Source organism: Pseudorasbora parva, chromosome 2 (genome assembly GCF_024679245.1).
Source record: "Pseudorasbora parva isolate DD20220531a chromosome 2, ASM2467924v1, whole genome shotgun sequence".
NCBI classification, from domain to species: Eukaryota; Metazoa; Chordata; class Actinopteri; order Cypriniformes; family Gobionidae; genus Pseudorasbora; species Pseudorasbora parva.
In genome coordinates, this window is record NC_090173.1 from 57,473,627 (window position 1) to 57,545,715 (window position 72,089).

The 72,089-nt window shown below is 42.5% G+C and overlaps 1 protein-coding gene and 1 long non-coding RNA gene across 3 annotated transcripts; one reads left to right on the forward strand and one right to left on the reverse strand.

Moving 5' to 3' along the window:
- Nucleotides 1-6,867: 6,867 nt before the first annotated feature.
- Nucleotides 6,868-12,952, reverse strand: LOC137055589 (GTPase IMAP family member 8-like). Of its 2 annotated transcripts, XR_010900030.1 has the most exons (4): nt 12,837-12,952; nt 8,677-9,321; nt 7,014-8,562; nt 6,871-6,946 (listed from the first exon to the last, which is right to left on the reverse strand). XR_010900030.1 is itself a non-coding variant. In XM_067429428.1 (3 exons), the coding sequence occupies exons 1-3, from the start codon at nt 12,862-12,864 to the stop codon at nt 7,556-7,558; spliced, it is 1,680 nt and encodes a 559-aa protein (XP_067285529.1). In that variant the 5' UTR covers nt 12,865-12,952; the 3' UTR covers nt 6,868-7,555. The 2 variants fall into 2 exon arrangements, 1 of the variants encoding a protein (XP_067285529.1); XM_067429428.1 differs by having other exon boundaries at nt 6,868-8,562.
- Nucleotides 12,953-34,423: 21,471 nt separating this feature from the next.
- On the forward strand, nt 34,424-35,599 carry LOC137055603 (uncharacterized). Its single transcript, XR_010900032.1, has 4 exons — nt 34,424-34,490; nt 34,838-34,893; nt 35,106-35,165; nt 35,532-35,599. It is a non-coding gene; the product is annotated as an uncharacterized lncRNA (long non-coding RNA).
- The last annotated feature ends 36,490 nt before the right edge of the window (nt 35,600-72,089 follow it).

Genomic DNA, 72,089 nt, shown 5'->3' on the forward strand with positions numbered 1-72,089 from the left:
TGGTGTCGAAGACCTACAGAGCTGCGGGGCAGGCTGCCGCCTCTTTGCATGCCATGGCAACCCTCCAGGCCTACCAGGCCAAGTTGCTGTGCGACATGCACGAGGGTGGAGCCGACCCAGGGCTCAGAGATGAGCTGCGTGCCGCGACCGACCTCGCTCTCCGGGCGACGAAGGTTACCGCACGCTCCCTGGGCCGGGTGATGTCCACATGCGTGGTCCAGGAGAGACATCTATGGCTCAACCTGGCCGATATGCGGGACGCCGAGCGGACTCGTTTCCTCGACGCCCCCATATCCCAGGCTGGGCTATTCGGCGGTGCGGTCGAGAGCTTCGCCCAACAGTTCTCGGCCGCCCAGAAGCAGACTGAGGCTATTAAGCACATACTGCCCCGGCGGCCCGCTGCTGCACCCCAAGCGCCGCCGGCACAGTCGCCTCAGCTGCCTCGCCGCCGAGGGCGGCCTCCTGCGGTCCCCCCCGCTCCCGCGCGGCCACAGCAGCAGCCTTCACCCCAGCCGCGAGAAGCCGCCCCAGTCCGCGCCAGCCCCGCGGCCCGCTAAACGCCAGGCCAAGCAGCGCTCCTGACGCGGACAGCTCAGAGATGGGCAGTTCTTTCCAGAAGACGGCAGCAGGGCCGCTCCTTCCCCCGGTGGAGGGCCGGGGGAGAATTTTTCGTTCCGCTGCCGCCCCCCGGGGTGGCAGCACCCTAATGTGGTTAAAGAAAGAACTGACATACCCATCTCTGAGCACACAGAGACCGGTGACGGCAGTGTGCGCCGCCCCCGGGCCACGCCGCTCTCGTCCCTCTCTGTCGCCAGCCCCCTCTCAGAGCAGACCCCAGTGGAACGCGAGTCCTTCCCTGGTCTCCTCTGTCAGGGCGCAGCTGTTACCGCCTGGTTCTCCACCACTTAGCTCGTTTGGGCCTTGGGTCAACTGGGAGAAGAGCAAACTCTGCCCCGTGCAGAGGATCTCTTTTCTCGGTATGGAGATCGACTCGGTCGCCATGTGCGCGCAGCTTACCGGCTTGCGTGCGCAGTCGCTGCTGACTTGCCTCAGGCAGATAGAGAGCAAGAGTGCGGTTCCACTGAAACTGTTTCAGAGGCTCCTGGGGCATATGGCATCTGCAGCCGCGGTGACGCCGCTCGGATTGCTTCATATGAGACCGCTTCAGCACTGGCTTCGCGATCGAGTCCCGAGATGGGCATGGCAGTCTGGCACGCTCCGGGTCCCAGTGACTCAGGCCTGCAGACAGACACTCACCCAGTGGTCGAACCTCAGCTTTCTACGGGCAGGGGTGCCCTTAGAACGAGTTTCCCGGCATGTTGTGTCAACAGATGCGTCCACCACGGGTTGGGGTGCCATGTGCAATGGACATGCAGCCGCCGGCTCTTGGTCAGAGAGCCAGAGCCGCCTGCATATCAATTGCCTCGAGTTGCTGGCAGTACGGTTCGCCCTGCACCGCTTCCGAGCGTTAATGAAGGGTCAACACGTACTAGTCAGATCGGACAACACGGCCGTAGTAGCGTACATCAACCACCAGGGCGGTCTACGCTCCCGCCGCATGTCTCAACTCGCCCGCCATCTCGTTTTATGGAGTCAGAAGCGCCTGAGGTCCCTTCGTGCTGTCCATATCCCGGGGATCCTGAACCGTGCAGCCGACGAGCTCTCACGGGTTCAGCCAATCCCTGGGGAGTGGAGACTCCATCCCCAGTCAGTCCAGCTGATTTGGGATCAGTTCGGGGACGCACAGGTAGATCTGTTTGCCTCCCACGACTCGTCCCACTGCAGCCTGTACTATTCCCTGACCGAGGGCACGCTCGGCACGGATGCACTGGCGCACAGCTGGCCGCGGGGCCTACGCAAGTATGCGTTTCCCCCAGTGAGCCTTCTTGCACGTGTTCTGTGCAAGGTCAGGGAGGACAAGGAGCAGGTCATCTTGGTCGCCCCGTACTGGCACGGCCGGACCTGGTTCCCAGAACTAGTGCTCCTTGCGACAGCCCCTCCCTGGCCAATTCCTCTGAGACAGGACCTACTCTCTCAGAGACGGGGCACCCTGTGGCACCCGCGTCCCGATCTTTGGAACCTCCATGTGTGGCTCCTGGACGGGACGCGGCAGGTTTGTGTACCCTACCACCTCCGGTGGTGGCTACCATCACTTCCGCTCGGGCCGAGTCCACGAGACAGGCCTATGCGTTGAAGTGGAACCTCTTCGTCAATTGGTGCTCTTCTCACCAAGAAGACCTCTGGAAATGCCCGATCGGGTCCGTGCTCTCTTTCCTCCAGGAAGGGTTGGATCGAAGGCTGTCTCCATCCACCCTGAAGGTTTATGTGGCCGCTATCGCCGCCTACCATGACCTCCTGGACGGGAAAACGGTAAGTAAGCACGACCTGGTCATCAGGTTCCTGAGGGGTGCGAGGAGACTACATCCTCCTCGTGCTCCTCTCGTGCCCTCTTGGGACCTCTCAGTAGTTTTAAGTGCTCTGCAGAGGGCCCCATTTGAGCCTTTTGCGGTCAGTAGATGTTAAGTTCTTGTCTATGAAGACAGCGCTCCTGACCACACTGGCCTCCATCAAGAGGGTAGGGGACCTGCAGGCATTTTCGGTTGACGAAGCGTGCCTGGAATTCGGGCCGGCTGACTCTCACGTGATCCTGAGACCCCGGCCTGGATATGTGCCCAAGGTTCCCACCACTCCGTTCAGAGACCAGGTGGTAACCCGGCAAGCGCTGCCTTTGGAGGAGGCAGACCCAGCCTTGGCACTGCTCTGTCCAGTACGCGCCCTTCGCGCTTACGTAGACAGGACGCAGTGTTTCAGGACCTCAGACCAGCTCTTTGTCTGTTATGGTTGGAAGCTGAAAGGGAAGGCTCTCTCAAAGCAAAGGCTGTCTCACTGGATAGTGGACACCATTGTTTTGGCTTACCAGCAGCAGGGACGCCCATCAATCAATCAATCAATCAATCAACTTTATTTATATAGCGCTTTTACAATCACGATTGTGTCAAAGCAGCTTCACAGTGTCAAACAGGATAATATTGCGACAAAATTAGATTTGGCTGTACAGTCGTACTGGAGAAAACAGTAATGTTATTAGCTTAGTTTAATTTATCATATAGCAACAATGTTGGCAGATCAGTATTTAAGTTTATAGAATTAAATAAGACCTAATTCATACATTTTATTTGTATAATAAGTTGAATAACTTTAATCATATTTTTAGTGTCCCCAACTGAGCAAGCCAAGCCAAAGGCGACAGTGGCAAGGAACCAAAACTCCATCAGGGCATGATGGAGAAAAATAAACCTTGGGAGAAACCAGACTCAGTCGGGGTGCCAGTTCTCCTCTGGCCTATTAACACACCGTGTAAGATTATTATTCTGGCAACCTTACAGGTCAGAAATCATATTAGATTGGAATATTCAAAATTTCAGGGTATAACGGAAGAGACAGATTTATTTGGAAATAAATGATGGGATGGTGCGTCGATTACACAAGAGTATGAATACATGAAAGATCGGAATTATTGCGCCGAAGACGGGTTTTGAGCATGTCGTGCCAGTGAGGCAAATTCGGAGGAGACACCATTTGACACGGCTCAGCAGACACTCCAGGATGAGCTGGTCATGTCCAGGCAGGTCCACCATCCGATCCGGACAGGGTCCAGATCCGGGATAAACCTCGGGATAAACAGAGAGACTAACATTAGCGTAGATGCCACTCTTTTTATGATGTAACGAGTACATCAGGTGTTATGGGAAGTGTTCCCGGTTCCGGCTGACCTAGTTGATGCAGCCTAACAATCAGTCAATTGAATTGAATAATAAAAAGTTAAAAATGTTCTACCGGATCCCCTTGGGGTCAGGGCCCATTCCACCCGGAGTGTGGCCTCCTCTTGGGCTTTACCACATGGCGCTCCGCTGACAGACATCTGCAGAGCTGCAGGCTGGGTGACACCAAACACATTCGCCAGGTTTTATAACCTCCGAGTGGAGCCTGTATCCGACTATGTACTCGCCTCTACAAGTGGCCGGTAATGGATTGGCTCAGGTGTCTTCGCTTGCTCGCCATTCCACTCCACGGACTGGATACGTGCGATATTCTTCTCAGGTGAGTTCCCCGAGAGCCCTGCGCTCCTCCAGCACTGACGACGCCGACGCCAGTAAGTCTGCCCTTAGCCCAGACACTCGTGTCCGGCCAGGTGCCCCATGTGCATGGTTCCCCTCCGGCGACCCCCACATGTGTATTTCCACCGTAAGCCTCCCTGAGCGGGTGTATTCCCTTGGCAACCTTGCCACCCCCTGGGGTTAAAAATCCACCTGCGGCTGGTACCCCAGTGATCTTCCGTATGCAGCCCCCCGGGGTCATACGTGTATTCCTAAGTCCTCCCTACGGGTAGGCATCTTGGCGCATATCTCCTCCTGGAATATGCCTCCCAGTGTACCTTGGTATTCCTGCGTTAAGTAGAGGCCTTTGACCATCCTAACTTGCATCAGGGTTCTCACGCTTGCGCAGGGCACTGGAAGACAGCCGAGTGGCGTTATTGCATTGGGACCCCCATTCGTCAGTCACTGACGTTACGTCGGAGTGACTGAACGAAAGGGAACGTCTCGGTTACGTATGTAACCCTCGTTCCCTGAGGAGGGAACGGAGACGTAACGTCCCGTTGCCACATCCGCTGTACTGCTGGAACGGAGTTCAACTTGGCTCCTCAGCAGGTAAAACATAATGCAATGATGCCAGCTACTTCCTTATATACCCACGTGGGTAGGCGGAGTTACGCATGCAAATCTCGCATGCCCATGGCATTGGCACTGCCATTGGGCGCTTTCTAGTCTCGGAGATGACAGGCTTCTAAGCGAAACCCCCATTCGTCAGTCACTGACGTTACGTCTCCGTTCCCTCCTCAGGGAACAAGGGTTACATACGTAACCGAGACGTTTATCTTTCCATAAGATAACGTAACTTCTATAGCCACACTTAACTTACTCACATGTATTTTATGCATTTTACGCACATTATTCCTTTATCATTCATTGTATTCATTTAGTAGTTGTGTTAATTGTTCTGTTTATCTTTTGTTAATAAAATCTATTTTATTACAATTGTGTCTTCCTTGTGCTGATAAAGCAGAAAAGGCTCTACAAGTTAGAAATCTCACTAATCTTTCAGATAAATCAGCTGACCAACTCTCCCCCCTTTACATTCATTATAAATGACTGGGCAGCCTCCTGTGCGGAGTGTTCTCCTACAGCCAAGGTACAAGGCCTTGACTAGTGTCCCAAACTAAGAGGGGGGAAGGTGGTCATCTGATGTACTCATAACCACACCTTAAGTGACGTGTGATCCAAAATTCACAACTTAAGCGGTGACGTGAGTACCAATCACAACCTTACTTAGTGTCCTTGGGTGGACAAAAGCAAAAATCACTACACAAGTAAGCCCTATTAGCACAGGATTAGTATTATCTGGGGAGCTCTGGTGATTTGTAATAATTGCAGAGAATGTCTTTGATATTAATCCCGTACGAAGGGCCATGTCTGTACTTTGTAAAGGTAAAATTCCCTCGCAAATTACCTACCATATTTCACCGAACACCGAGGTACTGTGATAATATTAGTCCCATGCAAATCGACATCTCTGTGATTTGGTGATAATGATAATTTGTGATTAGGGGATTTAATTTGTGATCTTTCTCTTTCACAAAGAAGCGAGGCTGCATTCATAATGCGCACCGTTATGAATTCCCGCATGGATCATATTTTCACTTTAGAATAAGTAGCCCACCAATTCCGAAGCAAATTGCTTGAATGATGTGTTTAATATTAATATCAATACTATTCTTAATGAAAAACATAACAGAACAGTAAAATGACAAGCTCGCTTAAATGGGCGCTTTTTCATTTAGCTTTGAAACTGAATCTTCCGCTGTATATATTGTCAGCTTCTCACTCGTGATAAATGAAATCTGACTCCTGCCGCTGTGCTCAGTTCAGTTTTCAACTGTAGCGTCTGTTCTCTAACTGAATAAAATAATTTGTGTGGCATTCTGAAGGGGAGAAGTTATAGATTTAATTCAGAGACTACGCCACCCTAGAAATTCGCCAGGGACGAAACCAAGTAAATTCTCTTTTGTTAAGACACCAAAGGTTCGTTATCTATATAGGTGAAGAGACGCAGGTCGTATGTATGAAAAATGACTACTTTATTGTATCAATATTGAATAAAAGACAACTTCAGAGCAGGAGTCACCAATCTGCATCCGACACATACACACACAATACAAAATGACCAGAAGCGGAAGTATCTGGAGGGTTGGGCCCACTGTCCAATTTAGAACGTTCCCGTGATACAATATACGTCCATACCACACGTGAAGATTGGATACAAGAAAACACAGCACTAAGTGTGAACACCACACTATGGCAGCAGGATGTCACCCTCCAGAAACTCTCAGCTCCTGTAATAAAACAAAAACACAATGAAAGTCAATCTGAACAGAAACCAAAAATAACAGAACACAAAATTAAACATTAACAATTGAAAATATCCCTAAATTAAATTAAAGACAAATTCACACTTAACATTCACTCAGACTTCTGGCAGTCCAGTTATAATGTCAGAGTGAGGTGACATACGTTGACTGAATGCACACAGTACTGATATACAGCCACTAGAATCAAACAGGTGGCAGTCGGCGGAAACAGATCAGCCAGCCAGGCCGCTCAGACCTCGGAGGCGATAATCTCAGAAACAGTTACTATTAGGAAGATAAAACTAAACAGCACAATGATGAAACTGTGGTAACAGCAGACTTTCAGGAAAACCGAGTGGCAATAAAACAGTCAGACTTGTAATAGCAACAAAACAGCAGCGCTAGCTCAAACGCGTTTCATGCAGGAGACCGTCACCCCAGCATCATCTATGCCGAGCGTCTGTTAAGGAACTGATTCTCCTGCTAAAACAACAATTGGTTAGCTCACTTAATTGAAACGTTAGTCAAAAAGGTTAACCATACGTACCGAGTGACTGTCACGGAAACGCACAGCTGTACAATTACTCACAGCACGAATCACCACGGCTGACATATTTACATTAAAACCACTGAAATTGAATGAACACAAGTTACCACAAACAACATATTAACATAGACAAACAATAGATTTTAGCTTACCTACACATAACAACAGCCTGCACACACACACATCACCGCAGGGCTGCAGACCAAACATTCCCTCACTGAAGAGTGGCGCGCCCTCGCCCTGGGGGCGGAGTTGGAAACAACGCACCCTCAGGTAGGACACAGGGTTTTAAATAGACAGGTCTCAAATGCTGATAGGCCATCACTCTAAATACAGGGGAGGGAACTTACTCACCCTGCTACATTTGTATTACTATAAAACAATCAAAATGATATCGATACACATGAATGTTTATGATTTCATACAGCTATATCTATAACCAAAAAACATTTACAAGTCTTGACATCACCGGGAGAAAAGTCGGTAAACTCAAGTAAAATCACAGGTTTTGTGAATACAGCCCCTGATCATTAATGAGTTTCTCACTGAACTGTACACAGTTTCTGTTTTGCTAGTTGTCGTGTGGCACCGATTGCAAGTTGAACGGCCTTTGCATGTCTGAATCCTTTGTGCTCTGCCTCCTTTATGGTGCGCTCTTTCTCCTCAAGGGTTACCACCTTCTCCAGTTCCCTGCGTATATCTGATCCTTTTACAAGAGGATGCATAAGAAGTTCTGCCATGAAAGTGTCAGAAAAAGATTTCTTTGCCTCGCTTCGGGACTCCTCTGCTAAATCCCAGTATATTTTCTGCCATTCAGTGACTTGTTTGTGCTTTTGTTTGAACTGCTCTTCTTTCTCCTTGAGTTTCTGTTTCTGAATCTCCTGAATGTATTCCTCTGCTTCCTTAAACATGTCATTTGTAAAGTGTCCTCCATTTTCTGTCACCATCATCTCCAATTTACCGATCAGATCTTTGAACTCAGGGTAACCAGCAGACTCATTGTCCAGACAGAAGTATCGGTTTCCACAGCTCTGTACAAGTTCTTTAAGAGCTGGTTCACCTTCCTCTAGATACTGCTCAATTGTTTGCTTTCTCTTCTTTAACTGGTTTTTGTGAGTGAAGAGGATCATGGAATATTTTTGCATCTGTTCTCCAAACACTTCTTTAAGTTTCTTTATTGTATTTTTCTCCTCCTCAGTGAATCGACCCACTTTAATCACAATAATAAAAGCATGTGGTCCAGGAGAAGTGAATGTTATGCATTTGACTAATTCAGCTTTAATCTCATCTTCGCTGAGTTTAGTATCATAAAGTCCAGGTGTGTCGATCACTGAGATCTCTTTACCAACTCTCAACCTAGTTGCTGACTGACACTGTTTTGTCTGAGACTTTAAACTGCCTGAAGATTTGAACACGTTTCTGCCGATAATGGCGTTTCCAGTGGCACTTTTCCCAGCTCCAGTTTTTCCCAGCAGAACCAGCCTGATCTGAGCTTTCCTCTCAGGAATCACAACAATATCTGGATCTTCTGCTGGAGACACTCCTGAAACTACAAAAGAAAGATCAGCGTGTAAACATATAAGATACTTACAATTACTGAACAAATCGCCTTTTTTGTATTTTTGAAGTTGTTTAAAATGGCAGCATTATAAAAGACACTCACAAAAGACGTCAGGAACCTCCATGCTTGGTCTCCTCCTCATTTGTTTCATAATAAATTTCCCTCTTTTCTCCACCATTCCTTCAATCTTCTGCAGTAGTTCTGGGACCTGATCACCCACTTTACTCTTGTTATTAAAACAGTGAAACTTTCCCCCACATTCTGTCACCAGTTTCTGGAGATCCTCATGATCTTGATTTTTTAGATGTTCCTCAATGGTCTCATCCAGATCCTCCAGTTCATCTCTATGTGTGAACAGAATCATGAAGTACTTCTGAACTTCAGGACCAAGTAAACACATCATAAAATCCAGGATCTCTTCTTCATTTTCCACAGGTTTCTCTAGAGGAACGGTGAGCAGAACTGCACTGAGACCCGCTGAACATTGAGAGACTAGCTGCTCTTTCAGCTCCTCCAGCTGCTCTTTACTCAGATCTGGATCCATTATATCTGGGCAATCAATTACAGTAACCTGCTTCTCTCCTAGCTGTGTTTTACCCTCAAACACTTCGGATGCATGCTTCTTAACTTTAAATGTTCTTTTTCCCAGTATAGTGTTTCCAGATGAGCTTTTCCCAGAGCCCTTCCTGCCCATGAGAAGAATCCGGATCATTGAATCATGTGGACTGGAGCTGATCACTGACATCTCTGTAACATACAGAAAATGTAAAGTATGTTATGTAAAAATAATTGTATTTATAAATATTACAAACAAGCAAAGTCAAGTCCTTCTTATAGCAGATTTATATGATTTATTCTCAAATCATAGTAAAACTGATTAAAATTAAACATTTATTTTTTGTTAATGATGCCTTAATGCTGGATGTAGTGTGATGACATCACAAATTCACAAAATATACGGATCCGTGTGGACGAAATGCTGATACAGTACAACATTTATACGTATATAGTTAAATGCGTCTCCGTGTGGATGGGGCCTTAGTGATAATGATGTGATACATTAATGTAGTCACATATTTAATCTCTAAGTTTTTTTCCCTGCTGATGCAAGATGGTTAAATTATACCATAGGAATAAATAAATAAACTTTAAGTAAATGTTATGGCTGTATTTCCTTTTTTTCCTGTATTTGACTTGTTCTGCTTGTTTTTCTGCCTGTCTAATGGCAGCAGCTTTACTGTAAATAGAGGTGTTTAAATTTACACATGCAGTGTATAATTTCAAAGACAACACGTGTCAAATTTAACACAATAGATGTGCAAGTCATTTTAACATTCAAATTGTGTCTTGTAATAAATACTCAGATGTGTAATTTAAAAAAAAACTAATTGAAACAGGTAGATGTAAAAAATATTAACCATTTAATCAATAGTCGAGTACTGAATGCATGTGCGTACAAAGTAAAATATTCCAAAATCGCTCAATGACTGGACAGACTGAGCTGCGTTTGTTAAAAGTTCATGAGTTAAAAGTTCAGTTACGCCTGTTTCACACATACTCCGTCTGCAGTGCGTGTGCGGTGCATATTTTTTTTTCAGTACCCATGTTAACGGATGACAGCTTTCACACTGCAGGCGGATGATGTCCGTCAGTCCGTTCCAGGAGCGTTGCGTCTGCAGCAGTGCACAGATCATTTTCGTACCGAGTCTATTTTTTGCTGCGCTGCGTTGCTGCATTAAAGTGACAGAAAATTGTTCGCATTAAAATGAACATGTACTGACGCGAAAATCAAGTAATTTCACCACAGATGCATATCATTTAAAATATACTCTTGTTTCAAAGTCAACATGGCTTTTTTTCTCTTAAGTTAAGCAAGGAAACGACACCTTACCTGACATTTATGTTAAAAATGTGCCATAAGGGAGAGCACTCGTACTTTCTTGGAGGGGGAAAGCAAAGTTCTTTTTGACCTGCAGGATTTCCTTTTAAAAGGGTTTGAAAAAAGGAAAGAAAAGACGAGAGTCAACTGTTTTTGAATAGCCTATTGTAAGTTTCTAATTTAAAATGTTTGTGATTTTAGGCTATAACCTATGTTTAAATGTTTTGCCATTTGTGAGCGCTAAATCTAAAGTAGCCTATATATGAATAAATTAATTGAATAAAATGTTGTTTATGTAGTACGTTAACCTGAAAGAGTAGGCTAAACAAAGAGAATTGGAATTCTGACGAGGCATGTTCAGTAAAAACTTTTGGATTTTAAATAAAAAATAATGAATAAATGCTGTGTTTGTGGTATGCAACAGTGGATCAGTTGCGGACTGCAAACGCAGCATATGTGAAAGCACAACAGGGCTCCTGTTAGTCAAGTTGGTGCTTTGAATTAATCCTTGTGTTAGGCCTAGTCGCGATAGTCAATAAATCAATTAATCGAACGATAAAAAAAATGAGCTCGATAATTTTTCCGGCCGCGATAATTGCCATATGCATGCTTTTTTGTTTTGCTCGTCTCTCTCATTGACTGCGCGCGCCTCGTCCGTTTGGGGAGGTGTTTATACTCGACGCGCAGACTGGGTGCGGCGTGATGAGACGTTATTCTCGGCCAGCAGATTCGTCTGGAACTCGTGGCTCTTCAGTTGCTGAACCACACGCAAAGTTGCGAAATTTGACGTGCACAATGGCAAGCGAAATGGGGTCTTGCGCACTCCGCGTCGACGTCATTTTTGCCGCTCGAACGGACGCGTCATGTATAAACGAGGCTTAAAGCTACACTGAAGTTTGATAAACGCAAGTTAATTCTTCAGTTCAATCTTTGTGTGCTAAAAAAGGCACATAAGTTCCTGTAGAGATAGCAATACACATTCATTTCATCAAAAGCATGTCATCAGTGTCTTCTCTCTTGCTGTATCAAAATATCACTTTCCTCAGAGGTGGTCAAGTTCAGTCTGTGCATGATTAGGCTATGATATATTTTTTTAAATACTGTATCCTAAATTGTGGATAATTAATATATCATAATGCTGCAGTACATTTCAGGATTAAAAGAAAAAAAACAAGAACCGTACAGAACAGAAAACCGTGACCCTAAAACCGTGATACGAACCGTACCGTGGGTTTTGTGAACCGTGCCGCCCCTAATATGCTCCAAAAACACAATTATCCGTTGCAGTTTTCATCCATTTTATTTATTGTTTTTGGTACTTATTTAAATGCATTTTTTTAAACAGACTGAGAGTCCATGCTTTTATTGTTTTTGATTAATTTGTTCATTTATTGTGGTTATTTAAAATATTTTCCATTTTTAGTGTTAAATAGTCTTTAGAAATTAAAGTTTATTGATCTTTGAAAAGGTGTACCTGCATTTGTATGCCATTTTGCTTATTTTAGATGAAAATGGTCTCAGAACGACAATATTATTGTTTATCGCAATAATTTCTTGGCCAATTTATCGTCCAGCAAAATTTGTTATCATGACAGGCCTACCTTGTGTACTCATTTAAAAAAGTTACACATAGGTTCATAGAGGACAAAAATGTCCATGTCGAAAAACTGTCATAAAAAATGAATCTTGAGAGCACAGACTTCACAGACTAAAATGAGTTTGGTCTCATTTTAAAGAAGACCCTTGGCAGATTATTGTTGATGTTAAAACACTTAATTTGTTGCAACAGTCATCATCATCATCATCATCATCATCATCATCATAAAGCAAAATATTTCACCAAAAAACACTACATACTTTTTGTAACTGATCAAACATACTGAATATTTTTATTTATTTATTAATTTTATTAAAAAAATGTACTTATTTTTGATCCACACACAAATTAATTAATTTGTGCAACTAATTATGTGTTTTGATAAACACTGTTACACAAACTGAATTCAGAAGCCAAGAGGCAAACTGCCCAACTAAAGGAAACACTGATCACCATAATGGTGACCAAATATTTCAAGAAAACAGCAACATCTTTCCTTTAGTGATTCTGCTCATCATCATCATCAGGTGTCGTTAATAACACTGCTAACACTGCTTTAGTGTTACTTTAAAACCCTGCTGGTGGTTCCCATATGAACACAGAGAGGTGTTAATTCAACACCGGGGAATTTACTGTGATGACTATAATGACAGAAACTTTTCCCTACAAAAGAAAGAAATGAAGCAAAAAACTGCAACTTCTCAGATAGTCATGGAATAAAAAATTTGGCAACAGCAACATATGGAGTCTTTAAAGTCTTTAAATCTGTGTGAATATATTTCTTACTTGTAAGTGTGGAAGGTCCCTCCGCCATCTTTAGTGAATCTCCAGACAGGTAACAAGAAAATGCTTCAAAATGTTATTAAATTACACTCTTTAAATGAAACATGTCAAGGATTTGGTCAAAAGAAAACGTGAGAGAACAGCAGCTGTTGAGATTAGCTTTACTTTAACTTTGTTTGTGGTGAAACACTCCTCCTGCAGTTAGTTACTTCCTGTTCTTCCAGTTTTTCTCTGTTAGATGGTGAGCCTAATTCACAAAATGGACAAACATGATCTGACCTTGACAGATGAACCACATGTGATGATTTAGCCTGGTCTTATTGTTACTACGCAGGTATTAATACATAACTTTCAAAGACTTAATTGCATCCAAAATAAAAGTTTATTTACATAAAATATGTGTGTGTGTGTGCTGTGTACAATTATTTCGTATATATATATATATATATATATATATATATATATATATATATATATATATATATACACGTACTTATTTAAGAAAAAATATATAATATACTGTATAATATATATATATATATATATATATATATATATATATATATATATATATATATATATATATACAATTTATATAATAAATATTATACAATATATTATATATTTTTTCTTAAATAAGTACGTGTATATATATTAGGCATGTGCCGATATCAATTTTTCATGTTGCGATTAATTACTGATGTTTAATCATGATATACGATATTATCACAATATTGAAATAAGTTGCAAAAAAAAGTTTTGCCATAGCATAACAGCTTTAAGAACTATTTTTGTAAGAACGAAAATAACTGAATGTTTAATACAATAGTGCACCAAAAATATATACAGCTCTGGAAAAAAAATTAAGAGACACTCAATGAGAATTTTTTTTTTATTTCTCACTCAATGAGAAATCAATGTTAAGTAGTCTCTTGATTTTTAAACAGATTAAAGTGCAAAAGAATTAGGCTATAAAGAACAACAGGTAGGCTTACAAATTACAATAAGGTCTCATTATTTAATGCATTAACTAAGATTGAGCAACAGCTACATTTGGTACAGAAAGTATAATGTTTTTGGTAATGTTAGTTAAGAAATACTGATCATTGTTAGTTTTATCTTAGGTCCATTAAAAAAGTTATTTTGATTTTGATTTTAATGTTATTAAAAAGTAACTAAGAAATTAACATAGAATGATTAATTCTTTATAAGTATTTTTCATTGTCAGTTTGGTAATAATGAATTAACATGTTAACTAATGAAGTCGTATGTCTCAAAGTTTTACTGTACAATAACAAATAATCAGAACAGTTCTAATCATTAGGGCATGTTGTAGTCCAGATTAAAACATAAAAATGTTTGTTTGAAAATTCATAGCCTATTAAGTCTTTAAGTATTATGTATTTGGTGCTGTGATGAACAACATTGAGATTACAAAAACGAATGGCTGTTTTAAAAACTACACGCGTTGTTTTGTTTGTTTGCTGGTTTCCGGGGCAATCGCTTCATTCTGCAGTTCAACAGCGCCCTCTGCTGCCACTGAACGGCACTTCAGCAGCGCGTCTCCTTCACCGGTTCAGTCATGTGCAAACGCACTTTGGGCTTGTTTATATCTGAGCGCTTCCCTTTGACGCAGAATACAGCAGTGTTGAGCATTTATACGGTTGATGGACAAAATATTCTTGAGTGCATTATAAAAAAATTATAAATTGTTAATAAATGATTATTTACGATATTTTAAAGTGCCCCCGATAACAATATCGTGCAAATTCATTATCGTGATAAATCGCATTATCGAAAATCGGCACATGTCTAATATATATATATATATATATATATATATATATATATATATATATATATATATATATATATACACATGCAACTAATTCTTATATATATATACATGTATTCAAATATACATAATAATTATACACAGCACACATAATTTGTTATAGAGCCCTATAGTGAACCCAAATACTGTTTTATTAAACATAACTTGAACAAAATACAAAATAAATTATAACTTGACTGTGAAAAATAACTAAGCTTGAACATGAAGACACAGTAAATTCTTCGGTGTTAAATTAACAACGGTTGGTGTTCATATGGGAACCACCAGCAGGGTGTTAAAAGCCCTATTCGCATGGGACTAGTATTATCTGAGGACCTCTGGTGATTTGTAATAATTGCAGAGAATATCTGTTATTTTAATCCCGTGCGAATTGGCCATGTCTGTAATTTGTAAAGTAAAAATTCCCCCACATTTCCATATTTCGCCGAACACTGAGGTCCTGTGATAATATTAGTCCCATGCGAATCGACATCTCTGTGATTTGGCCAGGATTAAATTTACTCTCTTCAGAGTTTATTTGACTCCACACTCAAGAGTGTTAAAGTAACTCTGAAGAAGTGTTAAAGGTAATGAGATTATTAATAGATTAATTAAGTGATGACTGACCATTAGTGAAAACACCTGACGAAAAGCAGAATAACTGAAGGAAAGAGTCACCATTTTTCACCATTATGGAGATCAGTATTTGCTTTAGTTGGGCTCTTGACCCTTGACTTTATAACATTAGTTTTTTTCCTGGCTGCTTTAACTGTGTGCTTAGAACACACATTTTGCCATGGCAAAGAAAGCACAGAGAAAATATGTTCAGGATTTAGTGATGTTTTGATTATCATTATTAAAATAATCATGTAGTGACCTGATAAACTAATAGCATTCTGAAAACAATCTCTAATGGTATGGGTGATGTGTGGATTGTACATTATTGATTACAACAACTCTGTGAAGATAACAGGGTTCTGCACCAAGAAGTTTTTAAAAAGAAACTACTTTGTTGCTTTAGACACACAAACTGACATCAATAATCAGCGTATGGATCTCAAAAATAGTGACAGACAACATCTCAGATACAGTATTGTTCAAAATAATAGCAGTACAATGTGACTAACCAGAATAATCAAGGTTTTTCGTGTATTTTTTTATTGCTACGTGGCAAACAAGTTACCAGTAGGTTCAGTAGATTCTCAGAAAACAAATGAGACCCAGCATTCATGATATGCACGCTCTTAAGGCTGTGCAATTGGGCAAATAGTTGAATTAGTTGAAAGGGGTGTGTTCAAAAAAAATAGCAGTGTGGCATTCAATCACTGAGGTCATCAATTTTGTGAAGAAACAGGTGTGAATCAGGTGGCCCCTATTTAAGGATGAAGCCAACACTTGTTGAACATGCATTTGAAAGCTGAGGAAAATGGGTCGTTCAAGACATTGTTCAGAAGAACAGCGTACTTTGATTAAAAAGTTGATTAGAGAGGGGAAAACCTATAAAGAGGTGCAAAAAATGATAGGCTGTTCAGCTAAAATGATCTCCAATGCCTTAAAATGGAGAGCAAAACCAGAGAGACGTGGAAGAAAACGGAAGACAACCATCAAAATGGATAGAAGAATAACCAGAATGGCAAAGGCTCAGCCAATGATCACCTCCAGGATGATCAAAGACAGTCTGGAGTTACCTGTAAGTACTGTGACAGTTAGAAGACGTCTGTGTGAAGCTAATCTATTTTCAAGAATCCCCCGCAAAGTCCCTCTGTTAAAAAAAAGGCATGTGCAGAAGAGGTTACAATTTGCCAAAGAACACATCAACTGGCCTAAAGAGAAATGGAGGAACATTTTGTGGACTGATGAGAGTAAAATTGTTCTTTTTGGGTCCAAGGGCCACAGGCAGTTTGTGAGACGACCCCCAAACTCTGAATTCAAGCCACAGTACACAGTGAAGACAGTGAAGCATGGAGGTGCAAGCATCATGATATGGGCATGTTTCTCCTACTATGGTGTTGGGCCTATTTATCGCATACCAGGGATCATGGATCAGTCTGCATATGTTAAAATACTTGAAGAGGTCATGTTGCCCTATGCTGAAGAGGACATGCCCTTGAAATGGTTGTTTCAACAAGACAATGACCCAAAACACACTAGTAAACGGGCAAAGTCTTGGTTCCAAACCAACAAAATTAATGTTATGGAGTGGCCAGCCCAATCTCCAGACCTTAATCCAATTGAGAACTTGTGGGGTGATATCAAAAATGCTGTTTCTGAAGCAAAACCAAGAAATGTGAATGAATTGTGGAATGTTGTTAAAGAATCATGGAGTGGAATAACAGCTGAGAGGTGCCACAAGTTGGTTGACTCCATGCCACACAGATGTCAAGCAGTTTTAAAAAACTGTGGTCATACAACTAAATATTAGTTTAGTGATTCACAGGATTGCTAAATCCCAGAAGAAAAAAAAATGTTTGTACAAAATAGTTTTGAGTTTGTACAGTCAAAGGTAGACACTGCTATTTTTTTTGAACACACCCCTTTCAACTAATTGCCCAATTGCACAGCCTTAAGAGCGTGCATATCATGAATGCTGGGTCTCGTTTGTTTTCTGACAATCTACTGAACCTACTGGTAACTTGTTTGCCACGTAGCAATAAAAAATATACGAAAAACCTTGATTATTCTGGTTAGTCACATTGTACTGCTATTATTTTGAACAAGACTGTACATGCTGATTTCCTTTACCAGCAGCACTCTGCCTCTGCCACAGTGCCAAAACTGCTAGTAACTGGTTTGCTTAGCATGGTATTGCTGTGCTTAACTCATCTCACCTGAACTCCATATAGAGAGGACAATGATAGACACCAAACCCAACATTACAGACAACCTCAAGGTCACTATCAAAGCAACCTGGGATTCCATAACACCTCAGCAATGCCATACACTGATGGCCTCCATACCACACCACACTGATGCAGTAATTTGTGCAAAAGAAGCCAGACCAATATAGAATGTATGCATTAACAATTTTTGATAAGTCAGATTTGTACATTTATTTTCAAAAGGTCAGCATTTTTGTATTCCTCTTTATTCTATTTTTTTGAGTTGATAATTTATGGTTTTCATGAGCTGTAACTGTAATCATCAAGATTAAAACAACAAAAATTGCTTGAAATATTGCACAATATTTTAATTTTGGAGACCTACCTGTATATGAATTACACTGTTGGTTACACTGTTATGGAGGACCAAATTAATTAAATAAATAATGAATTCAATAAAACAAGAAATGTACCAGTTTATTCTGTAATATTTAAATAATTAATAATTATAATCGGCCTTGTTGACTGATATCGGCTATTGGCTAGTTAACTTTCTATCATTTTATCAATGAATGTGGCTGATGTTTATCTGTTGCATTGCATCAAGCACTATATATGTATAGGTTTGCATAAAAACAATGAAATACAAGAACATACAATATTTATTTTTTTACTCTTTTGTTTTTTTTACTGATACAGTGTAAAAATCTGGGAGGAGACATGGGAGCCGGCCTGCCAGTTCCCGCCAGGTGCCAACCATGTGTGACGTCACTCAATATGAGTTGTCGAGTTCGCCGTTACAGGCACAGCCACAGATGTGACTATTTGAGACGAGAAAGAGGAGCCACGTTACACATGCTGTCATGCTGTTATTTATTTCTTTATTATTGATTTTTGTTAAAAGCTGTGATCAAATAAATCAAAGGGTACCTATATTTCTGTTTATGTCTTTCCATTCACCTTGTGGGTTAGCCAATCAGCTGAAATCAACATGTCAAATGATTTATTGCAATATGATGACCAAACAGAGGTGGACAAAGTACACAACTCTATTACTTGAGTAAAAGTAAAAGTACTACTGGTCAAATATTACTCCGTTACAAGTGAAAGTTGTAAAAACAGATTTTTTTAAAGTACAGAAGTATTTGTATTTAACAGTACTTGAGTATCAAAATTAAATTTCCCTTTAAAAAAATAATAATACTCAAGTAAAGAACAGAAACTCAAAAATGTACTTAAGTACAGAACTCAAGTACTGTGCTTTAATGGAGAGTGACGATGTGTGATTTGGAGTAAGGGCTGGTTTTATAGTGCTGTTGGCACTCAATATTCTGTATACTTGCACGTTCATAATGTAAATTACATTATAATGCCAAATTCATTCAGGTTTGATAGTTTCTGGATAGAACACTTGATAGTTTTGAAGTGTTTATTTTTGTACATCTGGCAAAGAGTTCGAAAGAATTGTTCTAATGTGGTTTGTTATTTTTGTTTCCAAACAGTACTTCTCCATGTGCTAGTTCCTCCATCCCAACCTCACCATGTACTAGCTACCGATATCCTGGTAAGTAGAAAAACTACTACTTTAAAAAACACTTTTCATAATAATGTATGCTTCATAGAAAAGGTTCAGTCACTGATGGCCACCGTTTCAGTGCGCACACAAACAGGAAGTAAGTCAAACTATCTGGCTTAACATTCATAGGTCAAACTATTTTCAAGTAAAAAAAAGCAATCATGCTAGTATTGGCTCAAAAAACTAAGGATAATTAGCCTTCAAAGATTTGATTTTGTATTTAAAGATTCATCTTACAGTTTTTCTAAATCGATTTTACATATTTCTCCAAATTAATATAGTTACTCTCAAAACTATTAACACAGCAAACTAAACGCATACTTATATTGGCAAAACTGTTCAGTATTCACTGCATAATGAAGCACTGCAGTTTATTCTATTAATGCATTTATCAAAAGTAAATACTAACATTAAAACTACAAGTGTTTTCTCTGTTGATTTAGTAATAAATGCAGCTGTAGATACACAAATACATGAATGAAAATACCCATTTTTCATGTTCTTTAATTGTGTTCTTTAATGACGCGTTTAGTTGTATACACTGTAAAAAAAAATCAGGTCTCCAATTGAAAATGTTCAAGTGACTGATCACATCAAAATTTTTCAGTTGGCCGAATTTAATTTCTGTGAATTAAATTGCATTCACAGAGTTTTGTTTGTTGTGTTTTGAAAATGGTACAAAAATGCTTGTGATCTTTATGAAGACCAATGAAAAAGCGGCAAATGTTTTTCCTGATATATTAAAGATTTGGTTGGCTGTATGAACTGCTGTGATAACATTAGGGATTTTTTGTGCAGTGTTTTGAGAAAATTATGGTTTTGATTTGTAATTTGTATGAGATAATGAGATGTATGTAAGGAGAATTTACTATCTGTTTGGGACAATTACAAAGTGTATGAATCACTGTGTTAAATGTTTTGAGAGCAGTTACCTGAGTTTGGAGAAATGTACCAAATCGATTGAGAAAAACTGTCTATCTCTGATTAAATGTTTAGTGTGACGGTAATTCCATTCCCAGCAAACACACAACGTTGACACAACGTACTCAACCTTCTAACAACGTTGACACAACATGGCCAAAAGGTTGCTATAACTACGTTGTGTGGTGAAGGTTGTTACAGCATTGTCACAACGTTGACGTTGAACCACCGTCCAGGCCATTTACTTAAGGTTGTGCCAAGGTATCTGGACAACCACTGGACGACCTGTAGGCTACTCGTCACTGTCCAAGCGCGTCCTCAGCCTTTTAAATTTTAAATGACAGTTGAACCGTCTCATTCTTCAAAGAGTACGTTGATAACTAGATACGCGGATATGTGAGTATTGTTTTTAATTTAAGTTAGCCTACTTTAGCTGATACGTAAATATTCAAATAGCCTATATATATATATATATATATATGTGTCTAATGTGACATTCATTTTTTATTTCTACAAACTGCAAAAAAAAATGAACGGATAGCCTAAATGATCTTATTATTCATGAAGTTGCGATCTTCTGTAGGTTATGGATTAGAGTATAGATTCTAACGCCATTTCTTTTAACGTTACCAGATTTATTCGGATCCTTAAGAAAAGTGTTCAGCATCTTCTGGTCAGGTAAACGACAAATATTTGTCGAAAGACAAAAAGACAAAAGCAGTTAACTGACCACTGCCAGTGTTAATCAAATACGACAGTATACTTTATACTTATATTTATATATAAAGATACAAATAATGTAACAGGGTGGCCGCGAGTCCCTAAAAATTGTCAAATAGGGTTTTACTTAAGGCCTTAAAATGTCTTAAGATTTAGTTTAAACGAGTTTTAAATATTGTTGGTCAGGTTGCAGAGAAAATGAATTCAGTCTGACGGACACAGTGACTGTTATCATTGGACAAACCACAGATTTCTCCCCGCTCTAATGTTAGCGTCGTCATCAGAGAGAGAAAGTAAATGGACTGCATTTATATATAGAAAGTGCGGTGGCAATCCAGCTACAGACCCGCCTCATTCAGTTTAAACTATTTTTTTACGGTCTATGAGTTTAAATCATGGTTTAAATGGGTTCATACCAGTTTACACAAATGGCAGCATATAATATCACGATAATTATTCTTCTGATTTTATTACATTCAGCAATAGATAATGGATAGTGTATTTCTGCAGAGGCGTACATAGCCATCTTTTCAGAAGTGAGGGGGGCAGAAATGTCGTAATACCTTTTTCTTTTCTTTTTTTTTTTTGACCGATATAACTTATCGCATCTCTTGCTTTTAATTTGGTAAGATATCAAATACACTGCTGAACAATAACCTCTAATAGGCCTAATATCTATAATATTGTTATGCCAATTTTATGATTGGTTTATATAGGCTAGTACAAACACTTGTGCATTAAGTCTCCATAGATTTTTTTGCAATCTAATATATATATATATATATATATATATATATATATATATATATATATATATATATATATATATATATATATATATATATATATCAGGGTATCCGCGGGGTCTTGAAAAGTATTAAAAGGTGGTAAATCAATTTTGGGAAAATTAAGACCCTTATAAAGTATTAAAAAGTCTTATCACGGCTTTATAAAGTCTTAAATTTTGAAAGTATTTTGTTCAAGCTTTGTCAAAAGAGTTTGACTCCAAAAAGTATTTATGAATATATTTATTTTCATCCCCATAAGTATTACAAAACATCGGGGCGCTCAGTCTCGGAGAGCGCACGCCAGGGATGGAAATTAGCACCGCATTTACAAGCGCCAAAACGGCATTTATTGTTTGAATTTTGTAATAAAAGTGACAGAATCTAAGAGCTGAGATTTTTTTAAAATATCAAAACTCAAAAGTAAGTTAACTTGCTCTAACACCGCCGGCGCTGAATTTGGCTTACGTAATAGCCTCGCTGTTTTTGCTGACGCTGAATCGTCTTTAGCACACAATACATTCATTACAAATTACATTTTAGGTTAAATGTATGTTTAAACTACACCTGGGGAAACTCACTTCACCTTCAGGGGCTCTGGGGCAGCTCAGTCTCTCCAGTGGGTTTGTTGGGCTTTTGCACCGCTCCAGACTCGCTGGCCCTCATTTATCAATCTTGCGTAGAAACTGGTGTATATGTTGGCGTAAGATTATGCTTACACTCCTCTCACCGCCTGATTTATGAAACTGTGCGCACCTCTGCAATCCAGGTGTACGCAATACTTGGCCTTGATAAATGCGGCGGCTGAAAACGATCGTCATTAGAATAACACGCCCCTATATATTCAAGTCTCCGCCTCTCCCACGCCCTCATTTTACGCCATGGACACACAGAAGACGGCAAAGAAGCGAAACTTCTCCGACGTGGAGATCGGGCGCGCTCAATCATCTCACTAGTCCACTAGTCAGGGCACTGATTAGGACATAAGTCAATGGGCTGACTCCCTGATCAGTGCTCTGACTACTGAACTAGAGAGATGATTGAGACGCGTCCATCGAGACCATCACCAGGGAAGTGAAAAAAAACAAAAACGAAATTGTTTTATTTGGGAGTTTAAAGAGTGGGAATAAAGGCACAGACAAAAACAAAATATGGACCCAAATTACGAGTACTCTTAATAATGTGGAGGTTGAGAAGCGCACTCAAGCAGTTTAAAGCTGTTTGGATGATAAATTACAATGCATTATTTTACAGCACGTTTTGAAAAAATTAGCAATTTCGTATCACGGCACATGTATTGGGGTGTACAATAGTGATGATGATGTGATGTGGAGTACTACCATTCATTCACAATATTTACATGACAATTTGTAAGATTATTATTATTATTATTATGATTATTATTCTTAATGACGCTTGTTATTCAGAAGAAGAATGTCGTTTTTATTGATTTTATTATTATTTAAAAGAAGGTGGTCATTTTTATTATTTTGTCAGTCTGAATTATTTTAGTCCCAGTCCGTGCGCAGCTGCCGGGCCAGGCGGGCCTGAACCGTCAGATAAAGCACACAGGCTCGCGACTGGAGGAATACATATGCCTACAAATCAAACGCTTTGGTAAAGTCACACAAATTAAACATTGACGTTCATGTTACACAAAAATAAACACTGAATGTTGTTGTTGTGGTTTTTAACAGTGGGTCATATAGCATATCTTGTCAGTGCGTTTTGTGGTGTTATGACTTGTTTTTCTGCGCATTTTCCCACTAACTCAAACGTGCGTACACCACCTCCTGAGCTGGCGTAGGATTTGAGCGTGCCGTACGCCAACGTCCATATTGATAAATCTCAAAGTCACCGTGGGTTTGGGTGTACGCAAGGTGTACGCTGGAAATTTGGTGTACGCACTTTTGATAAATGAGGGCCGCTGTGTGTGTGTATTTGTGTCTGTGTGTGTGTGAGCCAGACTGAGCGAACGAACGCCGCTCTGCACGTTTGAATCAGGGACGTATTTGAGGGGCAGGGCCGCGGGGGAGGGGTATTTTATGTATTTTAATTTTAATACATTTGAAATTAAAAATTAAATGGTTTACTTTTGGTAACTGCATTGGACATACTGGCAGTTCCCTTTCGTTCAGTCACTCCGACGTAACGTCAGTGACTGACGAATGGGGGTTTCGCTTAGAAGCCTGTCATCTCCGAGACTAGAAAGCGCCCAATGGCAGTGCCAATGCCATGGGCATGCGAGATTTGCATGCGTAACTCCGCCTACCCACGTGGGTATATAAGGAAGTAGCTGGCATCATCGCATTATGTTTTAATGCTTCGGAGCCAAGGGTTACATACCTTTCACTCCTATAAGCCTTCTGAGTTAAGTCAGTTCTTCGAGACGATCAGGATCTTCCAGTCGGTGTTGGTGTTCGGCGCGTTCCAGCGGTCACATACTTCCTGCCTGCTGGTCATACGATTGGTTTCCAGTTGGTGTGTGGTCCCCTGGGCGCTTCGGCATCGACTGCGAGGTTAATCCTCTCACAAAAGAGCTCACACGTGGCACGTCCTTTTCAGGATGTCTCGCCCGTGTGCTTCTGGGTGTGGCCGGTCTTTACACTCCACTGATGGGCACTCGCACTGTCTGGCATGCTTGGGCTTCCAGCATGCTCAGGCGGCGCTTGTGGATGAGTCATGTTCTCACTGCGGGAACATGGCCATCTCCGTGTTGCGGTCGAGACTCAATGATCTCCGTGCGGCCGCCGGAGTGAGAGTCCCCTCCGTCACCCCCCGATCTGACGTGTCCGCGGCCTCGGTCTCATCCGGTCCGCGGGGCGTCTCTTCGGCTGGTGGCCAGGGTGACCTGAGGGTGATGGTGTGGAATACAGCTCCGACGCTCATGCCTCGGCCCACACCCCCCTCTGTTGCACCGGTACCCGCGAGCGTTGTGATGGAGCCCGCGGCCTCGGTCTCGGCCGGTCCGCGGGTTTCGTTCGGCGCTCCAGAGGAGGACGAGATGTCGGTAACCGCATCGCAAGGTGGGCTAGAGTCCTCCGAGGATGAGGATTCGGCTGTGCTGCCGCCTCCGGGCGCGCCAGCATTGTCCGAGTCGGACCCGAAGTTGACAGCCATGCTTGCCCGGGCTGCCGCGGCGCTCGGTCTGGAGTGGAACCCTCCACCCCGGCCGGAGCGTTCGCGGTTAGATGATTGGTTTTTGGGTGCGCCACGACAGGACAGCCGTCCTGCCGTGCCCCCAATTCCTTTCTTCCCGGAAGTGCATGAGGAGGTTGCGCACTCGTGGAGGGCCCCCGTGTCTTCTCGCGAGCGTTTGGCAACCTCTTCCGCCTTCTCCGCCCTCGATGGGGCGGCGGCTAGAGGGTACACTGGGGTCCCCCCGGTGGAGCGTTCTGTGGCGATGCAACTGTGTCCCCAGAGCGCCTCCTCCTGGCGTGGCGACCCTAAGCACCCCTCCAAGGCCTGTAGATTCACATCTTCAATGGTGTCGAAGACCTACAGAGCTCCGGGGCAGGCCGCTGCTTCTCTGCATGCCATGGCAACCCTCCAGGCCTACCAGGCCAAGTTGCTGTGCGACATGCACGAGGGTGGAGCCGACCCAGGGCTCAGAGATGAGCTGCGTGCCGCGACCGACCTCGCTCTCCGAGCGACGAAGGTTACCGCACGCTCCCTGGGCCGGGTGATGTCCACTTGTGTGGTCCAGGAGAGACACTTATGGCTCAACCTGGCCGATATGCGGGACGCCGAGCGGACTCGTTTCCTCGACGCCCCCATATCCCAGGCTGGGCTATTCGGCGGTGCGGTCGAGAGCTTCGCCCAACAGTTCTCGGCCGCCCAGAAGCAGACTGAGGCTATAAAGCACATACTGCCCCGGCGGCCCGCTGCTGCACCCCAAGCGCCGCCGGCACAGTCGCCTCAGCTGCCTCGCCGCCGAGGGCGGCCTCCTGCGGTCCCCCCCGCTCCCGCGCGGCCACAGCAGCAGCCTTCACCCGGGCCGTGCCACGGAGCGCGCCGCAAGAAGCCGCCCCAGTCCGCGCCAGCCCCGCGGCCCGCTAAACGCCAGGCCAAGCGGCGCTCCTGACGCGGACAGCTCAGAGATGGGCAGTTCTTTCCAGGAGACGGCAGCAGGGCCGCTCCTTCCCCCGGTGGAGGGCCGGGGGAGAATCTTTCGTTCCGCTGCCGCCCCCCGGGGTGGCAGCACCCTAATGTGGTTAAAGAAAGAACTGACAAACCCATCTCTGAGCACCCAGAGACCGGTGACAGCAGTGTGCGCCGCCCCCGGGCCACGCCACTCTCGTCCCTCTCTGTCGCCAGCCCCCTCTCAGAGCAGACCCCAGTGGAACGCGAGTCCTTCCCTGGTCTCCTCTGTCAGGGCGCAGCCGTTACCGCTGCCCCGACACCGGGCCGCTACGCCACCCGAGTCCGGGCCGGTAACGCTGCCTCGCTGCCCCACCGAGGGTACGCCGGTGCTCCGCATGACCCCGTTGGTACACTCCCTGGGAGCGTGGCTACAGCTGCCGGGACTGTCCCGCTGGGTCGCACGGACCATCCGGCTCGGCTACGCGATTCAGTTCGCGCGAGCTCCTCCCCGCTTCCGGGGTGTCCGGTACACCACGGTGGGGTCCAATGCCCCAGTCATGCGTGCGGAGATCGCAACCCTACTGGCGAAGGGTGCGGTCGAGCTCGTCCCTCCAGCCGAGATGAAGTCCGGCTTCTACAGCCCTTACTTCATTGTACCGAAGAAATCCGGTGGGTTACGACCGATCCTGGACCTTCGCGTCCTGAACCGATCCCTCTACAGGCTTCCGTTCAGGATGTTGACTGCGAAACGCCTTTTCGAATGCGTTCGTCCATGCGATTGGTTTGCAGCGATCGACCTGAAGGACGCGTACTTCCATGTGTCCATCCTTCCGCGACACAGACCGTTCCTACGGTTTGCGTTCGAGGGGCGGGCATATCAGTATGCTGTACTACCATTCGGGCTAGCTCTGTCCCCTCGCGTCTTCACGAAGATTGTCGAGGCAGCCCTTGCGCCACTCAGGCAACAAGGGGTTCGCATCCTGAACTATCTCGACGACTGGCTCATACTGGGCCACTCTCGGGACCGGGTGTGCGAACACAGAGACCTGGTTCTCCACCACTTAGCTCGTTTGGGCCTTCGGGTCAACTGGGAGAAGAGCAAACTCTGCCCCGTGCAGAGGATCTCTTTTCTCGGTATGGAGATCGACTCGGTCGCCATGTGCGCGCAGCTTTTCGGCTTGCACGCGCAGTCGCTGCTGACTTGCCTCAGGCAGATAGAGAGCAAGAGTGCGGTTCCACTGAAACTGTTTCAGAGGCTCCTGGGGCATATGGCATCTGCAGCCGCGGTAACGCCGCTCGGATTGCTTCATATGAGACCGCTTCAGCACTGGCTTCGCGATCGAGTCCCGAGATGGGCATGGCGGTCTGGCACGCTCCGGGTCCCAGTGACTCAGGCCTGCAGACAGACACTCACCCAGTGGTCGAACCTCAGTTTTCTACGGGCAGGAGTGCCCTTAGAACGAGTTTCCCGGCATGTTGTTGTGTCAACAGATGCGTCCACCACGGGTTGGGGTGCCATGTGCAATGGACATGCAGCCGCCGGCTCTTGGTCAGAGAGCCAGAGCCGCCTGCATATCAATTGCCTCGAGTTGCTGGCAGTACGGTTCGCCCTGCACCGCTTCCGAGCGTTGCTGAAGGGTCAACACGTACTAGTCAGATCGGACAACACGGCCGTAGTAGCGTACATCAACCACCAGGGCGGTCTACGCTCCCGCCGCATGTCTCAACTCGCCCGCCATCTCGTTTTATGGAGTCAGAAGCGCCTGAGGTCCCTTCGTGCTGTCCATATCCCGGGGATCCTGAACCGTGCAGCCGACGAGCTCTCACGGGTTCAGCCAATCCCTGGGGAGTGGAGACTCCATCCCCAGTCGGTCCAGCTGATTTGGGATCAGTTCGGGGACGCACAGGTAGATCTGTTTGCCTCCCACGACTCGTCCCACTGCAGCCTGTACTATTCCCTGACCGAGGGCACGCTCGGCACGGATGCACTGGCGCACAGCTGGCCGCGGGGCCTACGCAAGTATGCGTTTCCCCCAGTGAGCCTTCTTGCACGTGTTCTGTGCAAGGTCAGGGAGGACAAGGAGCAGGTCATTTTGGTCGCCCCGTTCTGGCACGGCCGGACCTGGTTCCCAGAACTAGTGCTCCTTGCGACAGCCCCTCCCTGGCCAATTCCTCTGAGACAAGACCTACTCTCTCAGAGACGGGGCACCCTGTGGCACCCGCGTCCCGATCTTTGGAACCTCCACATGTGGCTCCTGGACGGGACGCGGCAGGTTTGAGTACCCTACCACCTCCGGTGGTGGCTACCATCACTTCCGCTCGGGCCGAGTCCACGAGACAGGCCTATGCGTTGAAGTGGAACCTCTTCGTCAATTGGTGCTCTTCTCGCCAAGAAGACCCCTGGAAATGCCCGATCGGGTCTGTGCTCTCTTTCCTCCAGGAAGGGTTGGATCGAAGGCTGTCTCCATCCACCCTGAAGGTTTATGTGGCCGCTATTGCCGCCTACCATGACCTCCTGGACGGGAAAACGGTAAGTAAGCACGACCTGGTCATCAGGTTCCTGAGGGGTGCGAGGAGACTACATCCTCCTCGTGCTCCTCTCGTACCCTCTTGGGACCTCTCAGTAGTTCTAAGTGCTCTGCAGAGGGCCCCATTGAGCCTTTGCGGTCAGTAGATGTTAAGTTCTTGTCTATGAAGACAGCGCTCCTGACCGCACTGGCCTCCATCAAGAGGGTAGGGGACCTGCAGGCATTTTCGGTTGACGAAGCGTGCCTGGAATTCGGGCCGGCCGACTCTCACGTGATCCTGAGACCCCGGCCTGGATATGTGCCCAAGGTTCCCACCACTCCGTTCAGAGACCAGGTGGTGAACCTGCAAGCGCTGCCTTTGGAGGAGGCAGACCCAGCCTTGGCATTGCTCTGTCCAGTACGCGCCCTTCGCGCTTACGTAGACAGGACGCAGTGTTTCAGGACCTCAGACCAGCTCTTTGTCTGTTATGGTGGGAAGCTGAAAGGGAAGGCTCTCTCAAAGCAAAGGCTGTCTCACTGGATAGTGGACACCATTGTTTTGGCTTACCAGCAGCAGGGACGCCCATGTCCCCTTGGGATCAGGGCCCATTCCACCCGGAGTGTGGCCTCCTCTTGGGCTTTAGCACATGGCGCTCCGCTGACAGACATCTGCAGAGCTGCAGGCTGGGCGACACCAAACACATTCGCCAGGTTTTATAACCTCCGAGTGGAGCCTGTATCCGACTATGTACTCGCCTCTACAAGTGGCCGGTAATGGATTGGCTCAGGTGTCTTCGCTTGCTCGCCATTCCACTCCACGGACTGGATACGTGCGATATTCTTCTCAGGTGAGTTCCCCGAGAGCCCTGAGCTCCTCCAGCACTGACGACGCCGACGCCAGTAAGTCTGCCCTTAGCCCAGACACTCGTGTCCGGCCAGGTGCCCCATGTGCATGGTTCCCCTCCGGCGACCCCCACATGTGTATTTCCACCGTAAGCCTCCCTGAGCGGGTGTATTCCCTTGGCAACCTTGCCACCCCCTGGGGTTAAAAATCCACCTTCGGCTGGTACCCCAGTGATCTTCCGTATGCAGCCCTCCGGGGTCATACGTGTATTCCTAAGTCCTCCCTACGGGTAGGCATCTTGGCCTCATATCTCCTCCTGGAATATGCCTCCCAGTGTACCTTGGTATTCCTGCGTTAAGTAGAGGCCTTTGACCGTCCTAACTTGCATCAGGGTTCTCACGCTTGCGCAGGGCACTGGAAGACAGCCGAGTGGCGTTATTGCATTGGGACCCCCATTCGTCAGTCACTGACGTTACGTCGGAGTGACTGAACGAAAGGGAACGTCTCGGTTACGTATGTAACCCTCGTTCCCTGAGGAGGGAACGGAGACGTAACGTCCCGTTGCCACATCCGCTGTACCGCTGGAACGGAGTTCAACTTGGCTCCTCAGCAGGTAAAACATAATGCGATGATGCCAGCTACTTCCTTATATACCCACGTGGGTAGGCGGAGTTACGCATGCAAATCTCGCATGCCCATGGCATTGGCACTGCCATTGGGCGCTTTCTAGTCTCGGAGATGACAGGCTTCTAAGCGAAACCCCCATTCGTCAGTCACTGACGTTACGTCTCCGTTCCCTCCTCAGGGAACGAGGGTTACATACGTAACCGAGACGTTCGGGTTGTTTTTACAAGTAGGACTACAGTTTTTGGAACATCAAAATCTGGCTTTTATTTTTACATTGCACTGTAGTGGACATCAATTAACATCTCAACTATGTTATGAAAAACACAATAATTTGAAATACTATTTTACTTTGTGCAATGTGTGTAAAACAGCCTTTAAGTTGCTCTGATGTGCACTACAATGGACGTCTTGAAATCAAGGTCCTGTTTAGTAACATAAGTAAGTTTAGTAAGTCATATTCTGATTTTGAAACCCCATAACAATTTCCTGAGATATTAATCAACAACAACTATTTGAAAATTAGTCCTATTTAAATGCTAATTGCAAAATATAATCATATTTCCATAAGAATGTAAAATTTGATAATTCATTTAGAGACTGAAGAGGGAGTGGTCATGGTGAAACCTCTGAAAATCCCTGCATGTACTCCTAACAGGACACCCAGACTTAAAACTGTGATACGTATGGTGTCAGAAGAAATTCACTAAAACATAATATCCACTACAGTTAACAGTTAAATGCTATGCTTGGGAAATACACATTACATATGTATTAATATAATGCGTATTTCCATCACGTTTGGTCTTAAATTTCACATAAGGTATTAAAAAAGGTCATAAAAAGTCTTACATTTAACTTGTTCATATCTGTAGACACCCTGTACAATTTAGCTTTAGAACTTTCTGATTTTCTATTTTTAGGTGTAAAATGTTTGCTTGTATAAAACAAATTTAAAGTAAATAAAGCATTTATTCTAATATTGTTTTTCATTTCTCACTCAGACTATTTTCATATTTGGGTAAGCATACATTATTTTAAATATTTTTTGGGTATCATATATCATATGGGTCAATTAAATTTAATGCAATTCAAATTTAATTATCAACATCAATGTCTTATCTTTAAGAATGGAAAACAAAAGACGAGTTTGCAGGAGAGAATATATGAGACGCTGGAGAGCAGCCAAACATATTATTTCTAATCGTCACCAAAATCTGGCCAAAAACACAAATTCTATACTTCAAGACGCCTTACAACAGTGTTCATCCTCTGCTAGTTCAATTTCAGAGTGTAGCACAGATTGTTCTTTAAGTGAGAGTGAAAATACATCCTTAAATCAAGAGGACACACTCAGCATAGATGAACATACTCCAGATCATGACACATATTTGTCACTCACTGAAGAGGTTGGAGAAACAAATTCTTTGAGAGAGGACCTCATTCCATGGGCCAACAAACATCATATCCGACAATGTGCTTTAGATGACCTTTTAAAAGTCTTGCGTTCACAGGGACATCAGACATTGCCTGCTACTGCACGCACACTTTTGAAGACTGCACGAGCAGTTGATATCCAGAATAAATCTGGAATGCAGTACATCCATCTATCATTGCCTAAAGAAATTGAAAAAACTTTGAAGAGATATCCTTCTGAGGTGACTTCTAGAATTGATTTCCTGGAGATTTCTTTCAATATTGATGGACTTCCACTCTTCAAAAGTTCATTATTGTCAATGTGGCCTGTGCTGTGTTCCATTCATCTTGAACCAGTGATAGTATTTCCTGTAACACTGACATTAGGATCTCAAAGACCCTCAGATCTTGCATTTCTAGAGGATGCTGTTACAGAAATTAAACAATTACTAGAAAGTGGTCTTACATTTGAGGGAAGGATAATTCGAGTCAAGCTGAGGTGTATTGTATGTGATGCACCAGCCAAAGCAATGGTGAAAAGAACCAAGCAATTTTCTGCATATTATGGTTGCGACAAGTGTGAACAAAAAGGATTCTGGGAAAAAAGGATTACATATCAAGAGGTTGATGGGTTTCAATTAAGAACCGATAATTCATTTAGAGCTCAAAATCAACCAGAACACCATCATGGAAGTACACCTTTGACTGATTTACCAATTGATATGATTGGCCAATTTCCCATTGACTATATGCACCAGGCATGTCTTGGTGTTATGAAGAAATTGTTGACCATTTGGACAAGAGGGGAAAAGGGACGAAGTAGACAAACTATGATGTCCATTGGTCAGGCAGACATAGTGAGCGCAAGGCTTCTTGATCTTCAGGGATGCATTCCTTCATGCTTTGCTAGAAAACCACGAAGTCTGCGACACCTGGAAAGGTGGAAGGCTACAGAGCTTAGACAATTCCTGGTTTATACTGGAAAGCTGGTTTTACCAGGAGTTCTGCGTCAAGACTTGTATGAGCACTTCCTAACTTTAAGTGTTGCAATAAGCATATTACTCTCCCCCTCCTTGGTCAGTCACCATGCATCATATGCACACAAGTTGCTACAGTATTTTGTAGCTAAGGGCAGGGAGCTGTATGGACCATCATTTATGGTGTACAACGTACATTCAATGCTTCATCTTGCTTCTGATGCAATGACTTTTGGCTGTCTGGATGAATGCAGCGCCTTCCCATTTGAGAGTTACATGCAGCAGTTGAAGAGAATGGTACGCTCAGGAAAGAGCCCTCTTGTACAGATTGTGAAAAGGATCAAAGAAATCCAGGAAGGCACAACTTCACAAAGTATTCTAAGAAGTAATGTCATTTCTTCAAAGCAGCCAGACAATTGCATTATTTTGGAAGATGGAAAATGTTGCGAGGTCATCGATAAAACAGAGAATGAATATCTGTGCCGAGTTTTTCTGCAACCATCTCCCCTCTTTATGGAACCCTGTGACTCATCAATAATTGGAGCATGTGTGCCAAAAGAACACTGTTCTACAAATGATCCCAAAAGAAAAAGTCAATCAAAGTAAAAGAGCAATCAAGATCGATCAGAATCAAAGAGTAGTCTATTTGACTATCCTTCACAATCAAAAGTAGACATCAGCAAATTTCTGGAAACGTATTATGTGTACCGATTATGTGTAAGTAACTTTTTAAAAAATTGTATTATTATATCACACTTTTTTTTAAGAACTCATGTGACTTGTCTTTCAGAATGTTTTCTGTTGTGGAATTTACCTCAGATCACAGTGTAGCTGTAATTCCCGATGTATGGAAAGAAGAATTAGACAAGGTAAGGGGCATAGACTTACAGACAGTGTAAAAGTATTGTTAGATTTCTAATCCATTGTCTAGTACTCTATCAAAAGAAGTTTATATGCTTAATATGTAGATGTGTTTGACATATTTTGTATCAAGGTTTTTTGTAGATTTTGTATTTTAAAATACAAAATATTCTTTCTTTCTTTCTTTCTTTCTTTCTTTCTTTCTTTCTTTCTTTTTCTCTTTCTTTCTTTCCCCAGAATATCTATTGTTACTGGCCACTCAATAATGTACAAAGCCTAGTGAAAAAATCAACCATACCAGATAAACAAAAGTGGAATAGGCTACAAATCTGTAGAGTGTTTAAATCATCAGGTAAGTCATTAAATCGTACACTTTATTTTAATAAATGCTTTAGAAGTATTTTTCATTATCAGTTTGTTAATGAACTAATGTAAAATAATTGAGCCTTATTGTAAAGTGTGTGACCAAACAACAAAGAATCATAACATAATTCAAACAATATTTAGGGCATGCAATTTAGTCCAAAATAAAATATACGATGTTTGAAAATGAATAGCCTTAAGTCTTTAAGTAAGTATTTGGTGATGTGATGAGCACCACAGCGAATACAGAAATTGAAATGGTAGAAACAAAATGATCATTGCAGCAATTTTTGGGGGGCCGGACAGTGTATTTTATAAATTGTTGTAATTTTCATATCAACTCACAGATTGATGTATTTATTTAGTTGACTACATGACAGCTCATAAGGTCATGAGAAAAGCTCAAACCTCTTCATGTCCTGAACTCTCCGATTCCACTTTTGAGCAAAGGCCAACCAGACTGAAGAGACCACCACTACATCTTTTAGAGTCAGACAGTGATATCACAGATGTGGAAGACAGTATGTATAAGTACACATTTCTTTTTAGTTAATAAAGTAATTAAAATAGCACAGATTAAAATAAAATAACTTGTTTTAGGTAATATCAGCACCATACCACCAGCAAAAAAACCAACTCTGCCCTATCCACCAAGACCAATGAAACCAAGTGAGAACTTAACTATTTTTAAGTGGTGAATATTTTTTAATTGTATTGCCTATGAGAATGATTTCTGAAGGATCATGACACTGAAGACTGAAGTGATGCCGCTGAAAAATCAGCTTTGACAATACATTTAAAATGTGTGTATACATTTTAAATATATTGTCAAAGCTGATTTTTTAGCATCATCACTTCAGTCTTCAGTGTCATGCTCCTTCAGAAATCATTCTCATATGCAATTAAATTCAGTAAACATTTTTTTTTAGGTAATATCAACACCATTACACCAGCAAAAAGACCAACTCTGCCCTCTCCACCAAGAACAATGAAACCAAGTGAGAACTTATCTGTATTTTTTTTTTTTTTTTGACAACCTTACATAGTTGTCACTTGTCTAAGGCAGCAGATAATAGTAATATTACCAATATGATTTTGGATATTATTTTCAGCACCTGAGCCATCACGAACATGGGAAGGTCTTGAGAGCTTGCCAAGAGCTGAATTTTTTGGTAAGCATAAACCGATACAGATATACACTATTCAACACTTATAAAAAAGGCCCGTAATTTACTAATACTGTATGTCACTGATCCAGAGATGCCAGGGAGCTACAGTGCAACTATACATACAGATAACTCACCTTTGATGATGCCACAGCATTTAGGTAATGTTTCCAATGTTTCTTTCTTTCTTCTTTTGGTAACAGTTTACAATAACTAACTAACTTTTAATTAGCTAACATTAGTTAATGTATTAGTTATGTATTGACATAAATTATAAGCATTAATACATTTGTTTCAGTATTTATTTTTATTTGCTAACGTTAGTTACTAAAAATATTGCTTTTTCTTGTTAGTTCATAGTGTTTCTTTCTTTCTTCAAATATATATATTTTTTGTAATGGTAGGCCTATACAATTTCTATTTGACAGCTAGTAGACTGTAACCATTAAATGTATAACTGGGTTATTGTTTTTAACACAAATATATTATTCCTTTTAGATTTCTGCAGCACACCAAATTGGAACGGCCATGGAGAACATACACTTATGGCTCATCAATTTGAAGGTAAGACAAATAAAGCCTTTTCTGGAAAATTATATTTTACCATCTTGAGATCATGTCTACAGGAACTTTTGAGAAATATCAGTAAATTAGTTCTGGTAATTTTCTGTATTACAATACATAATGTATTACATTACTTTTAAAAGAATCACAGACATAGGGGATTCTTACATTTTTTTAACAGTAATAAAATTATATAATTTTTATTTTTGTAGCACCAAGAATGCAAGAGTGGAGTCATGGACATAATTCAAATGCTGATCAACACCAATATAGTATGTTACATCTTTGTAAAATGCAAAAGCATGTCACTTTGCAACCTGATTACTATGGAACACTGGTGGTTTCACATCTAAGTTAAAGGGATAGTTAACCCACAAATGAAAAATCTGTAATAACATATTCACCTTAAGTTGTTAACCAAACCGGCGAGTTTGATGAACAAAAAAATTATATTCTGAAGAATGTAACCAAAACAAGAAATACTAAGAATATAGTGTGAGAATATCTTCTTGTGTGTTTATCAAAAGAAAGAAACTTATACAAGTTTAGAACAACTAAGGGTAATTAAATGATGTCCGAATGTTCAACTATCCCTTTAATTGCCTATTTTGTGTGTGTGTGTGTGTGTGTGTGTCTAGAATCAGCAACCAGGGCAGTCGGTGGCAATGGACATTGCCCAGATAATAGAAGACAAAATCAGTCATGTAAGTAATGTTTAAATGGATAATCCCCCTAAAAATACAAAATTGTATTTCTTCTGTAGTACACGGAGATGTTTAGGGGAAAAAAGTCTTTAGAAAAACAGTTGAAAAGTTAAATATAAGTATTTAAGTATCGTTTTTCTTCAGAAGATACTAATTCTAATTCACATTCATATAATAATAATTCATCAGCTGGGGTCATGTAAATTAGCATTCATTTAGACTAGAGTAACATTGTATATTTGTATAAACAAAATAGCTTTCCTTTTAGATGACTTTAATGCAGAAGGGCAAAACTGTACTTCGAATAACAATAGTAAGTAATATTGTTTTATATTTTAAATCTTTTTCAGCAGTTCTTACAAACTAAATCAACCTTTTCTGCATGTTCTTACAAACTAAAATTATATAACAGACTTCCAGCTAAATGTCCTAATGAAGCTGGACAAAATAATAGCAAAGCAGGAAGAGCATTCTCTGCTGTTTCGTCGACTACTGCAGACAAGAGAGGAAGATACAGGGCCAGAAAACCCTATTCCAGCTCTTGGTCAGTTATCTGACTTTCTTTCCTTTGAAGAGAAGCTGAGGGTGGATGAGGAACTCCAAAGAAAGATGGTTAAGAATCTGACATTATATTTTACAAAATACAGCTGAACTATAATGTGTATATGCATATGATTAGCTTTTAATTTAAATTCAGGTTAAATATCTTTCTGCACTTGGAGGACCGAACTATGGGGAAACAGTGCGGCGAATGATGCGACAAATTGCTCCCTCTGAAGTGTGGGCACATTACAGTGTCAAAGGAAGAAAGGGGAAGAGGAAACTCGAAGAACTATATGTTTATCGAGTTCTACTAAGTAAAAAAACGAATTAAAAGTCTTTGCATATATTACTGTGCTTTTAATAATCTATCTAATAGATTATCTATCTAATAACCAATATCAAAACTTTACTTGTATTGTAAACATTTTAGAGGCAATAATGAAATCTCAGCCTGGGTCCACCAGTATGGATGCTGAAAGCCATGTTGCAGAGACCCTTAAGCATGCACCAGGCCTGGTTAGGAGAAGGGCTAATGTAAGGATTTGGCAAAGTATTATATGTGATTGTTCCAAAACATGTGGCTTCTTGGCCAATTAGATTTGAGTAACTAAATAACATTTTTACAAGGACCAGCTATAAATAAATGAATGAATACTTTATACATAAACAACACATGTTAATATTGCTCTATTGTTCTGTACAGCAGGTATTAATATGACATTAAGTTCACTATTTTGTTTTACAGCGACCAGTTACCCCACATTTACAAGAGGGTTCATTGGATCTCTTCTCATTATAAATTAAAGTAAGTATTCAGGGATGGGCAGTGCACATGCTGTCACTCTCCACTTTTCTCTCCATGATTTTCGGTGTATTCTGTAGATAATGTTCTTTTAAAGACCTAAAATTAAAATAAGGCAGCGTTGCTATTTTGCTAATAGATGCTATTTACTAAGTGAAAATGGTGATAATGTATTTACACCATAACAGCTCTTTGCAAAATGTCTATAGATGCTGTTTATAGGACAGATACATACTATTTGCACCTTAGTATTGTTTAACAGGATGCACTAACAGAAAAGGGTGTAAATTATTTATATTTATTAAAATATAATGCTTAATGCAGCTATTATGCTGCCTTAATGGGATAATAAAACCTCTCAATTCCCCTACCCCTAACCCACCTAGTAAATATTTTTATTATTATTAAATATCTCATTAAGCACTTTATTTCCACTTTTAGTAAATTTTCTTACTTTTTATTTAAAATAAATGCCTTTCCGAGGTGATATGTGAATGTGATAAGAAAAGGGAGAGCTCTGCAAAAGGCGGAATCCGACCAGGGTATATAGATTGCGTCAAAAATATCCTGAACCGTTCACACTTTACTGACCGCGCCACTGAAGACGTATACACATCTACGTATATTTTGTTCTAATCTTGTTTGGCAACCAGGCATTATTATGCAAAGTGTACACGGTGTAAATAAACACTCCGTTAAAAATAAAGTGCATCATTTACTTGAGATTTGATAGATGCTTAAAAATAACTGTCTCAAGCAGTGGCTACTGAGAAGGGATTGGAGTACCTATGCGATATGTCAGGAACAGGGTTCGATCTAACCTCAAATGTTTTAGCTAATTGCCGCTCGTTCGCTTCGCACCGTTTATTCTTTTCATTGATTTGTCTGCTATGTAGTTGCATTGTTTCTTTGCTAGATTTTCTCATGTCGGCTCACGCTTACTCACTCTCTGTCTATTCCTGTCATGTGAAGCTCCGATTTGCTTTGTTCTCTGTCCAGTTTGTCTAGTGACTGCAGTACCACCCTCTCTGGTCCCGGATTGTCTACCTGGTTTCGGACTCGTGTTCTTTGGATGGATTTGTTAATGTTAATGTATTTTTTTATGTGTAATGTATTATATTTAAACTAAATATTTGGCGTATTATATTTTATTTATTTGTACAAAATGTATGAGTAGGCCTATATAGGCCTGTATGTTTGATTACCACATGCTGTTTTAATAAAGTTTAATTAGTTAACCTTGTATATATTTTTTACTCTTCAAAAATGTGTCGCAAGTGTTAATAATTAATTTACTGTTAGGACCATAGGACAAAGTAAACAATAGGCCCATATAAAAGTATAATGTCTGACATTAAAATGAACAACAAAACATGCTAAATGGGGAATATCTATAGCTAGCATAAAAAAAATAAGTTGTCAGAATGTCGTCTCGAAGTTGCTGAATGTCGCGCAACAACGTTGCTACAGCCCTGTCGCGTCTTACAATTCTACGTTGTTACAATGTTGCGAGCACGTCGCCATCCGACGTTGCCATAGTAGGAATACAACGTGCCACAGACGTTGCCACAACGTAACTGTGTTAGCTGGGTTATTCTTCATGTGTGAACTAGGCTATATGACTGGATTCACAGAGGAGGGGTATACAAACGCCCTCTAGCACAAAGAAAAAAGAAGGTGAAACAACGATATTGGATGATTTTGAAGTTGAAAATTGAGTGTCTTTGCTAAAGGGCGTTTGTATTAGTCTTCACACGAGCGCTTTGTAAACACGAGGGCGGGACTTCTGCCTACGTGACCATTTACACGTGATTATGTCATCCTTGGCACCTCGCGGAGCTGAGCAAGTTGAACAATTAAGGTTGAAATGATTGATTGTTTGACTAGATAAGACCCTATTCCTCATCTGGGATCACGCAGAGGCCATCGAAGCCCTTTGAAACGACGTTGGTTTGGACCTTCAATATTTTGGTTGCAACAGAAAAGCATTATATGATGATCAATCCTGGAATGTTTTCTTCAAGAAACTTAATTTCTTTTTCACTGAAGAAATAAAGACATGAACATCTTGGATGAGATGGGGGTGAGTAAATTATCAGTCAATTTTTATTTTGGGGTGAACTAATCCGTTCATTATCTTTGATTGATGGCCATGACACTGTGTTCAGTGTATTTTGTTGTTGTTTTTTGGGTTTTGTTTTTTTCCTGAGCAAAGTTGAGTTTGCTATCAAGTTGGAATTGTAAATTACTCATGTGGAGTATAATTTGAGTGTTTCATTTTGTGTTGAAATAAAAGTGTTTCCATCACAAATTTGTGTATGTCATTGATTGAAATCATATATGGTTATATAAAAAATCCTATATGACTTTAATTTGACTAGCATATGATTCAGTATAAGAACTTTATATGATTTGTATATGAATATCAGATATTTTCTACTAATTCCATACATCATTGCATACTGTTTACACGTAAAACTCATATAAGATTTTTGCAGTATTCATACATGACCCAAAAATCCCCTACAAGTTTTGTGTGCTTTTTAGTATGAAATGGGATCACATTATGTGCATGCTGGTACACTCGTTCTCTTAATTCGTTCTTGGTTTGGCCCACATATTGTCGTCAACATTTATGACAGTAAATGAGATATATAACATTTTTGCTAAGATGTGAACGCATTTATTTACCCTACTTTTGATGAGTCTATGAGAAACATAATATTTGCAACTGCCAATTCAGCCTGTTTCTCGGTTTATCGAGTTTACTTTGGACCAGCATGTCAAAGAAATTTTTATTTCTCCTGTATGCTGCAATTGGTTTATGACGTTGCAAATATTTAGAGGGTATTTTACTTTTTTCAAAATTACTTTTAACTGCTGCGTTTAACTGTCTGCTAAAACTTGACTTCACGTGTGTTACCAGAGGTATGATTTTGTCTCTCGGTCTCTCGTCCCCTAAAGGTTTCTCTGCCGGCCGATCAAAAGTTCTGAATATATTTCTGAGAAAAGAGCGGGTGTATCCTCGTTTTCTCAGTCTTACCTTCTTCCAGGGATGGTATCTTTCCTTCATCCAGGGACACATCTTTCCTTCTTTTCCAGTAAAGATGTGTTTTGTGTACAAATTCTCTTAAACCTTTACAATTGTGATTTTACTTTACCCCTAAAATTGTGGCTGGGGTGGTAACTGTGTTTGTGTAGTAGTGAATCCGTATCTGTCTCTTTAAAATAGACCTTGAAGTCCATCTGACCGGTGGCTGGGAACCTTTTTAGGACACGACATCCAGGAAATTAACTTCCTTTGGATGTACTGTGTATTTTATTTTTATTGATGATTGGTGACTGTTCAAGTGATTCATGAAAGTAACAAAATCGTCCATAGAATGGGTCCAGACACCCCAGATATCGTCCAAAAATCTATAATAGGCTTATGGTTTTTTAGGGGCCGTGTTTAGGGCAGAATCCTCCCAATCTGCCATAAAAATATTAGAGTTGGAAGGGGTGAACTTTTTGCCCATGGCAGTTCCTTTCATTTGTAAATAGTATTTATTATTAAATTCAAAATCCTTTTTAGTCAAGTTTATATTTAATAGTTAGAGTACATATTTATCTGGTCTATTATCATCTGGATATTTATTCATCATCTTTTTTACTGCTTCTAATCCCGCTTCCGTTTCTATGTTAGTATATAAACTGTCAATATCTATAGTAAATAATAATGAATTTGGAGGAATTTTTAGTGGCCCTATTATATTAATGAAATCATAAGTGATGTCTTTCGAATCAGCTTTGACCGCGACTCTGGAAGACTTGAGTTAAGCTTTTCTCTGAGAAAAGAACAAAGAACGGCACTGAAGTCATTCTTAAAAAGGGAAGATGTGTTCGTAGTTTAGCCGACCGGGTACGGCGAATGTTTAATCAGTCAGCGAGCTCTGCTTCACCTTCGTTGCTCTGGTTGGTGTAGCGCTATCCTATCGCGTGCAGAGGGAGTTTGAAAGACAACCGTTTATCCCGCCCCTCAGATTGAGCCGTCAATGGTGAGTTTCCAGACCAAACATATTGATGTGGCTCTGGCTTGTCAGGCTACCATTTCCCTGACCTGGACTGTTTGTCACTGCACTGACCACCTCTGCTGTCTGCAAGACGCTGCGAATACTGTGCAGCTGTTTCGCGCCTAGTTGGATTAATCTTTTTTCCACTGTTTAAACTCTGAACTGAACTGTTGATAAGTCTGCCATCGGGCTGCTGCGAGTTTTCTTCCGTTACATCTCTACCACACTCAGCTCTTCTGATGGGTGAGTTACCGCTCTCTCTATCGGTTGCGCCGTTTGTTTACTGCTTACTATTTGGGTGCGTTGCCTCCGATTTAGTCTGCTGTTTTGGTTAAGTGACGTTCAGGTTTGGCTAACGTGGTTTTGCTTGTGGTTGGGCTTTCACTTTCTCAGTATCAACATGCCTTGTGTAAAAACATTTTTTTCTTTTTTCCTCTGCCTTATTTTTTTGTTGTCTTACATCTGTGATGGATATTGAATATTCTACATCTCAACTGAGGGCCTTTAACTGCCGCCCACGTCTTGACTCGGTGACGTATGAATACTGTCAGATACTCAGGATTCTCCGTCGCCCAAGATACAGACATCATTCACGGCGCACACTCTTGAGTTCCCATTGTTCAAAGCCTGACTCTCCTCCTTGCATCTGGACCAACAATAGACTATCTTCCATGCCAAGACAACTGCCTGCCGGTCACTCCATTCAGCATTCTCTAATCTCACTGATAGCGATCAGCAACATACACCTAATTTGAATCCATCGCATCATCACTTTGCCCTTTTGAACTGTCGATCAATTTCGGACAAATCCTCTTATCTCAATGAAATGATCACTGACAATAACCTTGATGTTCTTCTTCTCAATGAAACTTGGCAAGTTCCTGGAGATTTTTTGCAGTTAAATCTGCTCACGCCAGATGGATATAATTATCTGTCCCGACCGAGACCCCATGGTAAAGGGGGTGGTCTCGCTATCATCCATCAGGATAACCTCCGTATCAAGCAACTTGACTTTCACGACACCAACACATTTGAGTTCATGGTTTTGAAGGCTGACTCTCTCATAATAATTCTGCTCTATCGACCTCCTAAGGTCCTGTCTAACTTCTTTTCTGAACTCAGTGAACTGTTGACCATTGCCTGCTCATTGTCATTTCCCATTCTACTGCTTGGTGACTTTAATATTCATGTTTATGCTGTTTGCTCTAACACCAACCAGTTACTTTCTATTCTTGAATGCTTTAATCTAATTCAGCATGCTAATTTTCCAACTCATACCCGTGGTCATACTCTTGATTTGAGTTGTACATCAAGGGCTAATATCGCCTATATCACCTCTTCTGACACTGGTATTTCTGATGATAAATTTCTTGATTTTAGCTTCAGCCTGCCTATGCATAAGAATTGTTCTACAACTGTCATATCTTACCGCAATCTCAAAGCTGTTGATACTGCATTATTGTGTACCTCCGTTTCCTCTTCTAATCTCTCTGATGTCTCTGATATCTCCTCACCCTCACTGATACTATCCAACTATAACTCCATAATCTCGGATATCTTAGGTAAGCATACTCCTGTCAAGACCAGAAGTGTCCCTTCCACACATTCATCTCCTTGGTACACTCCTGAGCTCCGTATCTTAAAGGCCACTGGTAGACGGCTTGAGTGTTACTACAGGAAAACTGGCCTGACTGTTCACCATTTGGCATTCACAGAACATAAAAAATTATAAATCGGCCCTGAATTTGGCTCGTTCCAGTTTTGTATCTGCTACAATTAATAAATCAAGCAACAGGCCAAAAGCATTATTCAACACAATAAATAAACTTATCAAACCTCCGTCTCATGTTGCTCTAGCCTCTGATGAACTTTGCACTTCATTCTTGGCTCACATGCTAGAAAAGACAGATGCCGTAACGCACTAACATTAGTTATCTGCCGAATCAACCTGGTCAATCCCTGCCTCTTTTTTCTCTGTCAGCTCCGTCTTCTGTCTCCGATTTAATCTTGAAGGCAAGGCAAGGCAAGTTTATTTGTATAGCACATTTCATACCCAATGGCAATTCAAAGTGCTTTACATAGAAATTAATTAAAACAGTGGTAACAAATGCATGAGAAAAAAAGAATACCATATGGACGAATAAAAAAATTAAAAACAAGCATAGTTAAAACAGTCGTAAGGATAATAATAGTAATTAAAAAAAAAATAATAATTAAAAATATAAAATGGTCAGATCCACAATAATGGTCTGATATAAAAACAAACATTCTTCAGTTTACAGCCTACATACATGTAACATCTTAATTAGAATACCTCTCATTCATTTCTTTCTCAAACACGTTCATAACATCCATTTTGATCACTCTTCCCTGATTTTTACTCAGAAACCTTCTTGTTAAAACCCTTACTCACTCATCATACCCTCCACAGATTTACACATACTCAAACCTTATTGTCAAACTTACTATTTCCATCAAACCCAGTTTTCACTCATCATATTTAACTCAAAAGAACATATAAAATAAACAATAACCAGAGATCAGAACAAAGGTAAACTAAAACAATTATAAAAAGAATAAAGAGATAAGATGGGGTGCAATCAGTCGGACATGCAGTGCTCAGAGCTCATTCAGTAAACGCACAGCTAAACAGATGTGTTTTGAGTCTGGATTTGAATGTGGCTACTGTTGGAGCAAATCTGATCTGTTCAGGTAGCTGGTTCCAACTGCGGCTGGCATAATAGCTAAAAGCAGACTCTCCTTGCTTTGAGTGAACTCTTGGTATTTCTAACTGACTTGATCCTGCTGATCTGAGTCATCTGTTGGGTTTGTATTTAATCAGCATATCTGCGATGTATTGAGGTCCTAGCTCATTGAGTGATTTATAAACAAGTAATAGTACTTTAAAATCGATCCTAAATGTAACTGGAAGCCAGTGTAAAGACCTGAGGACTGGTGTGATATGGTCATATTTTCTGGTTCTGCTCACAATCCTGGCAGCAGCGTTCTGAATGAGCTGCAGCTGTCTAATGGTCTTTTTGGGAAGGCCGGTGAGAAGGCTGTTACAATAGTCCACCCTACTGGTGATGAAAGCATGAACGAGATTCTCTAAGTCTTGCCTGGAGACAAAACATCTAATCCTTGCAATATTTTTCAGATGATAGTATGCTGATTTAGTTATTGCTTTGACATGACTACTGAAACTCAGGTCGGACTCTAAAATCACTCCAAGATTCCTGACTTGATTTTTTGTTATCAGACCTTTAGCCTCAAGATACGCGTTCACCTTGAGAATTTCATCTTTGTTTCCAAATGTAGTGATTTCGGTTTTGTCTTTGTTTAACTGAAGATAGTTTTGGCACATCCAGTTGTTAACTTCATCAATGCATTTGCACAGGGAGTCAATGGGGCTGTAGTCATTAGGTGATAGTGCTAAGTAGAGCTGGGTGTCATCAGCATAGCTATGGTAAGCAATATTGTACACAGGAGTGGTGCAAGAATAGACCCTTGTGGGACTCCGCATGTCATGGATGTCCACTCAGACTTATGGTCTCCTATACTCACATAATAACCTCTCCCTTCTAAGTATGACCTGAACCATTTGAGGACCATTCCAGAAAGCCCAAACCAGTTTTCCAGCCTGTCTAGAAGTATGTTGTGGTCAACAGTGTCGAATGCAGCACTGAGATCCAGTTGTACCAGAATTGATGTTTTGCCTGTATCAGTGTTTAAGCGAATATCATTTATAATCTTTATGAGCACTGTCTCTGTACTGTGATGTGGACGGAAACCAGATTGAAAATTGTCAAAGTATCCATTTGAGCGTTAGAATTTGTTCAACTGATTGAAAACAACTTTTTCAATGATTTTGCCTATGAAGGGGAGATTTGAGATTGGTCTGTAGTTGCTCAGTATGGAGTTATCCAGATTTCTCTTTTTCAGAAGAGGCTTAACTATTGCAGTTTTAAGGGCGGTTGGAAAAGTCCCATAGAGAAGTGAGGAGTTTACCACTTCTAGGAGATCTGCTTCTAAACAGTTAAACACACTTTTGAAGAAAGAAGTGGGGAGTGTGTCTAGGGCACAGGTTGATGTTTTAAGATGCTGTACTGTGTCTTCTAAAATTTTGCAGTCAATAGCGTCGAAATCTGACATGGTAATTTTCCGAGGGTTTGGTATGATCTGACTGACCCCAGAGCAACTAGAGGATGTGCTGATCGCCTTTCTTATATTATTGTTTTCTCGGAGAAGTAGGAAGCAAACTCACTGCATTTACTGTCTGAGAGCATTTCACTAGGAGTCTGACTAGGGGGGTTTGTTAGTCTCTCGACAGTAGCAAAAAGAGTGCGCGTGTTGTTTATGTTTCTGTTTATAATATTTGAGAAGAAGGTCTGTCTAGCTTTGCCTAGTTCAACATTGAAAGCATGAAGGGTGTCTTTATAAGTGCTATAATGGACTACAAGTTTTGTCTTCCGCCACATGCGTTCAGATTTTCTGCATTGTCTTTTCATTATTTGTATTGCTGTTGAGGTTCTCCAAGGTGCTTTTTGTTTGGTACTCTTTTTCCTGACTTTTAGAGGAGCAATATCATCAATTACACTCTTAACTTTTGAGTTAAAGGAGTCAAGGAGAAAATCAACAGAGTCTGCAGATATGCTTGGTAGAGATAAAGCCTTCATAAACAGCACATTAGTGTTCTCATTTAAGCATCTCTTTTTGACAGAGACAGACCTAGCTTCAATGGCAGGAGAGATTGATATATCAAAGAAAATACAGAAATGATCAGACAGTGCCACATCCTTAATAACAATTGATGAAATGTTTAGACCCTTACGATAAGTAAATCTAGAGTGTGTCCACGATTGTGTGTGGGTCCATTTACATGCTGTGTCAAATCAAAAGTTTTAAGAACAGTCATGAGCTCTTTTGTTGTACTGGATTCAATATTGTCTATGTGAATGTTAAAATCCCCAGCAACAGCAAAACAGTCAAACTCTGAGGAAATTATTGATAACAGTTCTGTAAAGTCCTCAGTGAAGCCTGCAGAGTATTTCCGAGGCCTATAAATAATGATAAGCAGGATGCGTGGAGAACCTTTTAACACAATACCCAGATATTCTAGAGACAAATAGTCACCAAATGATACTTGCTTACATTGATAGAAATCTTTAAAAAGAGCAGCAACATCCCCACCTCTCCTAACAGATCTGCAAACACTCATAAAAGTAAAGTTAGGAGGGGCTTCTTCATTTAGGACTGTTGCACTACAGTTCCCTTTCGGGGAACTCGAGCTGCGTCGAAACGCTGTGAGAACGCCTCTGCGTTAATGCGTCGTGAAGCGCGTGTAGAACCAATCCATCGGGAGATCGATCGTCGCCGACGTGATGACGTCATCGACCGGAGACTATAAAAGGTCCGCGAACACAAACAGGAACTAGCTTCTGTGCCTTCAGTAAGCGATCTGTGTGAACCTGTCTGTCTATTTGGTGTTTTTGTCTGTCCATTAGAGAGAATTTTCCACCTTTGTTAAATATATCTGATATATATTTTATAACATAAAGAGAAAAAGGAGATTATGGCGAGTGAACAGCATTTCACAGTGTGGTTTCCCTGCCCTCAAAAAATATATATATTGCGTGTGGGAAACACACTCATTGTGTATGGCTGTTTGGGAGCACAGCACGCTCAGGCAGCCCTTGAGGGGGCCGCTTGCGAGCATTTTTTGAGCGGCTTCCGTTAAGAATGTTGCGCTCCCGCCGGGCACTCTTCGAGGAGGGTGCTTTGGCTCGTGTTCCCCGCGGCTCGGTCCCGCTGCTGCCGAGGCAGAGCGGTGGCTTCAGTCGTGGGGTTCACACATGGACTTTACAGAGGGGTTTGAGACGAGCCCAGCCTTATCTCAGCCCTCACCTGTATCGTCCAGTGCCTCGTCTCGGGGTTTGGAAGCCCGCTCTGCGGTTTCTTCCTCCCCAGGCGGGGCACCGGTGCTCCAACTATCCAGCTCTGAGGAGGTGGACGTTGAGAGCATCGCGACTGAAGACTCGCCACTTCAGTCACCCGCTAGTGAGTTGAGGTTCTCACGAGAGCTGTGGCCAGGTTAAATATAAAAATAAAAAACGACTGGCTGGCGGAAATATCTGAATCCCATCGAAATCAGAGAAAACGAAATTAGATGAGCGATTCCTGCCCTCTCGTGCAAAGCATCAACGTCCTGCAACGTTTTTCCCTGACCTGCACACCGAGGTGTCTAGGTCATGGAGGAAACCGGTATCATAGAGAGTGTTCAGCCCACATGCATCTGCATATAGTAATATATTTGGGCTGAGACACTATGGTTATGGGGCGATGCTGAAGATCGAAGAGACGCTTGCGAGCTATCTCTCGCCTTCAGCTGCATCGTCCCTGGCATTTCCCCTCCGAAGGAAATCGGTGCTTACCTCAGCACACGGTACCCGTCTTCCTTCGGTGCCCACAGGGGGCCGAGCTGCTAACCCCGCCGCAATGTCGGGGCGGAGAGGGTCTCCGCGGGCCACCTGAGGGTGGTCCGCCCCCTCCTCGGAGGGCATGCGAGCAGTCAGGTCAGGTGTTCCCTGCCGGTTTGCCGTTTCAGGGCACTGCACTCGCTGCTCAAATTACACCAGAGGCCAGCCTCGAGAGGCTGGTTCCCTTAGTTTCCCCTCCGAGGGAAGACGGTGCTTACCTCAGCATACGGTACCCGTCTTCCTTCGGTACCCTCAAGGGGCCGCGCTGCCAACCCCGCCGCAATGTCGGGGCGCAGATGGTCTCCGCGGGCCACCTGAGGGTGGTCCGCCCCTTCCTCGGAGGGCAGGGAAAACAAAAGGAAAGCGTCAGGACGCTGAGGGTAGTCCCCTCCAAAGGGAAACAGTGTTTACCTCTGCCTACGGTACCCGTTGTCCTGCAGCGCCCTCTGGGGGCCGCGCTGCCAACCCCGCCGCAATGCCGGGGCGCAGACAGTCCCCGCGGGCCACTCGAGGGTGGTCCGCTCCCCCTTCGGGGGGCTCCCGAGCAGTCAAGTCAATCGTTCCCTGCCGGTCCGCCGCTTCAGGGCACTGTGCTTGCTGTTCAAAGTACACCAGAGGCCAGCCTCAAGAGGCTGGTTCCCTTAGTAGATTTTCTAGACAAATGGAAACGTCTATCAAATATATCTTGTTGGGTCCTGCAGATAATCGAAAGGGGGTATGCCATTCAATTTAAAAGGCGGCCACCTCCTTTCAGCGGTGTCCTACCTACAGAGGTGGGCCCGGAGCAGGCTCTGGTGATGGCACAGGAAGTAGAGACACTCCTGCGAAAGGGTTCCTCCTCCCGGCAGGGAGTCTGGGTTTTACAGCCGTTACTTCATTGTGCCAAAGAAGGATGGGGGCTTACGCCCGATATTACATCTGCATCTCTTAAATCGCTCAGTGGCCAGTTCAAGTTCAAGATGCTCACACTCAGACAGATTGTGTCGCAGATCAAATCGGAGGATTGGTTTGTCACCATAGACCTCAAAGATGCGTATTTTCATGTCTCCATCCTTCAACATCACAGGAAGTTCCTGAGGTTTGCCTTCGGGGGAGAGGCATACCAATATCGAGTACTTCCTTTCGGTCTAGCTCTGTCACCCCGCACATTCAACCAAGTGTGTGGATGCATCTGGCACCGTTGCGTCTGCAGGGCATCCGCATAGTGAATTATATCAACGACTGGCTGATTCTAGCGAATACAGAACAGATGGTGGTTCAGCATCGAGATGCTGTTCTCGCACACATGTCGAAATTGGGGTTGAGGCTGAACGCCAAGAAGAGTGTGCTTTCTCCGGCTCAGAGAACCACTTGTTTAGGCGTGAACTGGGATCCTGGCAGCAGTCAAAGAGCAGAAGCTAGACCGGGCCGTCACTGTGAAGCAGTTCCAGAAACTGTTAGGTCTCATGTCAGCAGCGTCCAACGGGATACCTCTTGGCCTACTGTACATGAGGCCACTGTAGTGGTGGCTCAAAACAAAAGGGTTCTCCCCGAGGGGAAATCCGCTCCGCACGATCAAAGTCACGCGGCGATGCCTACGTGCTCTGGTCATGTGGAAAAACCCGGGGTTTTTATCTCAGGGTACCGTGTTGGGGGCTCATGTTCGTCGCGTAACGCTAACGACAGATGCCTCTCTCACGGGCTGGGGGGCGACCATGAGTGGTCACTCATCCCAGGGTCTATGGCAGGAACATCAGCGGCACTGGCACATAAATCGGCTAGAGATGCTCGCAGTGTTTCTTGCATTGAAACAGTTTCTGCCCGACCTCAGGGGCCACCATGTGTTAGTCAGGACAGACAACACATCGGTGGTCGCCTATATAAATCATCAGGGGGGTCTGAGGTCCCGTCCGTTGGACAAATTGGCACGTTGGATCCTCCTGTGGGCCCAAGGGAAATTGCTGTCAGTCAGAGCAGTATATATCCCTATCCCGGGGGTCCTGAATCAGGAAGCAGACAGCCTGTCGAGGCAGGGGCCGAGGCCCGGGGAATGGAGACTCCACCCAGAGGTGGTGGAGCTCCTATGGAAGGTATATGGTAGATCTATTTGCTTCGGCGGAGAATTTTCACTGCCCGCAGTGGTTTTCTCTGTCCCATCCAGCCCCGCTGGGGTTGGATGCCATGGTACAGGAGTGGCCGAGGCTACCCCTGTACGCGTTCCCCCCGATTGTCTTGCTTCCAGGAGTTCTGGAGAGGGGACGCCAGGACGGGGCCCAGGTACTTCTAGTGGCTCCGTACTGGCCGACCTGAATCTGGTTTTCGGACCTGATATCTCTCCTGGAAGGCTCTCCGATGGAGATTCCGACCAGGAGGGATCTACTCTATCAGGCGGGCGGGAGATTCCTGCACCCACGCCCAGAGATGTGGAAACTATGGGCTTGGCCTCTGAGGGGGCCAGGCTCATAGAGGAGGGTCTCTCGGCCGAGGTTGTTAAGACCATCCTTCACTCCAGAGCTCCGTCCACGAGGAAGCTGTACGCTTTGAAATGGAAACTTTTCTCAGCTTGGTGCAGAGAACGCCAGTGGGACCCAGTTAACTGCCCGGTTGGTACAGTGCTGGAGTTCCTGCAGGCAAGGTTCTCGGCAGGGTTGACCCCCTCCACAATAAAGGTGTACGTGGCGGCCTGGGGTGCCTTCCACGTCCCTTTGGGTGGAGTGTCTTTGGGAAGACACCCTCTTATTACACGTTTCCTCCGTGGTACCTTAAGGTGAGGCCGGCGATGCACTCGAGGGTCCCAGCATGGGACTTGGCCATTGTCTTGCGGGGCTTGTCTGAGCCTCCGTTTGAACCCTTAGAGGAGGTTTCGGACAAGTTCCTCACCCTCAAAACTATCTTTCTTTTGGCCATATCATCTCTCAAAAGAATAGGAGATATTCAGTCCCTGTCAGTAGGGCCCTCATGCCTAGAGTTACTCTCCAAGCCTTCTGTCCTCCTCCTTTCATGACGTCAGACCAGGAAGACTAAATCTGCTGTGCCCTGTTAGGGCGTTAGATACATATGTCCACAGAGCTGCCTTGTGGAGAAAGACCGATCAATTGTTCGTCTGTTTCAGAGCCCCTAAGGGGGGCTCCAGTGTCTAAGCAGAGAATGAGCAAGTGGGTGGTCGAGGCCATTTCACTCGCTTATGAGGCGGCCGGGCGCACTCTACCAGGGGTATGGCTGCTTCTAAAGCACTTTTGTCGGGGGCTTCCCTCCAAGAGATCTGTAATGCGGCAGGCTGGTCTTCGCCGCTAACTTTCGTCAGATTCTACGAGTTAGATTTGGCATCTACTGTTGGGGCGCAGGTACTCTCGTAATCGTGTGTGCTTCGGCTTCACACATACGAGGCACTTGGTCCCATGGTGATGTGGGTATAAGCGATCTCACAGCGTTTCGACGCAGCTCGAGTTCCCCGAAAGGGAACGTCTCGGTTACGTATGTAACCCTAATTCCCTGAGGGAACGAGACGCTGCGTCGCCCTGCCATACTCCCGGCGTGCCCGTGATCACTTACTTCAGGCTTTATCAGAAGCTAGTTCCTGTTTGTGTTCGCGGACCTTTTATAGTCTCCGGTCGATGACGTCATCACGTCGGCGACGATCGATCTCCCGATGGATTGGTTCTACAGGCGCTTCACGACGCATTAACGCAGAGGCGTTCTCACAGCGTTTCGACGCAGCGTCTCGTTCCCTCAGGGAACTAGGGTTACATACGTAACCGAGACGTTTTCTTCTAGCCAAGTTTCATTTAGAAGCAGAAAATCTAGGTTGTTATTGGTTATTAAGTCATTGACTAGAAAAGATTTGTTCTTAAGTGAACGGATGTTTAAAAGCGCTAACTTAACAGTAATAATTTTTTTCTCCACATTAATCCTATTTGGGCAGGTAACAGGCAGCAGATTATATTGGTTTATTAAACGGCCTGACAAGGCCTTAGACTTTCTTTCACGTAACAGAACAGAGATAGAGAAAGAGACAGGCACACTGGGTTCCCACTTGTTTTGTAAACATTTGATAAAGTTACTGTTATCATAGCGGGGACCCAAAACACATCACTGAGAGCTGGAATCAGTTGTTTTTGGTTCACCTACAACAGATGGAGGAGGGTGTGGGCCCTGGCGTTGTGACCGAAGAAATCTCACAGGAGGAGGGCGAGGACGAGCTGGGCCCACAGGCTTTGGTGTTTGTGGGGCTCGACGATTTTTGGTCGATATTTGGGGGCTCATAGCAATCGAGTGTGATAGTCTGATTTCAGCATGAACCAAGTCCTCCATTTTCTCTGAGAAGCTCAGATGCGGGGATGCTGGAGAGAGGAATGACATGTCCGGTGAGAGGGGCTGTTGCTCTGGTGTTATCGCAAGCTGAAATATGTTGTCCTGGCTTCCCTGTCCATTTTCCAGAAAATCATCCTTGGGTGCTGAATCTTGGAGCAGATCTAATCTTTCACAGTCAGTCTGTGGTGAGCTCTGTGGGCAGGGCTCAGCTGGGAGTGTGTCCGTGAGCAATTGTTGTTGTGGGGGCGTGGTCTTATAATTGTCCTTGTGGGATGTGTCAGCCACATGTCCATTCAGCTGCTGAAAAGAAGTCCTGTGGTCGTCCATACTCTGTATCAGGTTGAGTGGGTTAGAACACACCCTGAAATCCAACCCTTCATCTTGTCATCTTGACCCTGCTCCTACTACTCTACTAAAACGTTGCCATTCAGTCATTTCTGCACCTATCTCTCATTTCATCAACGCATCTCTTACCTCTGCTCCATTTCCTCTGTCACTCAAAACTGCAACTGTTCAAAACCCCCGTTCTCAAGAAACCCAACCTTGATCCCTCAGTTTTATCTAATTATCGTCTCATTTCAAATCTCCCCTTCATAGCTAAATTACTGGAAATTTCTGTTGCCTCCCAGCTTCAGTCTTTTCTATCTCTTTGATCCTTTTCAATCTGGTTTTCGCCCTTTGCATAGTACTGAAACTGCTCTAGTTAAGGTACTGAATGATCTGCTTCTCTCAAGGTGATTCTGGTTCTCTGTCTATGCTTTTGCTGCTCGACCTTAGCTCTGCCTTCGATACCATCTCCCATCAACTACTCATTTTGCGCCTTTCGGATGTGGGTATTTCTGGTGCTGCTCTTTCCTGGTTCTCCTCCTATCTCTCTGACAGATTGTTCTACACTTCACTTCAGAATTTTCGCTCACCCACTGTCCCCCTGAAGCAAGGTGTTCCTCAGGGATCCGTTCTTGGGCCATTATTATTTATAATCAATATAATACCTCTTGGTCAGATTCTCCGCCGTCATGGTTTTAATTATCATTTGTACGCTGACGACATTCAATTATATACTACCTCACGTCTTGATTACTGCAATGCACTTTTCATTGGCCTACCAGCTAGCTCCATTTCCAAATGACAATATATTCAAAACTCTGCTGCCAGACTACTCACCCACACCAAGTGGGTCACAAACACACTCATATTTCCCCAATTCTGCATGATCTTCACTGGCTTCCTGTGGCTTATTTTCTGAATGTTATAGTTCTTAGATTTAAATGTTCTGTCTGCTCTTTTTGTCAATTGCCTTTATTGTTGTTTGTTTATTGTAAAGTGTCCTTGAGCTCTGGAAAGGTGCTATATAAATAAAACATATTATTATTATTATTATTATTATTATTATTATTAAGAAATGTTCAAAATGTTCTGCTGTGCAATATGTCTCTCTGTTGCAGTCCGAGACGATGGGCCTGCCAGGAGGGACCTTATGGGGGACGCTCCAATTTTCTGGCTCTTTGTGGATCTTCGGTAGGAGGTAGAACCTCCTCGGCCTAGGGGACGTCTCACCCATAAGGTACTCCTTTTGTGCACCACTGATAATTTTCTTTGAACACATATCCTCTAAAATCTCTCTCACTTCCTGCATTGTGTCTATATAAATGGGTTTATCTAATGGACGATAATGATCTTCTACTGCTAACTGTCTCTGTCCCTCTAGAATATATTGGTCTCTATCTAAGATAACAGTCGCATTCCCTTTATCCGCAGGTTTTATTATAATATTATTATTATTATTATTTAATTCTTTCAAAGATTTTCTTTCCGTAGACATTAAATTAAGAGTTTCTTTGTGTCCCCAATTAAAGGGTTTGTATGCATAATTATCAGCTTTAATTGTATTTATAATCTATTTGGGGAGACTGGAAAGTGCTGGAGACCAGTCTGAGTTGTGGGTGAAAGGGACCTTTTCCTTACTGTTTTTCTTCCCTTCAAAGAACGCCTCTAATTTAAGTCTACGGTGATATTCTTGAAGGTCTTTAAGTAGCTCTATTCTTTGCATTTTAAAATCCAGCAGAGTGGGAATGAAAGAGAGACCACGAGAAAGCACTGAATTTTGTACCGGGCTGAGCGTCACTGTTTTGGAAAGGTTAACTGTCAGCTTGTTGTGTCCCCCTAATCGGTTATGGACAGCTGGCAGTTTAAAGCCTGCATCCAGTGTCCGAGCATGGCTCTGGCAGTAACAGACCTCCAATGAAAACCGTCCATGTCCACATGGAAACTGGTGGAGGGCAGGGCCGGTACAAAGTTCAAGTGCTTTTTTATGTGGGAGTTGATGTGCTCGAGTACTTCCTGTTAAAGATAGGAAGAGCTCTAGAGAAGTTAATGATAGGAAAGAGGATCTCCGTCCTGGGTAGTCTTTTGATGGCCGTTCTATTAGTTCGGACCAGCTCAGTGACCGCTGTGAGTCGGTTTCTTTGACTTCTATTGTTTAAGCCGAAGGCTAAAATCATTTTTTCAGGTTCAGTGGTTATAGTGGCCTTTTCTATTAAGTGGCTGGCGTGATGTAACTTGGCTCCCGGGTAGCTTTCAATTTGAAGCTCCGGGCAGTCGAAGTCAGGAAATCTGGACAGATTAGAGTCCCCGAAGATGACATATTTTTTCTCAATGTTGAGACTCCAATCTGACAATTTCTTAAATGTGTTAACATGTCTCACAGGTCTGCCTATTGGACTCGCTGGAAGAAGCAATGAAACCTGAGCCTCTCTGTTATCTGCCGGCGGCAGCCTGGACACAGGTGGGGACTTTTCGGTTGTTACGTGTCGAGACATACAGTGGTCTTAATGAAATTCTCTCTGGCTGCACTGTTTTGCTTTTTGTGATATCAGTGAATACAGGCTGGTTTATTTTTATCTGTTGTACCCTTTCCACTGTTTCACTATTCTGACCCTTGTCTTTTTCTACAGCCGTGATGGGACTAAGATGTGGTGAGAGCTCTCTCAGGAGTTTCGTGAGTGGAGATGGTGATTTATCCAGATCCTCTGCGTGATATGAGGAGAAAAGAATGATGCTAGACCATGGGGACTGAGCGTCCGGCAAGGGGTCAGGGTCATTTTGACTGGTCAGAACTTGGAACGAATTTAAAGGGACATCCTCCTCCAATGCTAGCAGCTCCGCTACGTTTGGGTTCTGTGGTGGCTGTTCATCCTCAGAAGACAGCAGCTCCCCTACTTTGGCAGGAGAGACATCTGCTGCATGAGGTGAGCGGGTCTCGGGGGTGTCAGGGTGGCGGGTGCAGCGCCGATGTTTTTGCGCTCTTTTTTGAGGCCTTTGTTCTAATGGAGGGAACTCACTGGCCTGTATGGGCTGGAGCACCTCCTGGGGGTCTGCGGGAGGAGCTTCCTCCTCAAAAGGCCAGTCCCTTCTGTTTACAAGGGACCCAAATAGCGTGGGCGATGTCTGCACCTCTATTTGTTGGAAACACTTTCTGGGTCGCACCACTGGCGGAGACACCCTACTTGGGCTCCGCCTCCTGTGAAGTGGACTCTTGTCCAACTGAAGCCACTATTTCTGCTTAGGTGGTGCATCTTTTTTGTCGTGGTGGTGGTGCCGGCGCCACCTCCACCTGAGCTCTTTCTGAGGGAGCCACCGCATTAATGGCTTCCTCTGTTCTTTCTGCCACGATCAGAGCTTCCGCCTGCTCAATCGTTTGGCTGGTGATTCTTTTACCGAACCTTCTCTCAGCCCAGTTACTCGCAGTTTCGAAGGCTTCCGGCCAATCTGCCTGGTTATTTTGCTGTCTGACATTAGACATGGCCTCTTCAATCAGCGCCTCATAATGTTGTTCTAAGATAAGCTGGGTAGTAAAGGACCAATTCTTTGCATTACCTTCCAGCATTTCCTTAACATGGTCGTTTGGTGAGGCGGGCTTAATTGTGTCTGTAAGTAGTTCCGTGAGCCGTGATTGTTCGGTACCTTAGTGCTAATATTACTCAGGTGATGAACCAGCCTGATCACGTCATAGAAGAGTTTCATTGCATTTTTGAGTGGAGGTGGTGCTGTTGTGGACGCAGTGTTTTGTGGTTCTTGTGTTTTGTTGGATTTTCCTGTTAATCTACCTCCTTCTTTTGGGAAGCCTTGGGAAGTCTCTGCCTCTCTCTTGTGGAGGACGACGGTAATTACCGCCTCTCTGTTTTTCAATGGTTCAAACGGTTATCGGGAGATCTGTATGGACCGGCCCTAGTGTAAAACCGTTCGTCATGTACAGCGGTGGGGATATATGAGGGTCCAGGCCTGGACGCTTCATTCCTAGTCAGCCTAGGATCTGCTGACCAACTCCACCTACCGTAACTGGGTCTGTAAAAGCTCTGATCATCTCTCCTATTCTGATCAAAAGCTCTTGTGTCACCTCTTCTAAAAGTTTCTCTCCCTCTTTCCCTAGGACCAGCCGGTCCACCAGGATAGGGACGTGCTCTCTCATCATATGAGCGATCATAACTATGATCAGGCCTGTACCTGGGCCTGGGAGACTCTCTCTGTCTCTGTCTCCCCCTGTACATGCTGATTTAACTGAGCCTGTCTTTTTACACTATCTCAAACTAACTATGTACAGAGAAAATAAAAAAGAGAACACTTTTTTAGGTCTTTCTGAGTTTTTAATATTTTTTTGGTAGGGGTGTAACGATTCGTTTAACAACGATTCGATTCGTATCATGATTTGAGGTTGTCGATACGATTTATGGACGATATTGGTTAATTTAGAGCGATATGATCCGAAACGATTCAGTGACTTGAAATCAATTCAGTAACTTTTTAGCCAAAATTTAAATCAGTGTGACTGTTTTATTTCAACCTAATCGAATTGTTGTTAAAACGAATCGTTACACCCCTATTTTTTGGTATTTTTGTTTTTTGTTTGGAACAAGAAAATTAAAATAAAAAATCGAAAATAAAGAAAAATGGAATTGAGAAATAAAAAAATTGAAAAATATATAAATTAAAGGGTAATTAAAGTTGTTCAAGCCCTGTCGAAGTTTCGGTACTGATTTGTACCTTCTTCAGGAAGGGCTTGTTGTGAAAGTAGAAATTGTTTATCAAAATAAAGGTTTTTAAATTCAGAACTCGTGTCTACTCTTGCTCTGCGAAGTGGCATATGAGGCGCGCCCCCCTTACTGAGGGATCGGATGAAGTCATCCTGAGAAACAGCAAAAGTACTGTAATGAGTCTAAAATAACTTGAAACTTGAGTTTAAAACGGCGAAACATTTTGAAATACCCTCTAAAGAGGGTTAATGAAGAGGAGAAAAATAAAAGAAGGAGGATTAGGAAGATATGCCGAATTTTCACACTTTCACGTGGCTCTCTCCATAGCTGCAGTTGTGTTTGTGTGTGTCTGTGTATGCAAATGAGTCCTTCTCAAAGAGAAAAATATATAAACTGAAAGTTTAAGTGTAAAAACACCATGCCAATCCATCCATGGAACTGTACAAATGACTGAAAGGTTAGTACAACGATGTAAACAATGTAACAGCATTCAAAAATATATTTTTAATGTTTGAGCCTATAGCTCCCAAAGTTGCTCAAAATGAAGCAATCTATGCAGAAAAAAATCTTGTATATGAATTATATTTGTTTATTTAATTCCTGTGTATGTTATGTATTTTTTATGCTGTATCGTCACTATTACATGTTTTTGTATTTGTTCTTATTAGATTATTTAATCTATTTATGTTCTCACCAATCATTTTTATTCCATTCCATTATATTTATTTTGATCATGTATTTACATTTTCCTGAATGTAAATTTCTACCCATCGCCCACTTTTTGAAAACAGCACGCACGCAAGTCACCTGCCATGCACTCCATTGATTTTTCTGTTTTTTTTCATTGAATCCTACAATGAAAAATAATAATTAAGTTATGTTCTGGTAAATTACTAGTTTAGAACATTTAAAGGGGGGGTGAAATGCTGTTTCATGCATACTGAGCTTTTTACACTGTTAAAGACTTGGATTCCCATCCTAAACATAGACAAAGTTTCAAAAACTAATGTTGGACGTTTGATGGAGTATTTCTGTGTCAAAAATACTCCTTCCGGTTTCTCACAAGTTTCTGAGAGTTTTTTTCGAGTATGGGTCGGCTTGACGTTAATAGAGCGGAAGGTCCTTGTATGCTCTTCTCCCGGTAGGGTGTGTGCGCGCGTGACTAGAGCGAGAGAGGAAATGCACGTCGTAAACACTCTCTCAGCTGCAGATCCAGACGTCCGTGAACACTTATGTCGTTATAGTCCGCGCCGCGCTCCACTTTGAACCGATTTTAACGCAGAAATGACGGGAAGCTTCACAACATCTTTTGGTGAGGACTTCACCAAATCATACCAAAGAAGTGTGTTTCTGATGGCGCGGTCCCAGCGATAAAGGTTCGGCCCTGCTTTGGAAGCAGCCGGTGAGTAAAACTGCTTCAAATGTCTGTGCTGTCGGCTATCGTCGCGTGAGTAAACATCAGTAAACGACACGATCGTGTAAAGTTAATTTATCAATGGAGCATGCGATCTATGGTGTGTGTTTAAATACATTGTTTAGCTGACCAATACAGGTGTCAGTAAAACCACCCAAACATAAACCTAGTGTTCTCACAAAGCGTGCTTCATCATTCAAATGCTCTAACGATTACTCCATTGCTGTTCTCTGTATAACGTTACACTAGTCTGACGTGCAAAACCGTTTTGCTTGCTACTGCTAAGGTTTAGTCGCATACAATAGTCCATAAACCAAATCATGTCATCATAAACTGCGAGTAAACACACACAAATGTTGACAGGCCACTAAATACAGTCCATACCACAGAGACGGACGTCCTGCTGTTGTTGCTTCTCCTGTTCTTTCTGCCTCAGATCTGATTCTGGATCATTATCTGTATTAGCTGAGATAGCCATGGGTTTCTCCACGCTTGAGGACGGCACCGCTTTGTTCGCGATCGTCATTCTTTAGCTCCGCCCACACGATACGCCTCCAGCTGCTCGTTTTTTTCCGGAAAGACTCGGTACAGCCTATATTTCTTTTATAAATATGATAAAACTAAAGACTTTTCGGAGATATGAAGGATGCAATACTACTCTATAGGTACTCAAGATTGACATGAGATTGACTGAAACTGAGTGTTTCACCCCCCCCCCCCTTTAAGTTAAAATGATATTATCTATAAGACAACCAACCTCTACAACAACATCTTTTACTAAGACTGTTGCATGATATTCTCTTAGATATTGTGCTTGTGATAGACCAATGGTCTCTTTGCTCAACCTGTTGCCCTTCAGCTCCATCTCTGCCATCTGTTCAAGGTAAACAAATTAAACAAAATTAAACATGACACTTTAGTTTTAATTTCTTTTAAATCAGTCACACCAAAACCTTCTACCACTCTTTTTCTGATTAAATAAAAACATGTTCTTTAAAGCAAGCTGACATATTTGGAACTACAAATATAAAATATTATATTTATTATTGTCTTACAGTGCATACAAACACTCCACAATTGTTTGCATCACCCTGGCTCTGAAGCCACTGTGGTGGATAAGAGATCCTCCAATCAGCAAGTTTCCATTTCCTGAAGCTTGCATACTTTTCTGCTACACACTCAAAAGTATATACCTTTTCTTCACAAAAAGAGTACATACTTTTAGGACGTAGTATAAGTAGGCAAATTGGGACGCAGCATGTGTCTTGTTTTCATTGGTTTATGAGTTAATCATTGTTCACAGGTGTCCATCGTTTTGTCACTTGCCCTTGTGTATTTAAGCCCTCATGTTTGCCATAGTCTTTGTCGGTTATTGATGTATGTGTAACCCCCTGGTGGTGAGTGTTTTGTCCAGTCTAAGTCTAAGTCAAGTTTAAGTCAAGTCAAGTCAAGTAAAGTTTTATGTTGTTTGCCAAGTTTTTTGTTTATGTTTGGATTTGTTTAATAAACTGCACTTGGGTTCATCAACCTCGCCTTCAGTGGATCCGTGTTACAGAATAACTGACCTTCATAATGAACCCAGCAGTTGGCCTGCCTGGCTTACGCCAGGGGAATCGTCCCCTGGAGGACTACATTCAGGACGTTTTATATTTTATTGATGGGTTGCCATTGGACGAGATTTATTTGAAGAGATGTTTTTGTTTTGGTTTGGACCCTGACCTCGCTGAACTCATGCCTTCAGTTGAGAACCCCTGTACCCTTTACCAGTTTATGGATTTTATTTTGTTTTTGAGTGGCTCCTCATTTACTGTGGGGACTGTGGAGGAAGAGCCCCCTAGTCCCACACCAGCCCAAGTCCAGGCTCCAGCCCATGAGCCCGCTCCGGCTCCAGCCCCAGTCCAGGCTCCAGCCCATGAGCCCGCTCCGGCTCCAGCCCCAGTCCAGGGTCCAGCCCATGAGCCCGCTCCGGCTCCAGCCCCAGTCCAGGCTCCAGCCCTTGAGCCCGCTCCGGCTCCAGCCCCAGTCCAGGCTTCAGCCCACGAGCCCGTAGCCTCCCCCAAGAAAATTTTGTGGGGGGGCAAGGGGCACATCAAGGCCACGCCACCGGGGCCCCTTGAACTGCCTGAACCGCCATGGCCCCTTGAACTGCCTGAACCGCCATGGCCCCTTGAACTGCCTGAACCGCCATGGCCCCTTGAACTGTCTCTAGCGCCATGGTCGTCCACGCCCGGGGGTCCAAGCCTGTCCACGCCCTGGGGTCCAAGCCTGTCCGCCCTCGCCTCACGGTCCGGGTCTGCCCTCGCCTCACGGTCGCCTCACGGTCCGGGTCCGCCCACGCCTCACGGTCTGGGTCCGCCCACGCTCCCAGGCCCGTCCCAGCTACGCCAGAGTCCTGGTCCGGTGCCTTGGCATGACTCCCCCAAGTCCGCCCCCCAAGACTTTGTTGATTGTTTGGTTTATGTATGGGTGTCAGGGGCCGCCCATAGAGGGGGGGATCTGTCACAAGGTGTTTTGGTGTAGGTTTCATGTTTTAGGTTTTCATGTTCACTGTCATGTTGTCATGCACTTCCTGGTTTTGTCATGTGGTCTTTTGTCATCTGATTCCATGCCCTCATGTGTTCCTGCCTCGTGTTCCTGTGTCTTGTTTTCATTGGTTTATGAGTTACTCATTGTTCACAGGTGTCCCTCGTTTTGTCACTTGCCCTTGTGTATTTAAGCCCTCATGTTTGCCATAGTCTTTGTCGGTTATTGATGTATGTGTAACCCGCTGGTGGTGAGTGTTTTGTCCAGTCTAAGTCATTTGTAAAAGGGGACAAATACATTACCAAAGTATTTCCATGTGACGCTGTGGTATATCTTTGTAAAGCCCCATGGAATCAAACACCCGGATCTCATGACTTTGACCACAGAACACCACCTTTGAGTTTGAAGATGTTAAAAGGAAAACAATTACATAAAATAGACAGAAAAAATAGTTCATGTTAAGACATTTGAAGGATCTAAATATCTCAACTAACCCACAAAATGCAGTGGTTCCCACTCTCAGGGCTCTCACTGACACATCGAGGAAAAACCACAGTGTCGCCTCCTTTAAGGTTTTTTTTCAAAATAAAACAACACATGCTGTATAATTATTGCTATTACAAATAAGTCCACTGTCCATAACAATCCATAAATACACACGTGTGTGTGTGTGTGTGTGTGTGTGTGTTTATGAGATTGCTTGTAAAGTATACCTTCAAGCATGATACATTTTGAGGGGATTTTTTTTTTCAGTGATCCAGTCTCTCCACCAGCTAACAAATATATATGTCGGGAGCATCACAACCTTGCAGAAAGGTAATACAAGTTAATTCAGAAAAAAAACAGTATTTAATGTATCTCTTAAAAATATTATATACTTACATTGGGTGTTGTAGATGCAAGCTGTGCTACTCTAGTATTGACAGTCTATTATAAATAAACACAAGTTAATATGTTATGCGATTTCTTAAACATGCACTCACACTCGGCTTACATTGTAATACCCATGTTATTATACATGTGTCCTTGTAAACCATATATAAAAATACACATTAACAAACAAACACAAAAAACACATTGTACATACTTCATCAGCCAGCCATGGTTAGTTGGGTAGGATGTCTTCTGAACCAGGTAAAATGGATTGTACTGGATAAAGTGTCTGTAGGTCTTTAACTGTAGCCATACAGTTGTCAATTCGCACAAGGACTGAATTAAGATTTTGTACAGTGTAGTACAATTCAGAAAGCTTGTCCTACAAGTAAAAATGGCATGTAATATGATAACACAGTTATTATGATGACATTTCCAACATGGCATGGTTTCGTATTTGACAAAACAATTTCTGCTAAACCAAATGTAATTGTCAAATTATACCTTGTTTTCCTTCAAGATGGGGAAAAGTGATGTACTAAAGTGTAGTCCTTCCCCCGAGACCAATTCTTTCTTCTTTTCCTTGACATGCTCAGGAATTTGCAATCTTGATTCAGTGCCCCATCTGTAAAAATTCACAGTGATTAGATCAACTTTTTGCAAGGTTAAATGCACAAATTAAGTTAAGATTTATATAAATCTCACATGTAGTGTAGAGACTCAGTCTGCCATCCAGTCCAACTTCAGTGGCCCCTTGTGTCTGTCTCAGCATTTTATCCATGAATGATTTGTTCACTCTGCTGTTGTGCAAATGGAACACCAAGCGAAGTGCAAACATAAAATGGACATCTTTTAGCTGACAGAGAAAGTACCGGGAGTTGGCAATTTTGCGATTGAGTTGCTCTGCCATCGAAGAGTTGATGAGACCAATGAGATCTGGGGGAAGATCAAGGCTTCTCAATCTCTCTTTTTCCTGTTTTTGGTTTCTTTGATGAAAGCGGTCATACAACGAAAATCTATGTGAAGTTCCTGTGATAGGGTGAGGCTTGTCAAGTGCTTCGGTGTCTTCCTCATTTTGACTTTGGACACGTCCACCTTCTATCATGGTTTTAACCCAGGGTAAATGCACACAGAGCTCCTTGGCTGAGGCCTTGGCCAAATTTTCAGCTGTGGGATCACACAGTCTGCCATCAAAAGGCCTGAAAAATGCCTGTCGAGTTCTATTGTTGGCATGTCGTGCAACACGTCCAGCTACATCTGAAATGTAGTTTTTAAACTCAAACTTGCATCAACGTGGTCCCTTGCTGACTCTTGCCACCAAAGAGGAGAACAAACATAAACAATGGCATGTGGGCAGCCAGCATGAAGGACACCACCTGAAAAAAGAATTGACAGAAGCTAAAACATGTCTCCTTACAAGCCCAATTGAAAAATTGTACATGGCTACCATACCTCCAGTCATCTGTAGTTTGATAAACATTTTGGGGTAAATGTCTTCGTATAGAAGTAGCTCCTCCAAGTGATTAATGATATCTGAGGCAGAGCCAGCAACAGATACTCCAAGTTGTGCACATGCTGCCAGCAGCTCACTTTTGGAAGGCTTGAAAAAGAAATTTAACCATTTTGTTTTTTGCTTCAACATTAAATGTGAGTATATGAGTAATAATTATGGCAGGGAAATACCTTTTTGGAATCAAGCCATTTCAGCACTGTGTCCTCAACAGCATGCGAGTCTACAGAAGGCGACTTGTCACTTAGACGATCTGAAAACCCTTTGAGGATTTCTGTTTTTGGTAAAACCCTTCCGGCTCTGCAGGAGGATCCAAGCCACGGGGCAAAAGATGTATAGGACAGGTCACTGGTGAAAGGGTTTCTCTCCTTTGTTTCTATAGGTGATATAGGGGAAAAGGCCAAATTATCTATACTAACAATTCTGTAGTATTTAAATTATAATTCATATGATTACATAAATCAATATTTGTGAGTATAGTTTTACCATGACAGAAACCAACACAAATTAGCTCCTTTTCTAATGATGACCATCTCTCATCAACATCCACTCTAAGGTCACTGGGTTGTACATTCTGGGTACATGGTCTCTTCAGCAGATTGACTAGAGAAAAAAGTATGTCAAATTGAACAATTAGCTACATCAATTATCATAAAATATTGTAATTGGTTTATTATACTGTTATTTCTATAAATAGCTTACCAGGTAAATCAAAGGCCACCTTCCAATTACCATCAGCAATTAAGATGGGTGGTTCATGGCCACAGCGAATGCATGACAAGTCATAGCTAAATCTTGTCATTGCCCAGAAATGAAAAATTGCTTTCCTCAGCGTGTTGTGGTGAATTGTAACCTCAAGAAGATCCTCCATCATTGACAGAAATTGGCCAATAGCTGTGTTTGTCTACAAAAAAGTGTGGTAATTAAAAGTCTACCTCAAAATACATATATTTGACATGCTGTACATAAGAATTACAAATAGCTTTCTCTTACCTTTAGGGCAGATGTCATCATTGCACAAAGACGGGTTGTCAAAATAATACTATTATTGAAATTATGAAAACCTGAAGTGTACTCTTGAAACCTGACCGGTGTCTTGCAGATCAGGCAGTTTTTTACACACACTGTAACACCTTTATTAGGAATGAGTGAAAATAAAATAATTTACTATGACATATCACACATTTACAAATTTGCATTTGTTTTGTTGTTTTTTTGCATTTGAATATACAAACCTTTTTTTGATTGAATCTATGTCATAGACTGACGCATTCTTTGTGACAACCACTGGTTCTGTGAGACCTGGTGGGGTTGGCCCAGGGCAATAAGGACATGTTTCCTCTGTGGGCTCAAACCTTTTTGGGACCTGACTTGCCTGAGTCTTTAATTGCTGTGGCAAATTGTCTGGAATTTTTTTGTTTTGCCAGAGATAGTTGGTCATTGCAATCAGTTGGTGCTTTGTCAGTCCCTCCCCTGTAACACCAAGCTCAATCTCTTCATTTTCAGAGGGGTCTCCTGACAAGTCACTGTCCACTCTAGAAGACTCTATTATTAAATCTTCTCTTTCTTGGAAGAGCCACCACATTGCCATATAGATATGGAGGCATCTAAACTGTCTCTTTGAACTTTTACAAAGGCAATGCCAGAGCCCAATTAATTTGTCAAAGGACACTCTTGTCCGCCCAAAGAGGCACCATCTTTCCTTCTTTCCTGAATAAATAGAAAAGTAAACAAATCTGCCAGAATATCCATGTTTCTCAAAGAAAATTGGAAACACAGAGCTGATTCCCTCTACTGATGCAGAATTTTTATGTTCTATGCACTCCTTCATTCTAGTGGTGGAAAGCAGTCCTTTTTCCTGCATGATTTTTATTTATTCGTCTCTCATTCTAGTGGTGGAAAGCAGTCCTTTTTCCTGCATGATTTTTATTGATTCGTCTCTCAAAGGCTCTGGAGGAATGTATGGTGGAGCAGAAGAAACTCTGATTAGGTGCTCGCACTCTGCTCCAGGCTTTCCACTAAGTTTGGCCAGAGTCATGAACTCCCGGCACTCTGCTACTTCACAGGCAATTACTTAAGAGGTTGTACTTTTCTGTACATGAATTGGGACTCTTTGGCCTCTACTATTTTTTGCTGTTATGAAGACACCTTGCTGTACATCAACACAGTACACGGGATCTGATGTTGCATGAAACTCCCTTTCGTGTCTTCGAAGACTCCCTGCTGTTGTAAATGAAGATGAACAGTGGCAACAGAGAAAGCTCTGCTCACCAACAGAAGCACTCGTTGCATTTTTCTTTGGCTCACCTAAAAATTTAAATACATTATATTTTCGAAATTTGCGGGTGAGTTTGATTAGTATGTCATATATGTTATGTACCAGACTTCATTAAAAGCTATGAACCATTTTATGTACACAAACTGTATCAAAAAATATGCAAATATAAAATTAAGGAACACATACTTTTCTTTGGCAGGTCGTTGAATGGTGTCACCATGCAACCTGCAAGACAAGTGTCGGTATATTAAGTCAGTAAAAGCAGTAATTTTAATTAGTTATGTGTTTGGCAATAGCATGATTAATAATCATGTAATAGCATAATTAACTCCTACCATGTTTTTGCAGATGTTCTTCAAATGCATTCCGCCTTTGTAAAATCTTGTCACATTTAAAGCAGTGCCAGTGACTTCTTTTTGATTGGACAATTTTTTCACAAAAGCATGGTACTGTGAACAGAACTGTTAAGCACAACATAAAGAGTAGTTTACATTAAAACTACTAAATTAATGCATAGAATATGTTAAACACTGATATGCTCACCATCATCGCCGTCTTTGAAGTGCACAGCATATTTAAAATGCCTTTTATCCAGGTGCTCTTCTGACCCAATCACAGCCTGCCTGCATAGCTGACAGTTTTTTCCTTCGTTGGCCTTAACTAAACAAATATGGTCTTTGAACGTTTGAGGACCTAGGGGGATACAACAATACAACACTGCACCTAATATACAATTGCGTTAATCTATCTCTACTGTATATTTTATAATATATATTATTAAATGTATATTATAGTTCAGGAATTATGGTAGGCTAAAAATGCGATCATAAGACATACGTTCGCATACCATCTCTTATAACGTTACTAGTAATTAATCTATAGGATCACTGCATATTGTATGCCTAAATAATGTAATAACCAATGGATTTATCATTCGCAGTTATTTCTATTCTCGGTTATTCTACGTATGGCATGTTATTTTTATCTCGATGTTTAACATTAGGCCTACATTAGGCTACAGTAGCGACGAGAAAGAAAATCACTTTACTTACCATTCATGTTTGACCGAAAGTAGTACAACCATTCATTATCTGTAGTTTGATATCAGTCACATTAATTAATCAAGATCAGACTCTGGACACTGTTTTTGCTACCGTCAAACTTGCAGACAAAATGTCAAATACACCACCCGTTGATGTTCCTCAACTGTCTTAAGTTATGGTGTATCTTTACGCTGGCTATACTGACACCACGAGGAGAGCGTGCAGCATGATTCAAAATTAAAGCTTTACTACAGTAACGGATGCGACTGTTAATGCGATATTTGTAGTGACTTATGATGGTTTGTACGTGTTTTCTAGGACGTGCAGTTTGCGTGATCAACAACATTGGCACCAATATTGGCATTACATAAATCATTCAGTGGCACATGCCACTCAGATACTGCTTGTCACAAACTAACACATATTACTAAATTTAACAAGTTAGATTAACATTTATTTAAGAGGGGAAAAAAGTCACGAAAATAGGATATTTATTTTGGCTTTTGTGCCACAATTACGTGAGTATAGTTGTTCAGCTCATCTGCCAGTGAGTGTCACATACAGCGACATGTTCCGCGACTTAGTGTCACTGCCAGTGTCAGCGTTTCGTGACAGTGTCAGTGACACATGCCAATGAGAACCGGAAGTGCCACTGCGTGTGTCGCGACACATGTCACTATCCACTGACACATGCCAATGAGAACCGGAAGTGCCACCGCGTGTGTCGCGACACATGTCACTATCCACTGACACATGCCAATGAGAACCGGAAGTGCCACCGCGTGTGTCGCGACACATGTCACTATCCACTGACATATGCCAATGAGAACCGGAAGTGCCACCGCGTGTGTCGCGACACATGTCACTATCCACTGACACATGCCAATGAGAACCGGAAGTGCCACCGCGTGTGTCGCGACACATGTCACTATCCACTGACACATGCCAATGAGAACCGGAAGTGCCACCGCGTGTGTCGCGACACATGTCACTATCCACTGACACATGCCAATGAGAACCGGAAGTGCCACCGCGTGTGTCGCGACACATGTCACTATCCACTGACACATGCCAATGAGAACCGGAAGTGCCACCGCGTGTGTCGCGACACATGTCACTATCCACTGACATATGCCAATGAGAACCGGAAGTGCCACCGCGTGTGTCGCGACACATGTCACTATCCACTGACACATGCCAATGAGAACCGGAAGTGCCACCGCGTGTGTCGCGACACATGTCACTATCCACTGACACATGCCAATGAGAACCGGAAGTGCCACCGCGTGTGTCGCGACACATGTCACTATCCACTGACACATGCCAATGAGAACCGGAAGTGCCACCGCGTGTGTCGCGACACATGTCACTATCCACTGACATATGCCAATGAGAACCGGAAGTGCCACCGCGTGTGTCGCGACACATGTCACTATCCACTGACACATGCCAATGAGAACCGGAAGTGCCACCGCGTGTGTCGCGACACATGTCACTATCCACTGACACATGCCAATGAGAACCGGAAGTGCCACCGCGTGTGTCGCGACACGTCACTATCCACTGACACATGCCAATGAGAACCGGAAGTGCCACTGCGTGTGTCGCGCCACATGTCACTATCCACTGACACATGCCAATGAGAACCGGAAGTGCCACCGCGTGTGTCGCGACACGTCACTATCCACTGACACATGCCAATGAGAACCGGAAGTGCCACCGCGTGTGTCGCGACACGTCACTATCCACTGACACATGCCAATGAGAACCGGAAGTGCCACTGCGTGTGTCGCGACACATGTCACTATCCACTGACACATGCCAATGAGAACCGGAAGTGCCACTGCGTGTCGCGACACATGTCACTATCCACTGACATATGCCAATGAGAACCGGAAGTGCCACTGCGTGTGTCGCGACACATGTCACTATCCACTGACACATGCCAATGAGAACCGGAAGTGCCACTGCGTGTGTCGCGACATGTGCCATTGGCTCCTGTGCGTCAGATGCCATGTCACTTAATGTTAACACCGTCTCTCGTGCTGTTTTCATCTCTGCGTTTAACACTCGTCTCGCGGAGATATGCTTAATAATTCATTTTCACGGAGCTGTGATTAATTTGATGTTTATTATAAAACAACGAATTGTTATATAATGTTAAATGTCATACAGCAGACGTTAATATAATTTAAGGAGTTTTAAACAAGTCGGTCTTGTTTACATGTGACTAGCCTATGCTGGAACAACAACTCAGTGAGAGTAGCCTACGGCTGAACGCGACTGAGCATATACACAGAGAGAGAAAGAGTTTGGTGCTTTTATTTCTAACATGCTCTCATTCGTGGCGTAATAATTAATTTTCACAGAGCTGTAATTAATTAGATGTTTATTATATAAATGTTATATAGCAGACGTTAATATAGTTTAAGGAGTTTTAAACGAGTCGGTTATGTTTACATGGTGATCTAGTCTATATGCTGGAGCAACAACTCGGTGAGAGAACGGCTGAATGCGACTGAGAATAAACACAAAGAGAGAAATAAGTTTGGCGCTTTTATTTCCAACATGCTCTCATTCATGGCTGTTTTATTTCATTCATGTGAAGTTGCATCTTTATTGACGGATTACCTGACTGACTCCGTCAGTGAGTTCGTCTCTAGCGCCAAGTTTAAACTACCTATACATATCAACATCTTATTTGAGGTTATCTCAATTTTGCATAACTGTTATGTTAAACAAAGTTGATTAATTAAGGGATGCAGGTTATTTTACCTCTGAACACAGCTGTTGATAATCTCCCTTCAGACGCAGTCCTTTAATGGTGAGCTTGTATGCAATTCTCAAAACGTCCACAAGATGCCGCCATTTATCGGAAAATCCGATATTACAAAACCAATACCCGATTATGGAAAAATGCTTAAATATCGGGAAAAATATCGGGAATCCGATATATCGGTCGATCACTATTGATAACATTACTTATAGGTAACTAGTCATCATATCTTCCGCTTCAGGAAACACATGAAACACAGGAAACACATGTTAATGCTTAGCAGTACACATAATGGTATATTTCCATTGTACTAAATTGTAAATTCAATGGGTATATATGCGGCTGAAACAGGTAGCCAGTGCCTCCCAAATTTTTCAACATTAACATTTTAATATAACATTATAGTCATTATGGCCTTTAGAAAAATGTTTTTGAGGAGATGGGGTTGTGCACTATAGGCCCCTGTGGTGTGGCCTAAGCTTTTGTCTTTAATGGCATTTTTTTCCTTACATTACTTTTACTTTTATATTTTAAGTAGTTTTGAAACCAGTACTTTTACACTTTTACTTAAGTAAAAAGCTTGAGTTGATACTTCAACTTCTACAGAAGTATTTTTAAACCCTAGTATCTATACTTCCACTTGAGTAATGAATGCGAGTACTTTTGACATCTCTGAACACAGCATGATAAACAACAACCAACAAATGCCCAAGCCTCTTCCAAACAGCCCCACCATAGTAAAAATGATTATGGAACTTATATTAACCTCACAAATGACTCAAATGACACAAACCTCATTAGATGAAGAACTGTACACAGCTATTATTGCCAGTATTGAGATCCAGACTTAAGTGCATTTTGCTAAATTAAAGCAATAATTTTACTGCACTTTTGATAGCATCATCTGGAGAAGTGAGTCTTTTTCAAGTAGGAGCTTTTCGAGTTGGTGACTTTGTACTACAAATTTTTAAGATGGGATTTTGACACAATGTAACCAATGTAAAGAGCCTAACAATTTAGATCATGTCTTTAGCATATATATATATATATATATATATATATATATATATATATATATATATATATATATATATATATATATATATATATATATATATTGCTGTCCATCTAAACATGTTCTGAAATATTTATTTTATATTATTGTAATTTTATACGTCCCAGAGAAGATGCTTGCATGAGTGAAATCTTATAAGACCTTGGTGAAAAGATCAAAAGCACAGGCATTTGCAAATTCAATATCAATCGTGCAGCAGTGCTTGATGGAGCTTTTCGAGGCTTTCAAAGAATGTCATACAACCCAAAACATACAACGTGAATGACTGTGGCATTCATCAACATTTGGCCTTTTGTGTTCTGCAGGAGTCAGTCTGTCATACAGGTTTACAATGAGTAAACTACCAATGTGTGCAAACATACCCATTCACCCAAATTATTGGCAGAAATCAGCTTGGCCTTTTGGCTGGAACTCTTTGGTGTTGTTCACTTTCATTTAGAGGTATTCAAAAGAGCAGTGATTAAAAGAGAAAGTTAACTGTCAAAATCAATTCTAATACAAGAGGTACACAGACCTTGTTTTTCCAGGCACAGACCCACAGAAAGGCCCCTGTCTTAGGGTGCGTTCACACTTGTCATGTTTGGTTCGTTTAAAAAGAACCCTGGTGCGATTGCTCGTTTAGTGCGGTTCATTTGAACATATGTGAACGCTGCCATCCGAACCCTGGTGCGCACCAAACAAGCGGACCGAGACTGCTAAAAAGATGGGTCTCGGTGGGGTTCGATTGATATATGAACGCAACACGGACCAAAGACATGTAAACGGACCAAAAACAGGACGTAATGTCACAAGATGCAACGCATAGTCAGCTGATTTGAAGAGGCGGAAAGATCGGTGTATCAAATGAGTTACGTTAACGTTAGAGGGCAAACGTAGAGCAACGAGGAAGTGCCTCATCAATATTTGGTCAGACGAGCATTTTTCGAAAATGCTAGAAAAAACGCACAAAAAGCAAACCTGGTGTAACCCTGGTTAAATAATTATTTTATAAATATTAATTATTTATATGATTGCTTGAACATAACATTATTATTATTATTCATACTTGTGAAATTATAGAAGACTAATACATAAAAATATGTATATATGAATATATTTGCATTTGGAATTAGTCAAGAAACGAGAAACAGCCAATCGGAGCGTTGATTTGTTGGCTCCGCCCCCTTGCTCACAGATCGCTCGTTGCGCAAGCTGGAACACAGATGCAGAGTGACAGGGAAATCCGATCTGACATGAGAATTGAAAAATATCAATCTTAAACTGTTTAAAGTTACTTAAACTGAACGAATCAGTGTTTAAATTCGAGATATTGGATGATCTAGTGTGATTGTGTCGATCAAGCACTTCAGAGCTTACATTTTGAATCGACCGCATGGTGTAATGAGTGTTCACTGCCGTTCGCTGACGCCATTTTGGTTTGCGCGTGCCTGTGGAAAAAAAAGAGAAACACGTGAACGGACGGGCCAGGTTTTTTTCTGTGTGAACATTTTTTTCCCAAGTTGGATTTACATAATTGATGGCGAGCCTCCCACTTCGACCCTGAAAGGATCACGAATCTAGAGGAAAGGACAATTTCCCATTTATTCTTTTCTACAGACAAGTAAGAGAACACTTCTCAGAGACTGGTTCTTTATAGTTTTGTTTATGGGACTGAAACATCTCAGGAGCACAATAGGAGAAAGTAAACGCTGATCATTCTTCCAATAGGGCTTGGGCACCGCGTTGCATTCTGGGACGTCGCGGCCATGTTGATGGCCTCACGAATGTAAACATACAGCAAGTCGAATGAGGAGAAGCAGAGTTGGGA

Coding starts and splice junctions, on each gene's coding strand:
- LOC137055589 (XM_067429428.1), bottom strand. CDS start 12,864: ATGGCGGAGGGACCTTCCACACTTACAA. Junction 9,322..12,836: donor GGGACCTTCCACACTTACAA/GTAAGAAATATA, acceptor TGTATGTTACAG/AGATGTCAGTGATCAGCTCC. Junction 8,563..8,676: donor GGAGGTTCCTGACGTCTTTT/GTGAGTGTCTTT, acceptor TTTCTTTTGTAG/TTTCAGGAGTGTCTCCAGCA.